Source organism: Physcomitrium patens, chromosome 19 (assembly GCF_059467195.1).
Source record: "Physcomitrium patens ecotype Gransden chromosome 19, ASM5946719v1, whole genome shotgun sequence".
NCBI classification, from domain to species: Eukaryota; Viridiplantae; Streptophyta; class Bryopsida; order Funariales; family Funariaceae; genus Physcomitrium; species Physcomitrium patens.
The window spans coordinates 1,808,911-1,880,999 of NC_143428.1; the positions used below are offsets into that span (position 1 = coordinate 1,808,911).

Consider the following 72,089-nt stretch of genomic DNA (forward strand, 5'->3'; position numbering starts at 1 on the left):
CAGTTCGTGTCAAAGTTTTGGAGATCTCTCTTTGGGATATTGAAAGTGGATATCAAGCTTTCTTCAGCTTTTCATCCTCAAATTGATGGCCAAACGGAACGAGTGAACCAAGTCTTGGAGCAGTACTTACGATGCAGCATCAACTATCAGCAAGACGATTGGACTGCATATCTACTGCTAGCCGAGTTTGCATATAACAACACCCTCCATGCGTCGACTCAACAAACACCATTCTTTTCCAACTATGGGTATCATCCGAAGCTTGATTTATTGAGTTCGTCAATAAATAACAATCCAGCAGCTGAAGGATTTACGAAGCAACTATCAGAGCTTCAAACTATGTTGAAGCTTCAATTACAATCCGCTCAAGAATCCTATAAGACGTCTGCAGATAGATTTCGGAATCTAGCACCTACTTTCAAAGTTGGAGACAAAACCTGGCTTCTTCGACAAAATATCAAGACCAAGCGACCATGTAATAAGTTGGACTATCGAAGATTGGGACCATTTATCATCCAGAAGCAAATTAATCCAGTGGCATACCGGCTGGAGTTACCGGCTTCTATGAAGGTACATCCAGTCTTTCATGTTTCTCTGTTGGAACCTTATCGAGAGTCATCTTTTCCTGGAAGAGTGCAATGTCCGCCACCTAGTATTGAAATCGAGAACCACGAAGAATACGAGGTTGAAAAGGTATTGGATTCACGGCGAAAGTGGAGAAAGTTAGAATATTTTGTTCATTGGTGCGGCTATGACATTAATGAGCGAACGTGGGAGCCAGCTGAAAATCTTACGAATGCGCCACAAAAGGTACAGGAGTTTCATCAACGACATCCCGATAAACCTAAATCAATTTGATGATAGCTTCTTTCTGAAGCTTGTTCTCCCAACAATATAAGAAAAGGGGAGAGCACCAGCAAAATTCATAGTTGATGCAGTTATTTTCTCCAAGATAGATCGTAGTTTGGTCTTTTGATATGGATAGCCAAGAGATAGATACTATGCCAGTCAGAGTATCGCAATCGAGTAGCTCACGAAGGCGACTCCGAGATGAAGAACTACATGTACCACGACGACGACGGAGGATACCGAGTAACCGATCACTGGTGATCGTATTTGACATCGAGCCTGTTTACGATGGTCAACCAGAAGGCATGTTTGCAGGACAATTTCACAATGAGGACACGGAAGTTCATGCTTGGTCAGAAGTCGAAGGCGTGGGCCACTACCGTTGGCTTCAAGGGTCGATGAACCACTTGCCTCGTGAACAACAGTTGGAGTTCATAGCAGAAGTTATGCGACAGATCTTCATTTTCTTGCGTTAGTACTGATCAACAATATTGCTTCTCAGAGACCTCGAAGCTAAAGGAGGGGGTGATGTTAGGGACATATTCCTTAGAACTTTCTAGAGAGAAGTTTCTAGAACCTTTTCGAAAACAAGCCTCTGGAACCTTCTAGAAGAGAAGCCTCTGGAACTTTTTAGAGAGAAGTTTCTAGAAGCTTCTAGAAAGGAAGTCTCTGGAACCTTCTAGAAGAGAAGTTTCTAGAAGCTTCTAGAAAGGAATCCCCTGGAACTTTCTAGAAGCTTCCTAGTTAATAGAAGTAGCTCGAGAAGTTTCTAGAACCTTCTAGAAAGGAAGCCTCTGGAACCTTCTAGAAGCTTCCTAGTTAATAGAAGTAACTCGAGAAGCTTCCTAAGTAGGAGTATATATAGGGATCGAGGCTGAAGAGTTCTTCAGTCTCGACAACACATCTCTTGGAGTTCTAGCTCACCTTTCTGGTGTTGTTCTTGTACTCATCTGTTTGATCTAGTTCTGCCACTTCTTCTTGAACTTCTTGTTAGATTTCAAGTCTGTATTTTGTGTCCGTGACACATAACTCCTAGTTAAAAGTATATATGGAAGCAAGAATAAAGCCTTCTTCACTCTTATCAATGCCTTTTTAGTTCTTAGACTTGTTCTAAGACTTTCTAATCTACTTGTCTTTAGCAATAGCCATTCTAATTTAATACTATATCATCTTTGAGTGACTTTCTAATTCTTTTGAATGATAAAAGAATGTATTAATGATTTCTTTCTTTAAGGTTCATATCCTTGATAATATCTATTTTTTTTGAATGACATACAAGTCTTTTAAGGTTTTCATGTCTTTGACATCTTAAAGTATTCATGGCATATGTGATATATTGTATTATGATTTTTTTTTTCCTATTAAATACTCGAATTTTGTTTTGTCAATTAAATTGAATTGAAAGCAACAATGTATATTGCTTTCTAAACTCTATTGATACAATTGGCCTCAAAATTTTGTTGGATTGCTTTCATAACATAACATTTATATTTCAATTATCAAGTGTTTTATTTTAAGTCTTTAGTAGTAATCTCTCTTTTTTCTTGGATCTCACAAAGTTTGCATTGTAATTAGATATTTGATATTATGAATTTTTTGTTGTAATACATGGTTTCATTGTAGAATATTTCTAATGCTACAACTCGTTTTTAGGTAATGTAGAAGCTAATTCTATGGATAATAATTATTATTTGGACTATTTTTAATATAATTAAGATACCTTTTAATAATTCTTGTAGTTGATCAATGATACATAGGTACTTGTATATGGTGCATTGTTGCTTCTCAATCCTAATCCTTAAGGGGAAAATTTTTGCAATTCAATCTACTCTATCTTGTTAGCAATATTCTAAGACCTTGTTTGCCTCAAATAGCTAAGTGACATATTTTTTGTTGTATTCAAAAAAAATCATGAGCTAATGTGTTGCATTAGCAAGCATAATTATTTATTGCTTAATCACATCTTACTAAAGATAAGTCATTGTGAATTGAATTTTGTATAGTGGTTTGTTGTGGACAACAACAACTTATATAATTTTTTATTTATTTGCTTTTGGTTGAACCACAATCTCTATGCCTTGCTTATACTGGTTGTAAGTTTATTGCAATTCTTCACAAACTTCAACCAATTATCCTAGTTATAGCAATGCATTGGTTTTTTGATATTGTATAAGATAATAATTGATGTATGCAATAAAAAATGGGTCAATATAATTAATTGTGTTTGGATTGCTAAAGAGATGCCAAATTCTACATAGAGATGTTTGTTGACAATCAAGCTCCAATTGATGTTTTTGTTGTTATTTGCCATTAAATAAACTAACAAATAATCCTCTTGAGCATAATTGTAATTAGTGCAAAAAAAAATTATTCTCAAAATTCTCTATAAACATACAAATATAGACTCTAAATGTTTATTTTTATTTGGAATATGTCATATTCATAGTTGCCACATTCTACTCTTGCAAAATCCTTTCGCATATTTAAACATGGATCTTTACAGATTGTTTTGTCTTATAAAACTATTTCTTTGAACTTCCAACTAAAACAATTGGTGTAAATAACAAGGTGTATACTTTGTTTCAATTTCTTCAGTAATATTAGTAGAATATTCATTATTATTGTTTGTTTGTGCCATTTAGTTAATGAAGTTGTTATACCATTTGATGAATACATGGCTCCAAAGATAATCATAATACTTCAAAAGATTTGTAGCATTTGTCCAAGTATTTTTAATTCTAGCTTTTTATCCAAGTAATGCCTTATGAATATAGAAATAAGGTTGTATCTTTGAACTCAGTGACAAAGTTGTTGATTGTGTTGCAAAATCATCTTTTGACAAAAAATAAATAAACAAGGTAGGAGAACAAAAAATTGTAAATAAGATATCAACACTAAAGAGATCAAATAATGTGGAAGTGTGGTGAAGAGATGGTGTCAAAAGAGATTTGTATCAAGTGGATTTGAATGCACTCAAATTGAATTGCAAATAGAGGCACTATCAGTAGTACAAATATGACTACTAGATTTATGTGCACATCCATATCAAAGCAAATTTAGTAGAAAGTGGTTTGAAAGAGAGATGGTGTCTATGCCATCTAAACAAGTTGGAAATTGGTTGTTTTTTTGATTTGGAAATAGAGCTTTTAGACATCCAAACTTTGTTGATTATTAATAATTTTAAATATTTGTTATAATAGCACTGTCATTCATGTCGAACAAACCATCTTGTAAGTTAAAATCCGAGATTAATACCAAGATTATGTAAAAAATATGGTGTTGATGCATTCCAATTCTGTTCCCAAGATCGATTGTGATGGCATTCAAGGTGGAGGCAATTCTGAAGGTCCGAAAGTTGCTTTCGTACTGTCCAACGAACCGACACCCAGCTTACAGCTGATCTGAAATTGTAATTAAAATTATTGTTAGGGTGTGGTGTGTGTGAGTGTTTGCTGTGGATGGACTTCCCGTACCTGTAGACAGGACTGTATACTACAATTCTGTAAATGCAGGTAACTTCTTCACGTCAGATAATCCCCACTACAACACAATGTCATAAGCTGAAGCTTCGCTGTTGGTCTAGCTACTTGCTCACCCACCAGCGCTGCCCTCGCCATCTCAATACACTTGTGCCCAGTGTATTCGAGGGTCCATCTACCAGGACAACAGAAAATTGTCAGTTCTATCAATTGCCCTCATTTCAAATAATTTCGGTTTTTCACCATTGTTCTCGGGGCTTTCCTGTCGTTGTGACCAACAAAGTCACTTCATGTCGTTCTCTTCTTTCTCATCTGTAGTTGGACTAGCGGCCCCTGCCTTGGCAGATGCAGCAGTAACAGTGACTGCCATGACAATCAGTGCCTCAAACTCTTCCAACCTTTCCTTTTCAACAACTTCCTTCTGATCTTGGAAATAGTGTCCTCTATTACAATGTTATCTATTTTTGTGCGTCTTCGTCTCGTTTTGGATAGAGTGATCTCATTACTTGAACCCGTGACTGATGAAGACGCATCGTTAAATTTTTACCTTCGCCAACATCTCGATATCGTCCATAGTCACAATCAGTGCCACAACTCATTATAACTCTAGCTGGACCATCAGCTGAGCGGTCTCCGCAGTATCTTCCTGCAACATCTCCAGATGTCATTGTCAGAACCTCACTCTCTGGACTAGAGTTTTTTTGTCGGTAATCGAGACCCACGACGAGGAAAAACCTTGTCAAGCGCTGCAACTTACTGTTTTCCAAGTTGAACAACAGAAACTTCTTTTCGTGCAATATTAATACACAAAGAGTTGTAAAAGCAATTCGGGAATCATCGAAACCTTCGCTGCGAGATTTTAAACGCTGCGTTCACCTGTCAACACTTCATTTTTAAATGATATATAAAAAGGTTGGTAAATGTTTCACGATCATCTTGCTTGTGTGAACAAGGAGCTGTGATTGACTTGAATTTTCCCTACGAAATCACTACGAGGCATACCCGCAAAGTTAACCCAAACCTCGGAACAGGGCAACATAGAGTGTTGAAGCTGGTGAACTAAAATAAAATGTTATCAGGGATTCTTAATTTTTGATTTTATATTTACATATAAAAAAAAGACGTCCTGTACAATCACGTACAACAGTCAACCTCCCCAAATTACCTGATGCAAGGCATACGAGAAGGTGACTTGACTCAAGGTATAGAACAGAGAACAGTTACAGTCAAGAAAGAAGCATGTGTATACTTCAGAGGTATGACGTATACCTCTTCAACTTATCCTGACTGCTTCTGAATATTAGGCATGCATGTTTCAAATGCATCAACATTATATTTACGGGGGACTTGATGGGCTCCAGCAGGAAAGAGCAACTAGAATTGGTTCTGGAACTGCAAAAGTTGGCTCAGGAACATAAATAAATTTCAAGCACACCTTGAAAGCGACAGCAAACTCAAGATTTCACCAGAGACCCCTTGAGCGGTGTCGGACATTTGTTGCAAATCTGGTCACTTATCCGGATGCTCTAGGCGTCCGATTGCCACTCAATCCATATCAGTAGTTGGAAGGAGATGCAGGAGCAACACAGAAATAAGAAAACCCAGCCCGAAACCAGGAGAAATTCTTCTTCTCGCTTATATCCACTCAATTGTTCCCGTTTTGAAACTTTCATTGCAGATCTATGCACACAATCCCAGAATGAAAAGCGCATAACTTGAACAGCGGAGAACACATTTCTTCTCTACCTCAGTGGTTCGCTACATGAAGTTGATAAATTAAATCACAAACTTTTTGTCGCAAAATTCGCAAAATGTTACTATCACTAAATCTAAACGTTTCCTTCTACATTTCCATGCGTAATCACGTTAACCTCATTCTCCGATTATTATAAAAAAAAATTACTTGTAAATCTTAGAAGGTTCGTATTTACAAAACTCCACATTCCAGTTGTAGTGTGCACTTGATATCAAGAATACAGACAATTTTGGTATACTAACCTGAATTAGTGAATCGTCACATGCTTGAGATTCCATCTTTCCTTGCGCCAGCAAGCACAGCAAACGAGGAATACGAACCTAGACTGCAACCTCTACGCCTTCAACCAACAGGCCGCCTGACCCAAAGATGCAGCAGTATCAAGAGGAATGAATTCTGAAAGAACACCACAAAGCACAAGATATCAAAGAACAAGATGCGTCTGCCGAATTTCTTCTTCATTTTGCAAAGCCCAATTCGAACTATGCAAACCTGCAGAGTCTCGAGAGTTTTCGACAACTTCATGCGTTGCTGCAACGGATTCAAGCACGAAGCAAACCATTCTGTCGCATGTCCACCCTCCAGCTTTCTCCATTGATGACAATTCTGCAAAACCCACAAATACAAATGCGCTTGAACACCATCACTACTGCCTCCTCCCCATGGATTATTTCACTGTGTAGATTGTGCAACAACTGCTCCACCGGTAAGCTACCGCAATCAGTATACTGGCTCTCCAATGCAATCACATAATCTGCATCACTCAGACGGTAACAAAAAGTGGATTCGAGCCTGCTTTTCCTACTGATTATTGACAAGTGATTTACTGGCATTGGATTCACTGAAAATGTGTGGTTAAGCTTCAAATCTGAACCCTTAAAACCCACAAAGACTCGTGGGATTGCAGGACCACTCGACGTCAGATCAACTTGGAAACACTTCGCTGAGAAGAAAATCATGGAAAACTATCCCACCGTCATGCAATTTGTATGATACGAAGAAGTAACAAACATTTGGTGGCATTGTTAACGAAATATGAAAAAAGTTACAGCAACTTAATAACAAGACTATTGCCAAGGATAAAGTGTGTAGTAGATTGTAAGAGATTTAGGATATTACAAAAATCATAAATTTTTCTAGATAGTGTTAAAATATAGTTAATAATTATTTTTCATTGAAATAAATAATAGGCCTTTGCTATTTTCTCACCCTACTTCTGTTATTCTGACAGCCAAATACACGGTTAGGAATCGGAACTGTCTGGACCAGGAAACAAATCCCACACTATCCCCGATTCGATGTGACTTGGTGATTATGGCTTGCACTTGCTCCAATTCCCTTGCTAAGTTCATATAAAACTACAAAAAGAAATTGAAAATAAGTTAAATGATATAGAAGTCTTTAGGGTTATCCATTTTGTTTTGCTTGCTAAAAAGATTCAACAACTTTATTTTATAAGACCAACATAATAAACTTGAAAAATATTTAGTAGCACTTTATAATAGTGCAATGGTGTGATGTTTGAAACTAATTGGCAACATTTTTCATTTTTTAAAATTTTTTGTTACATAAATTTTCCATATTACAAAAAAAAAAAAAAAAAAAAAAAAAAAATTTATACCTACAGTATGTCATTTGTTGATGTTGTCTATTAAAGAAATATCAACAAATGTTTAAATATTTCTATTCGAAAAAATATTTAAAAAAGACAGATTTAATAAAGAAGATAAAATTAATAATAAAAATAATAATACAAGAAAAATTAAATTGAAAGAACAATTATCTAATTTTCAATGATTTTATATATAAATACAAGTAAATGAGATCATATAAAAATTATGATTTTCTTACTATTAAATTAATTTAATTCTTAGACATAAAGAATAATCCCTTATTTGACATTCATATTTTCCTAATGGGAGCTATTTTGTTGACAATACTTGATAAAGTTTGATGATAATTTTAAATTATCACAAATGCATTAGACTTGCTTTAAATTTGATTATGTTGGAAGTTACTAAACTATTGGAAGGAGTTGTTAAGATTCTTTAAATTTTTAGAAATTCCTTATTTAGATAAGATGTTTGTTCAGTTATATAAATTGATATATTAAAGATTTAAAATTTTCAAAATACAATAAATAATTTTTACTAAATAAATTAGAAATTTTGTAAGATTTAGTATTTATAAAAGTTTAAAAAGTTTAATTTAGGACAATGCAGATTACTCAAATTGATTAAATTTTATTTTATAAAATATTTAAAAATAATAATAATAAAATATTTATAAAAGACTTTACAATAGTAGATAGTAAAATATAATTCAAGTGTAATATGTATTCATTTTTTTTTAAAAAAAAAAAAAAAAAAAACTACTTATATTTTGAAGTATGCACATAAATATTATCTAAAAACTAATAAAATTATTAATAAAATAGATTTAAAGTGTACAGTTTATCATTAATTGAGGCCATCGTTGATTTTTAAATATTTTTTTAAAACTCATATGGTATCCTTTCAAATTTTCTTTAATAACTAAATACAAAAATAAACAAAATACTCTAAATTTTATGATTGACAATTTAAGAATATTACTAATTGTGAGTGTTATCTATACACATTATCAAGAACAAGTTACTTTCTCATAAACCAAGTAGTTTTATTGTATTGGATAGAATTAGCATAGTTAAAATATATTAACATAACATATATTAAAATAAAAATATTACTCTTTAAGGTGTATCTTTAAAAATAAAAAAATAAAAACTTAAAAGCATGAAACTATTAAATATCTGTGCGTATTTTGTAAAAATAAATTAATCCAATTCAAATATAAATTATTTAAAACATAAATAGATTTTTTAAAATTATTTTTCCTTTATATTAATAACCAGCATTTACAAATAAAAAATTTACTAATGTATAAAATATGTCCAAAGAATTCATTTAAAATATTTTTAAATACGTAAAATCTGTAAATTTATTTTTTAATTTAAATACATATACTATAATTTTATTGGTGTGTGTGTGTGTGTGTGTGTATATATATATATATATATATATATATATATAACTTATAATTTATCCTAGAACTTTAAATACTAAAATTTATTCTTTATAAATTAGAAAAATAAATTAAAATTTTAAACATACATGAAAAGATATTATAGGAAAATAATTTTAAAATTAACCAAAAATGACAAAATCCTCTGTAGAATTTTAGTACTAAAACTCATGTTATTTTTTAAATAATCATAAATAGATCGATAGAATATACTTAAAAAAAATTACATTGAATTTTTTAAATTAAATTTTAATTTCTTATATAGAAATAAAATTTAACAAAAAAAATTAGCTTAACTTGTTAAAATATGAATAAAAAAATAAATTATATTAACTTGTAATAAGTTAATCAACAGTGCATATATCTATATATATAAATATATATATATATATATAGATCATTATCTCTTAACTTTATTTATTACTATCTCAATTTTTATTTTTTATTTTTTTATAAAATAATTGTTATATTTCTAAATAAATAGATAAAATAAGAACAAAGTATTGTTTTACTCAACTGTATTAATTAAAATAATAATGCACAAGTGTTTGACATCTCATTTCAATGAAATATTTTTATAGTCTTCCAAATTTACAAAATCAAATAGTACAGTAGTGCTGTTTGTAGAAATAATTTTTTTATAAAATCAAAATTTCATCCAAAAATCTAGATTCAAAAGATGATCTACTCATACCATGTACAGTGTTGAGCTTTTAATAAGGATGAGGTAAAGAAAATAATGAGCAAAATGAGTTTAAAAATTAATTAGAAACAATTTACAGAGATGACTAATGTTTTAAAGGTATTTTTAAAATGATATATCTAATCCATAATAAAAAAATATTTAAATCATATTTTACTAAATTCAGTAAAATAATCTTATATTAGTTGATAAATAATTATGATTACAGTTCCACTCTTGTGTCACATCTAGATACTAATCTTTATGCCTACATTCTAACTCAATTCTTTAAAAATCTTACAAATAATTAAAAATAAATTTTTAAAAAATTAGTTATTTAAATATATAAGAATTTTACTTATGTTTTTTAGAATATATAAGGCCATTGTTCTTTGAATTTCAAAATATTCATTATTTAATACATAGATTACTTACATGTTATTATTTTCTTTTATACTATTTTTAAGACTTTTATACAAATGTATACATACCATTTATTTCTTAAGTTTACATGAATTCAAAATGGTTAGTAATAATTTATTATTCTTTTATGTATTTACACAATTTTCTACGTATATATTTATAAATAATTAATAAAAGAAAATGTATTTTTGGTTAAATAATTCTTTAAATTTTAATAAGATAAATCAAAAGCATTATTTTGTGTATGGGTATATGCATGTATATATATATATATATATATAGTCTCTAATCACATGCATTAAATTAATTTAATTTTTTTATAAAATATATATATATATATATATATATATATATATTTGATGTCATATATTAATTTAAAGTTTCTTAAAATAGATATAAAATTTTATTTTAAATTGTAACATATATATTATGACTACATTATTTTTTATTTTTTTCGAATATTTTTGTATCACATCAATTTGGTGCATAAAAGTTTTTAAAACCAAAGAATCATACATATTAATTTAAAACATAAAAAATCCTTAAAATATATATTTATCAAAGCATAATTACTTAAAAACAAATAAATTATTTATTTATATATATATATATATATAGTCATATATTCATATATATATTTAGATATATACGTTATTACAACTAATATATTATATAATTGATGGGAGAACAAAGTTCTTCCATCCTTATTGTCGTTGTTGTTGGCATGGTCATCTCTATTGTTGTCTTCATTAGGAGCTTCAAGGCTTGCATCATGGCCTTGCTACATTCTGATTTCATGAAGAAATTGTCCACATTCTTTTAATCTAGCCTTGAGTTTGTTCAAAACTTACAATATAAAGGTATCAACTTAGATTTAGTTACCATTGTTACTTCAATTCCTTAAATAACAGGATATTGCTTGTATATACTTTTATCAAGAAATTTTATTATTAAATTGAATTTTTCATTTTTCCTTCAGCCTATAGTATAATATCAAAGTTATAATTGTAAGACTCTTAGCATTTTGTAAGTGCTCTTACTTTTGTTCTTCTATGGTCTCAAGCTGGAATCTCAAAAAGATGTCAAAGAAGCTTACTTGAACTAGAAACAAGGAGATCAATGCTTTGATAACTCATCAATTAGGTTTAAGGCTATCTTCTAATGAAGAACCATCAAATTAAGAAGCCAAGATTGAAAATTACAATTTAGGAGATTTTTACTTTGGTAATTAGAGAGTCTACTTGAATGGATTCTATATTAGAAAAAAATATATAGTATTAACTTCAGTGGTAGTTATTATAATAATGCACAAAGAGGTCACTTACATTAACAATATGGAAATGATTTATTTTATCAACTTGAAAATAATTGGTATAATTGCATCTAACAACACTTCAATAAAGCATCTTATATATGTTGTAAGCCAAAAGTTGATAGAAAATAAATTGAAGGCTCTTATGAGCTGAATAAAAGAGATGGAGATCAAACTCTAAGAAGATAATTGTGAGCACCAAAAATGATTGACAATTGGCCAAGTTCATGATGTTGATAACAATCAAAACATAAAAGATAGTTAAAATTTCAATCATAATAGTAGGGATGAGAATCTTAGAGATAATGAAGGCTTGACATGATATGTGATTAATGCTTATATTTTTGAAGTCAATAATTTTGACACAAAAAAATCTCCAACTCCTTAATATTTAAATTAAAAGCTTCTATTTATATCACAAGTAATTTTTTAGTATTTTCATTGTTTTTTTCTAGTGAAATTCAAATTATCTCAATTGGAGGTCAAGGCTACAATATAAAATATATTTTTATTATAGCGATTTTCTTTTCAATCAATGAAATATAAACCATCTATTATGTTCCTATTTTCCTAGTATTAAAAATAATTTGCTCTATATTGGTCTTTTAACTAATAAAAATTGTATTTTTAAATTCTTAGCTAATAATTATATTATCAAAAAAGAATCATAAAAAAATTATAGTAGTTGCTTCAAGAGAGAGAAAGAAAAATAAAATAAAATAAAATAAAAATGCAAGTTGTATAAAAAGACAATTTCTAACTACTCTAAAGTCCATTTAAGTTCTGCTTCATAGATTTTGAACAATATGACCAACTATGGTTTACTATTGAATTTCTGGTATAAGAAGTTAGGCCATTATTATTTATAAGGACTTAAAAGAATGATAGAATTTGGTACAATAAAAGAACATCCAAATATTTCAAATATCAACTTATCTTGTGAGAGTTGTTTCAAAAGAAACATAGTTGCCAAAATGATTCCAAAGTTAGAACCTCAAAATCCATAGAGATTCTCGAATTAGTTTATATAGATGTTGCTAAATCTTTTAAAGAAAAATCATTAGGAAGAGTAATATTTGATAATTTATAAATGATTATTAAAAAAGACTTAGATATATTTTCTATCAAACAAAGATCAATGCTTTGATAAGTTTAGATTTTTTTCATAAAAAGATATATTAGCTTTCCAAACATAAAATCACTAATTATAAATCATATAATTAAAGAAATTTTAGTTCTTATATTTTTAATATTTATTGTGCTTAAAATGGTATCAAAAGATAAATCATTTGACCTTATACTTCCTATTATAATGGCATTGTTGAAAGAAAAATTTATCCTTTATTTGATATTTACTAATGTCTTTTTGCAAATAAAGATGTATTAAGTGAGTTATAGATAAAAGTCTTATGTATTTCATACTACATTATCAATTTAAAATCATTAAAGAAGTTACCATATAAAACTCCAAAAGATCTTTACAAAAATCAAATCCAACTTTTTTTGACTTCAAATATTTGAATCTTCTATTTATATTCATCACTCTAAGCTTAGACAAAATAAATTAGCTCTATATTACTATTCATGCTTATAACTTAGCTTTAATAATAACATCAAAGACTATGGGTGTTATGATCCCATCTTCAACAAAATCATCATGTTTAAAGATGTAAGATTTTTACAGTAAATTATAATGTCAACTCTATTGGAACCTTAATACGTAGTACCAGTATTAGTTAAATCTTCACTAAAAAAATTTAAGTCCAATCATCATCAATCTAAGTCTAATTCCTAACTTTGAATTATCTAGTTCAAAAGCAAGTAATTTATTTTCCATCCTACCAAAATTGATAGAATTATCACCATCTTTACCTACAATGTAAATTACACTTGCCTATTTGCTACTTGTTAAAATTTATTGTAAGACATTTTTCTTACATCACAACTTGCATCAAACCTTTATTAACAAATGCTATAAAAGCGATTAAAAATATACTATGATAATCATCTAGAAATAAAACAACATCAAAAACTCATGAAGATTTTATCAAATTAAACCTTCTAAAATTCTCTCTTGACATTTTGGAAGAAGGTAGAGAAGCAATCAGCTATAACCATGCCAAAAAAGATTCTAAATAGATTATTGCTATGAATTTTGATTTTTTTTTTTTTCTAAGAATAATACATGAGATTCAGTAGAGCTTCTAATAAGTGTGTTTGTAATTTTAGCCACGTGGATATTTAAAATCAAGCAAGGAATAGATGGTGCATGAAAAAAAAAAAGCAAAAAAAAAAAAAAAAAAAAAAAAAATCCCGTATTATTGCTTAAAGCTTTGAACATAAGCATGGCATAAATTTTTAAGAAACCTTTGTCTCTGTAGAAAGATGGAAGTCTATCAAAATAATTATTACACTTGCTGCTTATCATAATTGGCTACTATATTTTATAGATGTAATTACAGCACTTTTAAATAATAGTTTAGAAGAAGACATTCATATATTATTATTACATCACTATGCTAGATCAAAAATAAAATATTCTATTTGTAAACTCAAGTATTCTTTATATGTTTAGCCATTATTATTATAGAATACCTTAGAATTTTGTCCTCCTACACCCTTTTCTTTGATTTTTTTGTCTTTGGAAAGATACTAGAACTCCACTTGCTAATAAAAAAAATTATTAAGCTATAGTAAAAAAAACTTTACTATGTGACAAAGACTTGTACATATATTGTCTTTCCAACTTCTCTTCCAAGTTGGTATATGTATAGACCTCAAGACCTCCATCAACAAGTAGCTCTATGAATTGTTGATTATATCTATTACAATCCTTCATTTGGCTTGTGGTATCCTATGGGAGAAAAAACAACTTTAAGAATTTATGGATGCAAATTACAATAGTGACTTATATGATGGCATATCTACAAGTACGCCTTTATATTGTTCACCCTAGCTGCAGCCGTTTTATCTGAAAAAACAGTTAGTAATGCTACTTAGTATGAACTACTAGTGGCTGAAACTTTCGAGGACAGTATTGTTGCTGTGTATAGCATTCTCGAGCATTAGTTATGTCTCTTTGTAGATTTTGAGAGTATCTGTTGAGGGTTGTGTTTATAGGCGCTGCAACGAGTAGCGATCACTAGAATTACTGGAAGTGTTTTTTCAAGTAAAATTTGTGCAGTTGGAGGTTTACACTGGTATTGAACCACACTGAGGCTTGCTTAGCTATTGTGGTATATTTGGACCCTGAGGGAATTGTTTGTCGAGAGCTTTCTGGGTGTACATGATTGTGAGCACAATCTCTTCTGATACCGTTGGTACATCCCATGTATCGCCAGCACTCGAAGCAGTTTTTCTTTGCTCTATTAAGGTTCTGGACGTCTTGCTTTGTTTAACGAGCTCACCCCTCAGCTTGCTGAAGCTTCACAGGTGCTGTCTGCTCCTCTGCTCCTTTGTGTGAAGGATTTAATGTATGCAGAGGTTGAGGATTTCGATGGAAATGGAGCTTGCCGTAGCAGATCTGTTGAATCTTTTAGAATTATACAATGTTTCTGTCTCAACTCTTCAGTGCTACGTCCTTGGATTGAATCTACTTATCTGAAACTTCGCTATATTTTTGTTGTTGGCTACTGTGATTTAGCTCATGTGGCAGTTTTTTATTTTGTTTACACAATTTTGATGAAATTTTCAGTTTTCCAAAAATCATTACATGTAATTTGATGTGTAATTTGGGGTGACTTCGATATGCTAATATAATGTTTTTCAATCACAAAAGATCATCTTCTGTAATAATACATAAATTGGTCAAATACATAAACTATTATGTTTATGTTATTATAATTGAATTATAAAAAAAATCTTTTGAGTTGAACTTATTTATTTATGTGAACACTTATTTGTCTATATACATATTACTGAGGAAGATTCTTACTTTTCTTTATCAATAACATATTAAACCAAGTCATAGTAAAGAGCAATAAAATCTAAATAAATGCATGGATTTATTGATGGATATATAGATATTTTTATGGATAAATATAAACATATATAAAAAAATAAATAAAAAATAAAAACTTATCTTAATATATGAAGAAAAAAAGTTATAAAAGAGCAATATTTATACCAATAATAAAGAATGAAAAACAATACATGTACAATATCACTATATAATAAAATTTCTTTTCTAATTTCTATAGTTGTTTTAGAAGCATTGACAAACCATGCAAATTTATGACTTTGTAAATTGACAAAATTCTTGCAAGCACAAAATTGCATAATCTTATCTATAGTCTTAGATTTAGAAACCTTACTATAGTTTGTAGAAACATCTTATTTTAATTTTTACAATAAAAAAGTTTGATTTGAGACCTTAGAAATAATACAATTTTTGTCTATAGTTTAAACTTAGTATTTTACACAATTTAAAGAAGTAAAAGTGGACTTCATTCATGCATGCAATCCTTGTGTATGTATTCAATTCATTATAAATTACAAGAATTTTGCAAGAATTATTTTGTGTATAGAATTATACAGGGTTAATTTATGGTCTTTTATAAATATTGTAAAGAGCTATAAGAATATCAATCTAGTATTATTGTATATAAAATTACTATGTATGCAAAGAGATGATGAGCTTTAAAGCAATTACTAATTCAATTCAAATTTTTTCAAAACATTTAGAGCTAGTAGATTTAAGTAAAATAAATATTTTGGTGAGCAATAAAACACTTGTATTACATGCCACATAATAACATTGGTTATGGTCATGCAGATTTGGCACTAGAAAAAAAACAAATTACATATACGTGAATATATACATCTATATATATATATATATATATATATATATATAATAATTTAAATATATCTTTAAATAATTCTACATAACTTTGTATAATTTATTAATATGTAGATATGTAGTCATTTGAATAAAATAAAAAACATACAAACATACACTTCTAACTTTTATATATATATATATATGTATGTATGTATGTATGTATGTATGTATATGTATGTATGTATGTATATAAAATTATATTTAAATATTTCACCTTAAATAGAATATAATTTTATATTTATTCAAATATAAAAATTTCAATTGATATTTGAGATCAAGAATTTTATGAAGTTACAAAACCTTGTAATTAATAATTTATTTGAATTTTTTAAATTAGTTTTAAAATATTTTTGATACTTGAAAAATATCTATGTTATTATATTTTTGTATTAAATAAAAAAATATTACAAAATATACCAACACACACACACATACATACACACACACATATATATATATATATATATATATATAAGTTTGAAATTTTTTAAGACTTTTTAGATTTGAATCTAGAAAATATTTTCAACTAATATTTTTAATAATATAATATAATGATAAAATTTACTTAAATAAAATAATCACCTTTAATTTGGAATTTTTTATTTGATATAATGTAAAAAAAACATAATTCTTGAATCTTAAAAACTCATATTTATTATTATAATTTTTTTCATTTATTAATATATATATATATATATATTAAATGCTAGAAAAAAATTAATAAATAAAATATGTAAAAAAATAGAAAAAATTAAAAATTAGTTTATCTGATATAGATTGATTATTTTAATACTTACCTTTTTATTTATTATTATGCTACATAATTTTTCAAAATTTTTCCAACTGGACATTTTAGTAAAATCTATTCCTTGTCCCCTCTCAAGATATTTAGAAGCATTTGGTTCGTAATTTCTACTTTTTATGTGGGTTTTTTACATTACAGCAAAGTAAGTACGTGTTAAAAAAATATATATATATATATATATATATATATATATTTATATATATATATATATAAATATATTTTGGTAGAAAATATATTTAAAGAAAGTATACCATTTCTTTAAATCTAGAGTGGACTCTAAAAAGCATTCCCATTGTAGAACATTCAAAAACATGTAAATAAAATTTAAAAAGACATAGTTGTATTATCTTCTGAAATTAGATATATATAATTATTTTAGTATTAATTAGTCTCTATAATATAAAATTGGTTTATGGTATAAAAATTAATTTTGCATAGATTGATATTTATTTAAATGTTGTACATATATTTAAATATTTATTTATTATTCTTTTTTTAATAAAAATAAAATTTCACAAAATTATATGATAAGTTATAATCAATGTTGTATGTTGAATAAAGATTTTAATATATAAATATACTTTATTTCAAATTAAATTAATAATAATTTATTCTAAAATTGATAATTTAAAATTTTATAATCAAAAATTGAAATAAGAATCTACTTCTTATAATATGTAATTAAAAACCAAATATAAAATATAATATCTATAGCTTGTAGTCGATACAAAGATTTAATTTTAAACATTTTAAAATACATAAAGCTTATAATTTTGTCAACATGGCATTTCACCACCATATTTTTAAATAATTTATTAAAAATAAAGAGTAGAAGCATCACATTTTTATTTTTTATTTTATTGTAAAAATAAATAAAATAAAATAAAAATTATAAAAAAAAATTAATCTATTATAGCTACATGATTTTATTGGACTAAATTTATATCTTTTGTATTAAATTTAAGAAGACTTTAAACTTAGAAGACCACTTTGAAAGGTTATGGTAAAAAAGTCTAATAAATATTTCTTATTTGATAAAAAAAAAATAACCATCCTTTGAAACTCTTAACCTTTGGAGATACAATAATCTTTTAATAGTTTAATATGGTTAATAGACAAAACGAATTAGCTAATAAAAGATATCAAATAAATGAAATAAGATTTTTATAATTCAATATCTTATTTTAATTAAAAGTTAGACAAAGATTTGGGATTTTATTAATGAAGCAATAAAAAAATATATCAATGATCAAACTCTTATTTTGAAAAAAATTTAAAAATCTGAAAAAAAAAAAAAAAAAAAAAAAAAAAAAAAAAGTGTAGACTTAAAGATTCTACTTCTCCTACATAATAAATCACTTGTAAAAGATAGCCATATTTACTAGTATATTTACTAAGATAAGTAGAATTAGATAGAAGTAAATAGAAATAGATTAAATTATTGTTATTTTTTAAAAAAGCTTCTACAAAACTTTATAGACATTTCACGTATTTGTAAATGATTGATAGATTGATAACTAGGCCAATAATTTGGCCACATGTCATACATTGAGTGACTATGTGGCACATATCAAAAACTTGCCCTATAAATTAGACATGTGCCTTGTAAGTTGGACACATATCATATAACCTATAAGACATCACTATCTAATTTTTCTAGTAGAGTGAGATTTTTTTTGCTTTTATTAATGTATTTTTTTGTATTCAATCTTGACTAAAGACATGTATTCTTTGTTCTTTTATATTAGGCAACAGCTATTCTAGTTTCAATCTTATATTTATTTTTTAGTTTTCTAATTTTTATTTTATTAATATAAATATATATTATTACTTTTAGAATTTTGTTATAATTTATATCCTTAACAATATGCCATAGAACAAGTAATTTGGACCTTTAGCAAATAGAGGTGATACCTCTTTCTTTCAATACAACATTGAAACTCTAGAAAATAGATGTTAACATATTTATTACTTTTAAATGGTATTATTAGTATATTTATATATAAATTATAATTACTAAAATATAGCAACAAAAGGTAGATATTTAGAAGGCTAATTAATTGACATTGATGCATTAAACAAAATTTGTTTGGAATGCCTTGCTTTCATCAATAATTGCTAATTGCTTTTATTATATGAAGTTGTTTGTGAGGTACTTCCAAGAATTCAATTCAACAAAAATAAAGATATTTATAAATAACAAGCTTCTATATAACATCCTAAGACTATGTGTTTGCAATTCAGTATTAATATAAAAAAAATCTTAGTCATATTATACAAGTTTTAATTTTAAAAAAATAATAATAATGAATTAATAGAAAATATTATAAGTACAAAGGTTGAAGATAAAGATGAAGAGTTAGAAGTTTATATTCAATATGAAGTATCATAGATATTTATATTTATTATTATATTTATTTAAAGAAGTAGAAATGAATAGGATGAAATAGAAATAAGTAAAAATAAATTAAATTATTAATAACTTGTTAATAATCTTCTTAGATGTAGATTTAACTTTACATGTATTTGTAGGTGATTGATCAATTGAAAACTTGACCAACAAGTTGGCCGTATGTTGCACATAATGGCTACTTGTATTATAAGTTGGCCATGTGACATATATGTCAAAAACTTATCCTGTAAATTAGACATATGTCTTACAAGTTTGACACATGTCATATGACATATTATCATGGACATATATACATATTTACTCTAATATTTATCTATATGATTAAGTAGAAGTAAGTAAAAGTAAATTTATTTCATAATATTTTCTAGAGATACTTTCTAGAAGCTTAATAGACATTACTTTGACTTTACATGTGTTTGTAGTTGATTGGTAGGTTAAAAACTTGGTCAATAAGTTAATCACATGTTTGTAGCTTGCAAAAGAAGCTTACTATATGGCACACATATAGTTGCCTTACAAATTAAGATATGTGTCTTACAAAGTTAACATGTTTTGGAGGTCCTACAAGACATTACTACATAACTTCTAGTTAAGAGTATATATGGAGGCAAGAGCAAAGCCTTCTTCACTCTTGTCAATGCCTTTCTAGTCCTTTGTCTTGTTTCAAGACTTTCTAATCTTCTTGTCTTTGGCAATAGCCATTCTAATTTAATACTTAATCATCTTTGAATGATTTTCTAGTCTTTGTGAGTAACATAAGAGTGTATTGACATTTTAGTTCTTTGAGGTTCATATCCTTGACACATATATAGCATTGACATGTAGCTCTTTAGTTTGATATTATATATATATATAGAAGTAAGAATAAGGCCTTTTTTATTCTTATCAATATCTTTTTTGTATTCTAGTTTTAAATCAAGATTCTCTGTTTTCATTGTATTTAGATATAGGTATTCAAATTTCAATTTCATGTCTATCTTTGATTTATCTACTTCTTTTCTTTGAATGATACAAGATTTTTTTATTTCTTGAAAGTTTTTTCCTTGATTCAAATCCTTGACATGAGATATCAATAAAAAAACAAATAAAAAAAAAATAAAAAAATAAACTTTTTGGTCTCTATATTGTGATCAAATTCCTAGACATTACAAAGCCTATATAGTTCTCAATGTCTATGATATTAAAAATCCTCTAATATAAATTAATTCCATATAGAAAATATTACATGCTTGATTATAATAAATTTTTATAATCTCATAAATTATTAAAGTTGTACAAAATAATAAGTAATATAAAGATTGAATTACCACTATTAAATAGACTTAGTAGAAACAAATAATATCAAATAATAGAGATTATCAAATTATAAAATATTGAGTTATAAATAAATTTTTATAGTATAAAAGTAATATATATATGTATATATATATATATATATATATATATATATATAAAATAGACCAAACAATTACATTCAATATAGGTTTAAATGTGCTAATTCATATCTTTATTGTAATAATTATAAAAGCTATCAATGATAATAATGATAGTTTTAAAATTTATCATTATTATTAATTATTTTTTGCAATTTATTTATATTTTTTTTTGTAAGTTTTTGTAAAAACTATCTCTTGAAATAAACCTACAACAAAAGACAACATTATTTATGCAAATTTAGAAGAAAATAATAATTATAATAATAATAATAACATCTTTCAAAATACAAATCCAACTAAGTACAATTTCCCAATTTTAATCAATCAAAAACCTTAAAAATCATTGTCAACTTCTTAACCACTTAATATCAAGTTTCTGTAGAAAAACATTAAAACTGGACATTAGAATGAAATTGAATTTAATCACACAAATTGTGATGATTTATTTTTATAAGTTCATCACAATATTTGCCACAACATGAAATAAATAGTGTTTGAGGTATCCTTCAACATGACAATGATCAATGGTGTGTGTGAGCTAAGTGGTCTCCGAGACCGAAAGGGTGGGTAGAGTCCCCCCCCCCCCCAAGACGTCGTGGAAGCGGAAGCGTGACGCCCTCACGCCTCATCCCTACCCGAACCAGGATCAGATTCCTCCCTCGATCCATTCCCCTTTTGTGGACGTCGTTCACTCGCCATCTTCTTCTCGCCCTGCGAATTCGTGGTATCCATGGCGCGCATGAATTCCTACAAAAGCACCCATTTCTTACCTGTTATCAGAGTAGTCTTGACTGTACCCATCTCGCTCCATCTTCCCCTCCTCGTGCATTCTCAAAGCTCAGAGCCATGGCCTCCATCATCGCTGCATCCTCCGTCGTGGCCCCTGCTGCTTTGAGCGCTGCCTCATCGGCTGTGTCGACCTCCGAGTCGACCTCCGTCAAGGCCTTCTCTGGCCTCAAGAGCACTACCTTGTTCTCCAGCAAGGCCCAGACCTTGAGCTCTGTCCAGAATGGCAGCCGTGTGCAGTGCATGCAGGTGTGGAACCCCATCGGGATGACCAAGTTCGAGACCTTCTCCTATTTGCCCCCATTGTCTGACGACGCCATCGCCAAGCAGGTGGAGTACATGATCCAGCAGAAGCTTATCCCCTGCCTCGAGTTCGATGTGGTAAGCTCCCGCTACAGAACTCCACCCTGGGTTCTCTAAGTCTTGGTAATTTTATTAGTTGTGCGTCATGCGGTGTATTATAAGGTGGGCTTTTTCAAAAGATCATGAATTGGCGTCTAGGTGAGTTAGAAGTGGTGGCTTCATACTCGTAGGTTTTTTCTGATGAGTGACACTGTTGAGTGCAGAACGCCAACGGTGTGTCCCGTGCCAATAACTCATCCCCCGGATACTACGATGGTCGCTACTGGACCATGTGGAAGCTGCCCATGTTCGGATGCCAGGACTCCGCCCAGGTGTTGAGGGAGATTGAGGAGTGCAAGAAGACCTTCCCCGGCTGCTTCGTGCGCGTGTTAGGCTTTGACAACGTGAAGCAGGTGCAGATCTGCGGCTTCTTGGTTGCCAGACCCAACTAAGCCATTCGTCGACACTAATCACGTAGGTGATTTTAGGGCCTTGGGATTCTCGTGTTTCCATGTACCATTCAAGCCATTGGCTATGGAATAGATTCTGTGTTTAATAACAAATTCTGCTGAGATGGATTCACCACAAATTCCTGAGTTGACCTTGATTTTCCAAATTCTGTAAATGTATATCCATTTGAATGCTGCGAAAAGTGGAAGAAGCAATGCAATGCGAATCGCGCAAGGGATATTAACAGTCTTGAGCGTGAACCTGCGTCAGAAGTTTAAAACACTGTTCTCAATATCAACAGAAAAACAATCACATCTACAACCAATTTGCTGCGCTGATGCTCCCTTTGCCAAGCTATCCCATCAGAGCTTTGCATAATTTTCCAAGCTGTCACAAACATCTTGTTGACGGTTTCCCTTCCACGTGCAATGCGGTGACTAGTATCTTCCTCATGTCAAATTCTATTAAACCTTCAAACTCACATGTATAGAATCTTTCTGTACATTAAACTCTTCTTGACAAGTCGGGCGAATTTGAACGTACTCCCTGAAACAACAACAGCCATTCCTTCTGAACGCACCCTGATAATCTCCACGTAAATCGAAAACATTCAAATTCACAACCTTTCCCTGCCATGCACTTTTTCTTACTAAATTAAACTGGAACAACCTATATAAAGAAGTGCGGAAACAAACTTCCTCAGTAAAAACAGATTTTTTTTCTTTTTTGCAGGCTACTGAAATGAAATTACTCGACAAAATGCTGTTGTCAAATTCCTCGTTCATGTGATAAAATACAGAGTTCCACCTCACTACGGTAAACGTAAATATCTTAAAATTGTACTCGACGTCAATAAAATATGCACTGAGAAACGAACCCGGATTGGGTTTGAAGTTATTGATCTCTTTCTTAGTTTCTTCGTCTGCTTCTTCATCTTCTTCTTCTTCTTCTACTCAGGCTTCCGTTTAGAACATGTGATATTAATTGTACAAATAAAGCCATAGATTCACCTCGCTCTCTCCTCTCCTCCCTTTCAGCCGGACAATCATTGATGCGTCAACGCGTGGCGACGTTAAATTCCTTGAAGGATTGGTAGATTAGCTTCTGCTTCGGTAGACCTAGTGTGATCTGCTCATATCTAGATTTCTGTGTCTAGCCAAGGTTGGAATCGTGGCTTGGAGGAGTTGCCCTGCAGACGCGATGCAGTAGTGATTTGCAGGCAGCCATGGACATGGAAGGAGATGCGGCACTCCCCACGCCCTCGTCTCAACGCTCGCTCCATGTGAGATTCTTAGTGACCCCCCTCATTCCGCACTAATCCTCGCCTTGATAGGTCTTGTTTGCTGAAAGCTGTTGAATTCCTCGTCTCTTTCGATGTTCGGGTGAACCTTGTTTGCACACCAGATTGTCACCGCGCACTGGATGAAGGCACCACCAACCTTCCAATTTTGTCGTTTGAATTTTCTTATGGAGGTCTTATCTTTGTTTTATCGTTCGATCTCCCTTAGTTGATTTGGTTTTGGTTTTATTTTATTTCCTATTTAATGGATCGATTTGGGAGGGGTTGTGTCAGTCATGTAGCTTTCCTTTGATTTAGGTTTTGCATGTTGCATTGTCATTTTGGCCTCAAAGCATACTACGCGAGCTTGCTGAAAGAGTGTGGCTGGTGGCGTTTGTGGAAAACATATATATATATATATATATATATATATATATACATATATTGATGTGTGTGTGTGTGTGTGTGTGCATAGTTTAGTAACCAAAAAGCGAATTTCGGAATAAGTATCTCTTGTGGTTAAGATGGACTATTATAGATCATGTCGATTTTGAATGTTTTACAGGCCTCTTCTTTGATTGTTTTAGGCTACCATCGAAAGGAGAATTGCATGGTTGGCGTATTTAAATCGCACACCTTCCTCTAGGTTAGAATTAGTGCTCCTGGGAATACTCTTTTCGAATTAGTGTTTTGTCAAACCTTCTTCCTCAGGTTTCTAACTAACCGATCCAATATGTGGGAGCGAGTGCGTGTACTGCACCTTCTGGTGCAGTATATAAAATTTGAAGTATTTCATTCTGTGAAGGACAGACAGTAGAAAAAACTAAAAGCAGGTCAAAATATGAACTAAATGCATATCCATTCTAGTATGTAGGAGCAGGTGCAAATGCCTTGTTTCTGGTATCAATTTCCAGGGCTTAAGTTTTCCCGCTAGAATTACCACATTTGCAATCCTGTCCTTCAATCACTTGCGGACCTGAATTTCGTATTAAATTCATACGTTTACGGATTAAATTGCAGTGTTAGAGTCTGTGTGTAGATGATAATAGAAACAGGCTAGGTGACCATCATCAGCTCATAGTAAGTTGAATATTTTTATGCTTTTAAGCCTATCCTTTGCATGAAACTGTTAAAAAGTATCCATTGTTGTTGGGGCACAACAGACTTGCATAATCACCTAAAGTTTCATAATTTTTGAAATGATCATTCTTGTCTTCTACGGTGTGATACACTCCTAAAACGAGGGTGAACACTTAAGGCATATATTGTTCTTCTTGTTTTGTACAGGAATCGCCTCGGGTTCCGTCTGAATCTTCAGTTGGTTGTTAATGCTGAACCTTTTTGTGGGTATTGCAGTTTGTAGAGGTAGTTGGTCCCGATGGAAAGAAGAAGCGGTTCGCAGCAGGAACACGAGCGGGTTTTGCGGTGGATAGGTTCAACAAGCTGAACCCTAATGACTCCAAGCCCGTTGTATGCATCCAAGCATGCAAGGATGGAGAGGAGCCCATCGAGTACGGGCCTGACGTAGAGCTTCATCTGCATGATGAGGCTTGGACATTTCAGTGTGTTTCAGAGCGTAAAATTTCTTACCATGGCTTTCTCTCTGTACTACTGTCCCATTTTCCTAGTTATTTTGGGTGGACTAGACTAATTCAATTTTCAATCACGTGTCAAGTAATCAGTGTTGAAATGTTGATGTGTCACCACGCCATGAGTGTTACTCTAATGGTCTAGATCGATGCCACTAATCATTTAAGTACCCCTGAAGTTGACACACCGGACTTTGATCCGTAGTTGAAATCAAAGATAATTCAAAGTGATTAAGTAAAATTTCTGAAACATGTTTATTGGCGATTTTTTTATAATATAATCCCTCTCAGAACAGCCAGCAGAAGACTGTATGTGCGATTATGGATTCATTAGACGAGAAAATTTGCTTTTTTGTTACAAGTGAACCTCTCTGTCGATAAAGCAAGTCCGTGGATCAAAGTGTTTTATTTTTCCACTGTACTAGATATAGAGATCTGTTGTATTCGTCACGGAACATTCAAAATAGCTTATTCAGCACAACAAAAAAGTGTTGTTTTAAAAATTCTCTACCTCTAGTTCATGGACTCGTAAGTTTTTTGTTACAGAAACTGAGGTGTCCCATAACCATGGCATTAAGACGACCATAGGAGAAACTACTTATTATAGTAAATGTTTGTTTATCTTTGTCAGTTGTTAACAGTTCCTCGGTTCGATGTGGTTTTGCAGATGTCTTTCCCTTGCCTAACAACAACGTAAAGGCACGGACAGAAGTTACTCAAGCCGTTGAGAAAGAACTTTATACGTATAGTCAGACTCCTTGGGCGACCAATGAAGGCAAGTTACACAATTCTTTTACTTCAAGGAAAATCCCGAATCTCGAGTTTATTTTGTGCTTGGCAACAGGAATTTCATGCCTGTTCTCTTTATTATTTTAGATTGAACAATTGTATAGTAGGTGATTTTAGTTTTTCATGAATACATAATCTTACTAATTTTGGAACCCATATGTTCCTTTTCCCACTGTGCTATTCACACGTGCCTGTTCATGGTGTGAGGTGAGTAGGATAGTCTAAGAAAAATCGTACAATGGTGAAGTGATGTTTTGTTAAACATTCGATCGCATCTGGACTCACAGGTATAACCAAAACTCTTCTGGACAAAACGATTTCGGCAGATGGAGAAGTGTTACATGGAACTACTGTAAGTACATTCAAGATAACTATATTAGCGTTCTAGGTTATTTCGAAGCGCTGGTGAGAAGGCGCAATTTACAAATGCACTTATTTTCCTCTTGTGACTTGCCAGCAGTAAATTGTATCTAGTTATCTGTCTTTCGTCGAGAACTTTTAATCCAAGGTCCGTCCTTATTAGACGAACTGCAAGCAAGACAAGTTAAATATTGGATTACTTCGAAGTTCTGTAGTGCGGTTATTCCCATAGCTCACCTGCACATGGTTTGTTCAGGTTGTCCAAGGTTGGGAGGAGTTTTACCCTGGGGGAGTTTTACCTGAAGGTGGAAAGCAGGAATGCACTCCTGAATACTTTATCAAGGTGCTTTTGATGTTTGTGTGTATATTCGGCTTTGCTGGTGCTCTTGGCTATTTCCTTGAAAGAATGCCAGAAATGGTACCGAAGTATAACACTATCGAGCCATCATAACTGTTAGCGTCCATCAAGACATACCTCCACAATGTTACCTTGTAATTTTCATGTCACTCCCAAGCTTGCATCTGTAGCCTTTGGTCCTCAGGTGTAGTTATCTTTTTTAGTTGTTGTGTTCCTCATCAAAAATCACGCCAGTCACGGAGTGATGTATTTTGAATACCTTTTTGTTCACTTTTATGTTAGAAGTATCCAATCCTTCATTTCTGGACAATGTTACAACAATACTGTAGAGCCTTCAAAGCATGGCACATGAACCATTAATTGGGGCCCTTTGTATGAGAGATTTTGAAGCCAGTGCTCCCGTTCATAGTGCAAATTCGAATAATGAGAACCTGTTTCTTTTTGTCTTCAGCTTCCAGATTCTCTTCTTCTAGCCTAATGTTCAAATTTTCATGCTTTCTGTTAGAGTACAAGTTGCCCTCTCCCATGCTGTGCTGTATGAAGCTGATTCTCCTTCGCTTTGGAAAGTTGTAAATCTTACATGAGCATGTGTATACATGAAATGGCAACAGAATTCATAGAATTTTTCCCTTAATTTCGTGATAAGTAGGCATTGTACGTGGTCCCATTTTGATTAGTACACATGCTGCATCCTGATACAGCTTCCTTTCAGTCTAAAATGGGTCTGAAGTTCCATAATTGTATTCACAGAGGTGATACCACAAAAAATGGTCTAGTCCTTTGTAAGTGGACCAGTTCAGCCTGTGCCCAATAGCATCCGATCCCATTTTTATAATCCTTTCATTCTTCCAATTTACCCTCAGGCTTGGGACTCTCCCACCTCGTATTCTTTGTTAGTTTTGCTCGTTGAACAAATTCCAAGCTAATCAATCAAAAAATAGCATATGTCGGGACTTACCCAATTAAATAAGGTGGGTTGAACTTTCATTGACTCTAAAGTTTGATTGTAAGTCATAGTTTTCATTCATAGGAAGATGACTTTCATAAACCATCCATAGCAATCTTTTAAACATTTCCTTCTATTTTATATTTATATTATTTATAATTTTCAAGGTATTTTTCAAGGTATTTACATAATCTAGAATTCATTAACTCATCCATAATTTAACATTGTGGAAATTCGTGATAGTTAAGATGATAATAAAAAATAAAATATGTTGTAATTTAGATGTAACAAAAAGAGACTAAGATCAAAATTGCTATGCCTACATTTGAATCTATCATACATTTAATGACAAAAAATTATTATTTGTAAAATTAAGAGAAAATGTGTGTTTGTAACTTTGTCAAACTTTGGGGGGAAAATTTACAATTGTATTTTTTTTTGTAACATATTTAAAAGAATAATCTAACAGATATTCATTTTAAATAATGCTTTACAATAAATACTCTATTTTAATATTTTCATCTCATCGTCTGAGTATGCTATTGGTTTTTTTAATGTATATTCCAGTAGTTACCTTAAAGTCTTTGAATTAATTAAAAAGCTTGTAGATTAAGTTTTTTGTCTTAGAAATACTTGGCCTCCTGTAGTAAATAAGCCCAAATCCCATTGAAAAATTATCCAAACTATTTTGCACCTCACTGATCTTATCAACTGCATCCAAAACGTATCCGACAGAAAAAAGATGTCAATTATTTCACATTTTTAAAACTTTAATTCGTTGGTTTTGATAATTCAAAAAATGACTAAATATTTTTAAAATAACATGCACACCACTTTTTCAAAGTTGGATTCTAGACAAACTAAATGTTTTGTTTTGTTTTGTTTTTTTTTTAATTTAATGTAATAAGTTTTTCGTACGTGTGAATTTCATACATATTATAATTAAGATTTGATGCCGACATTGATTATATGTGTCTGATTAACTCTGTAATTAGTAATTATAATTCATTCTCGTTGTCACTGACATAATAGTTAATAAACTAAAGTTTGTTGAGCACCATCTCAAGGTATTGGCATAGTCCTCTAATATGTTTTAATACGTACAGATATATTCAGTACAATTGTAGATGTGTTTTGAAATAACTTATTTCTCCCCAAACACTATTGTTTTCTTTGATTTGGTTAATATGCATTATGTCCATAGAGTATTTAAATTTGCTCATATTAAGGAAAATCAAGTAATAAGTGTTAAGAACTGAAATCAAATATAGAATTACCCTCTAGCCAAACAAAACTTGCTAAGATGTAGTTAAATTTAGCTTATTAGATCTAGTGCAAAATTCTTCAAAAAATAAAAAAATAAAAAATCTATCATCATCAACTCTGAGTAAGTTTAAAATTTTTTAGTTGTGTTTTATAATAAAAATCAATATCTTCTCTTTTCTTAGTTTTATCATTATCTTGTATTGTACAACTTAACCTCAATAAATTTACAAAAAATAGTCTTGTTTTTATTTCTGCATAATCAAATGAATTTTCATCAATTTTAGGATTATATATATATATATATATATATATTTATATTCACAAAATCAATGATAAAAATAATAAATCAAAATTTGATAAATTTTGAATAACCTGGATTGAATTTAATTATATCTAGCCTCAGTTTTATTTGGTCATATCTTATTCTATTTAGTTTTTTATTTTTAATATTTTTATACGTAAAATAAATTTATTGATTGAAATATTATGTTCAAGAAAATTAGTTACTGTAAAAAAAACTCGATTTTATTTTTTATTTGTATTTTTTTTCCTAACCATCCATAGTAAGAGGTGTTGTTTTAGGGTTTTTATTTTATAGTTTTATTATTTACAAAAAAAATATTTTAAAATTATTTTTAAAAAATCTAAGTCGATTTTTTTAATCTTATATATATAATTTAAATTATTCAACTTTTCAAAAATAAAATAAAATAAAATAAAACAACAATATTGCCACCAAATTCATGTAATTGTGATGAATCCCTAATTGTAATTGTAAATTTGTGTAATTGTAAGTATACAACATATCTTTACAAATTTGGTGCTCATCTATAATTAAATATTTTAGATGAATACATCTTATTTTTTAATGTAATTAAATTAGATGTTATAACATTCTATTCCTTATTACTATTGCTAATCTCGTGGCTCCATGCAATGACTTGGTAGTTCCATGTATTGTAGTAGATTGGAGACACTTCATTATTAATTAATTAATTATAAATAAAGCTCAGAAACCTTCTTATACAAGTACAACTAGGTTATCAATTTATGAGCAAAAAATCATCTGACCCAAGATCTGAACACTGGATCGACCATCCTTTGACTTTACATTGCATATTTAATGTTGTACAATATTTGAAAATCAAGAGATTAATAAGATGTTATTAAAGAATTAAGAATAAAAATAAAAATTCTAAACCATTTGAAAAGCTTGAAAAAATTGAGGTGGTTGTTTTCGGTTTATTACTTCATGTTACCACCACTTTATTGATGATCCATAATGCCTTAGTTAGACATTATATATTTTAATTTATTGTTCTTTTTTTATTGAAATGAAAGAAGACGTGGACATCTTTTTGAAATTATATTTTCGTTTAGGCTTGTATCATTACAATACTATAAAAAATATATATATAAAAAAAATTAACATGTAACTATTGAATTAACAAATTCTTAATATGTTTATCAAAATACAAAGTATGTTGTAAATCATGTTGTATACATATTTTATATTTTATATTGTATACAAATAAGTTTATCAGAGCTATTTACCATAATGTTCATTGCTTAAACAGAATATGTTAGTTCACTTATAAATCAATTATTAATATGTTTATCAAAATACAACATCCACCCAGAAGTCATACATTTTTTACAACTTGAGAATGCTAAAAATAAAACACCTCTCATACTAAGTAAGACAAGGCAGGTCTTATATGTATCATAACCTAAGCCTAGGTCTTCTTTTCAATGGGGGGTGGCTATTAAGTATGATATTTATTTATGTGCCTTCATTTAGACCACATAGAAGTTGTAAACATGGGTCTTTGGTATAAGCTGAGTAAATATCCCAACCGGCACCCATGCAAAGCTTCATCGCTCATTAATAAACACCAAGAGTTAATAAAAAGCTGTAAAGTAGGCTTTGGTTGTAAGCTTTGGTGCTACATGCTATTGAATATGGGACGTCATTCTTGAGACTACCCATCGCCAGAGAGAAAGCAGTTGCATGTCCGTACTTTAACTACACTATGGTATTGATTTTGGAAACACCACAAAAGAAATTTTCTGGATTATACAAGTAAATGTGTTACATGCATTGATCATTTTTGTTTAGTTTTTTAAAGAGAAGTATAGAGGCACTGTTTGAAGATAAGATTATTTAGTAATTGCATTTGTATTATTGAGAGGCAAGATTGCACAACATGGGTTGTTTGATATTAGTACAATGTACAATGTACAATGTAATATGACATTCAACTTTTGTGTTAAAGCTGTATTAAACACACAAATTTATGTTGAATACATTGATTAACATTTAAGTGCATCGGATTTGGAACATTGTTCAGAAAGAGGTTGTGATATTTACACAAGAAGCTGTACACTTTATTGTGCAAGATGTTAGACTAGAACAAAGTCCGGCAACAAACATGAACCTTTTTCTCACAAATTTTTTTAAAAAACAATACAAATAGTAAATAACAAATAATTGTGAAGTTAGAGAAGGATTTTATTTTTTGCTTAAACAAAGATTGTGAACCCACCACCAAATATTTTTTCATGCTGCACAACACAACAAGATAACAATCTATTTGTAAGCACTGGATTAAGTCTGCTAATCAACAAAGAATAATACCCATACCTTTGAAAACATAAAGAACAGGAAGCATCATCAATAGCGGTATTAATTTGATGACTAGTGCCATAATTTCATAACCCACATTACAGATGATGATGAGTTGATTTTGCTGTTCTGCAAAGATGAGAGCAGAAAGTCTGACACCCTCCTTTATTGATATTATTAACCAATTATGAATATATAACTGTATTTTTGTTTTTTAAACTCCCTAACCATTTTTACTAAAATGACTCAATGAAAACAGAATTTCATCTGACACCAACAAGTAAACTACTTTTTCGTTTTGCTTTTGATTCTGTCTTTTTCACTTTTGTGAGTTCATGTTGAGGATCTTTTGGTGACATGGACACACTCTCACTTCCAATGCTTGGGAATAGCTCCCTCTTTGTTCACACATCACTTCCAAATGGCTCTTTCTCCACACATATAAACAAACAAACAAAACCACCCTCCTTCTCGTACATTTGTACACATGTATAATTTCTTAATGAAATCATGGAAGAGGATGAATTTGATTTTTCCACATAGTGGAAATACTAATCATATACAAGTGTTGTTTTTGTCATTCATGTATGTATATATATATATATATATATATAATAGTGGTGGGGGGGCCACATTGGAAACATTGTTTTGTTGTGTTGTGTGTATGTATGGCATTCCAGTCAATTTGATTCACACTGACTCAAAGGGACACTTGGACCCTGACTGCCCCTCTCTTGACGGAGACCCTTTCCCTTTGAATAAGAAAAAATAATATATTTATAAAAAATAAATGAAAAATGGAACAAGGAGAAAATTTCTAAGGTTATTTATTTATTTGTTTGTTATTATTAGATATTGATAGAAGACTAGAAAGGCACAACACTAACAAGAAGGATTATATATATATATACATATATATATATATATATATATATAAGAAAAAAGAAAGAAAATTGCATAGAAAGAAACATTTACAAAAATGTGGGTGTGAAGGAGGCCCTGAAATGGTGACAGTAATGCATTGATGGGCACTATCTCATGAACAAAAATAAACTAACAACTAAGCTAGTCACAAATAAGAAAAAGAAAAACTAACACTAAACCCTTTGCAGTTTCAAGGCCACCACCCTTATCTTAAAAGCCTAGCTTCCTTTTTAGACAAGTCACTATATGCATAGAACCTCATATAGACAGACAATCTTTGTAATTGATTCATTAATTAATTAATTTTTTGTTTTTGTTTTTTTTTTTTGAAGTGGGTACGATGAAGTCTTATTCAAACAATCTCCTTGTTGCACCTCATTTCCTCAATCCATGCAAATATTGCCTTTGATGTCTTGTCTTTGTACCACCTCACCTTGACGCAATAGTGAATAAGTGAAACGTAACTTTATGGGTTTCTTTTTATTTTTTAAAATGACTAAAAATAGAAAAGTGGAAGTACCCCAAAAGAGAAGAAAGAAAGGATTTGAAGGAGGGGTTAGAGTATATGGACAACGACCTCGGTTGAATAATGAAAGGAAGGGGAAAGAAAGGAAAGGCGCGGTGACCTTCACCCATTCATTTCCACATGGTTGTCTTGTGATTTGGGTGTCCTTAGTCTTTACCTTTGTCACATCTGATGTTGTTGCCCATTTCATCCCCCACTACCACTACCACTAGATATAATAATAATAATAATAATCATCATAAAATAAATATATGGTCAAGTAATCACACCTAGAATGCAATTTAACATCAGAAATGAGAAAGATTGAAGATCAGAAATGGTGTGATTACAAAGGGGAAAGTTGAAAAAGAGATAATTGAATGACATGACATAACATGAAGATACAACCCTGTTAAGCAAACCCAGCAAATGAAGAGTGGGTTGATTTCACATACAACCCACATCTGGTATTAAGGTTGGATATTTGGAAGCTAATTTGAAGGAAAGGTTATTAAACATCATTATGCTCTAATATTACTATTACTATTATTTGCATTATCATCCTTCTCATTTTTTTCAAATTACAAGTTATGTCGTATACCTAAAATGCAACTTAACAATACTAATTTTTAAAGCTCAAGATTTTATTTACAAAATTCCTTGTCTACCTATTTTGAATCCAATCCATCAACTAATCCTTGAAATACCAACACTAAACATTTATGTTGGCCATTTGTTATGATATCTAATGTTAAGAACACAATTGGATGATTAGATGAGGAGGATTCACCTTTAAATGTTTTTAGTGAATACTTTTCATTGTCAAAGCATGCTATTGAATTGAGTTTTTAAATCACTTTTCATTTATAAAAAACATAAAGTGGATACATTCAGCTTTCACTATCTCAAGTCAAGTTCAACCATTTCTTTATATATTCTCTAGGATTTAACAAACAAAGGTGTGTTAAGTCGAAGTTTAAATCAGTGATGGATTTGAACTTTAACTTGATTCTTTGTTATTCAAATATCTGCATTTAGAGATTCTCAGGAAAGATATAATTTGAAGTGATCTGAAAACATATTAGATTAACAATAGAGCACCAATGATTGTACAATTTAAAGTTTGTACTAGAGATTTATTTAAATCACAAAGATCTCCGTAGTCAATTTTTTACCTTTTGTATATATCTAAAAATGTACATAAACTAAGGGTACCAAATTCTAGTTTTTTAGTTTTTCTTGTAGATTATTTTTAATATTTAACATTTTAATTTACTTAAGAGGTCTTTACTTATCAAATTTCGATATCTAATTTTTTTGCCACAAAATCGTTGTGATATAAATTGATCTTCTTTAAGAATTAAATTTTATCTTGAGATTTTATTTGAGGTTTCTATAATCTTCAAAGGTCTTTTAAAATAAATTTTAAACATATATAACTATATATATGTATTACTTGCTTAAAACATATTTATTAAAATATAATAATTACAGAACTTTTTTCTTAAAACAAGTCCAATAAATGTATGCAATCTAATATAATTACTGATAATCACTTTCAATAATCTCCCATATGATTTTGTTACATACAGTGTAACAAAAAAAATTATGTATTTAAGATTGTATTATTTGTAAGTCCCACAATAAATACATACTAAATATTGAGTTTATTACCTTAAAACTAAGCCTTCTTTTTAGAATTAGCAACTACAAATAACAAAAATTCAGTTATATAATCATAATGGATTTAAAATAAATAAAAAATGCAATATATATTAAAGATATTACTTATAACTACTAATCTTATTCCATGCCAAAGCATGCATAGAAGAATGTCACACATCATACACATTATGATTTTTTAAAACATTATATATATATATATATATATAGTTTATTTTTTTCTTGCTATTTAATTTTTTATTTAGAAAATTTGATCTTATATAGAACTTTCATGTGGGATTTGCAAAGTCAATGAAGTAGAAGCTATTAATCCATACAATAGATCAACTTTGTTTTTTGAGTTTTGTTATAGACTGATTAAAATACATAAAATCAAAATTGACAACTATCTTTGAATAAATAAATAATAATATTGTGTAAATATTAATCTAAAAAGGTTTTGAATTATATATATATATATATATATATTAATATTCATAGTTTAATATGTTATATACATATATACACTAGTGGAAATTTGTGCTATTCAACACAACAATTCCTGGCATTGTTGTCCATTCATTCTCATTTTCATCCATGTTCCCTCGTTTCTATGTTCCCTTGTTCCTTCATTTGGTCAATAAAAACGGCTACTTTGTCTCTTTGTATTAAATCCAAATTTATATATATATATATATATATATATATCAAATTTATTATGCAAATAGAAAGGAGGATTTGGCATCCAAATTTTAATCACAATTATTGTAAATATAATTTTAATCTTTGAAAGACTTCAAGACTAAGTTTTATTCATTGAGCCATAAATAATAAAGACATAGATTTAAATTTTGGATTATGGTATTATTTCAGAAAGAGAAATTTATGGTACATAAATATAAGGATAGTATATATATATATATATATATATATATATATATTTTGTTGCAATAGATATATTAATATATCAATATGTTTAGTATATATGTGTGTTTAATTTAATTTTTTCAATAAAAAAATTAACATAATTTTTAATGGAACCTGCCAAACCTCTCATGTCTCCTGTTTTTGTTAATTTATCCTGACCGAGTATTTTTGAAGATGTCAGGTTAAAAATGTCAACATAATATCACCTTTGGATTGTATGATTTTTAATATATAAAATACTATAGTATGTTATAAATAGAAAATTATTTAATTTTATATTATTGTCAATTTTTTTAAAGCATCAAAGATATAGTTTAATTACTTAATAAATTTCGACATTTTTCTATAAAAAAAATCATATTAAATAATATTTAGATATTTAACATGAAAATTTACTTCTTTTCATATTTTTTAACTTATAATATTTTATTAATTGATACGAATATTTTCAGTATTTTATTTTTAAAAAATTAGGTAGACACCTTCTTTTAGTAAATGGACACTCCCAATGCAATAGTAAAACTCTTATTTACATTGAAAAGTCTTAGGATAAATTTACAAAAACAATATTGATGTGCAATGGTTGATATCAATTGTTTTTACTTTAGATTAAATTTGATTTTTTATATAGTAAATTTCATATAATTCTTTCATCCACTTTTAAAGTTTTATTAATTTTATTTACAAAATTATTTTATTGTAAACTTATTGTAAAATATATAGATAAGAGTTTTATTATGTGTATGCAGGATGCATGGCACAAGGGGGTGTCCACCTACTAATTCCCTTGATTTATTAAAGCATAAATTAAATTAAATCAAATCAAATAATACTTTATTTTTAACTGTAATATTCTTCAAATTTTTAATCCTAACTTTAAACATAACACGATTTTCTAAAATTATGTGTATTTTTAATCCTTTGAGCTATATATATATATATATATATATGCAACAAATCCTAAGAATCACTTCTATAGTTTACTCAATCTCAGTATTATAGACACTTTCATAAATTACTCTTTGATAAATTTCATAGGGCGTCAAATATTTGATGATTAATTTTGTTTTTTGATCAAAAAGGTGATTCATATTGAAAGAAAGTTATTTGACATTTCTTATCATATATATTAAAGTGAGGTTTAATATTTTACACTTTAATGGAATCATTGAGACTTTGCATGCAACCTGATTTTAGTGAAAAAAAGAGTAACTGCAGGTTTATCAATTATTCAATACAGTTGCATGTCCTTACAAAGGATAATTCATTCTGTCTGAGTCTGAGCCTCCATAACCATGAAATTCAACAATCACATCCTTTTTCTAAGTCTTAAATTGTTCAGACATAACAACAAGTAAAACAGAGATTGTGCACGACAAAATAAATTTCCTTACTTGTTCTCAAACAAGCTAGAAACTTCTTTCCACTGCATGTACCTCTATGAAACCACCTGAAAACTCACATCTCTCTCTCTCTCTCTCTCTCTCTCTTTCTCATACAACTGCAACAAAAGTGGGCAATGGGGCAATGGGCCATAGAAATTCATCCTTGCGGAAGGAAGGATCCCCACAACCTGGTTCAGCAGCCCATTAAAGCCATCTCCACCCTGCCCCAACCCATGCCCAAATGGCCGGGCAGGGGCGGGCAGAAGTCGAAACGGGCAGGTGGTGCAATACAACTCAGAGCTAACGGAGAGTTGGAGAAGCCAAGAGGAGAGGAGAGGAGAGGGAGGGGAGGGGGAGTTACCGACACACACACACACACAACACTACTGTCTCAGAGACTGACTGACTACTGTAGGGAAGAAGGAAAAGCTGTCATGGACCGTGTACGACGAGTACGTACTAAATGTATATACTAATACGGGAGAAGTTGATACGATACGATACGGAAGGGGAGGAGAGCGGGGTGTGACGGGGCGGGTTGAGAGCGAGGGAGCGAGAGAGCTCGTGATGGGACCGGGTTTGTATTTGAGGCGGGGGCGCTGACAGCCCCGACCCGCTCCCGTTTTCCTGAGGTGGATCATTCATGACCCATTTCGGGCGTACAAGTCGTTTTCTTCCACGCAGTCCAGGGCTGGGCTGGGCTGGGCTGGCCTGAGCGGGGGGGGCGGGGACGGGGTCCGGGCTGAGGGGCAGATCATCGCAGATTAGTCCGTTTGTATGCCCCTTTCCTTCGTGGCACTCCCGCGCGATAGAGAGTGACCAAGAGAGCGCGCGCGCGGCCTTGGACTGAGTTAGACTCACAGCCTCACCCACCCAGACAGACAGACGCAGGTGGAGAGGAGAGGAGAGGAGAGGAGACAGGAGAGGAGAACAGACCTTTGCTTACCACAGTGACGCATACATTAAGGAATGGGTTCCGCTGCTGTGCCGCACTCTTGTTTCTGTATAATCGTTTGGTCGCTCGCTTGATGCTGGTTGTGGAGCAAGACCACAACCGACGAGTCCTGTGAAGCTTCGCGATCGATTGATCAGGTGTGAGGGTATTGCTCATCTTTTTTTTACTTCGAGTGAGAGAGTAGTTTCTATGCCTTTGCTGTGCGTGGGAGAGGAGCGAGATAGACGGAATCCGTGGACGCCATGAGTAGCCTCGGTCCGTGAGAGGTGCGTAGTGGGATCCTGGAAGTTTGGGTGTGTGTGTGAGAGTGTGTTTGTTTGTGTGTGTGCGCGCCTGCGTTTGTTGATGTCCGTGTGGGAGGCTGACTGAGCGTGGAAAATCGTCGTGGATTTTGATAGTGTGTTGTGGTTGTGTGTGGATGATCAAGAATGCATCCAGCACTAGATTCTGTTGAATTCGACCATTGAGCCATAGCGTTCTGCGAAAGTCTGATAGTTAGGAGGTCATTGGTGGGATTGAATTGGGCGAGGGATTCAGTTGCTGATGTGAAGAGTCCGGGTAGTGCTCAGGAGGCGGCCGTGGAGCTGGATTGGTGTTGGCAATGGCAGATTGAGGACTGCGCAATAACAGCTGGCGTGGGTTTGGGCTTTAGAGGTGTAGAGGGATGGGCTGCTTCAGTTCAAAGCCCAGGGACGCGCACCGAGCCATCCAGGAAGCTTTGGTTCCTCACAAAGTGGACTTAGGTTTGTTTCCTCTCATGACTTGTGCATTAATTTTGAACTCGGAGGGGCTATATTAGCATGAGACTGTCTATGAGATTACGCATAGGTTTTGTTCCTCGGCTGTCCACTGTTCGGTACGTCCATCGAATTCTTTCTGTGAGAGATGTGGATATCTGTTGCTTTCAGGTCAATGAAAGGATTAGATTATTTTCTTGCTTCTGCATTGGAGACACGATTATATTTTGTTCCCATCTTTCATTTTCAAATGAGAGGAACGTGTCCCAAGAGTTCAATACGAAAGCTGGCCTCGATTGTTGGACATTATCTTCCGCGGTTTTCATCTCTTGTCCTCCTTACTCAATTGACACGCACTGAGCTCGAGAAAGATTAGGGGTTGGGTGGACAGTGATCGTCTTTTTTGTTCGTTTCTCACCTGTTTTCAGTTTGTTGGATTGTCTGGATCATAAGTTTGTCAGGAAGGGCAAAAGGTTTTGAGTTGTTTCGATTATTTTCACAGGGTTGAATCTTGAAGTTTCGTTCCGTGCAAGGCATGGTCCTGCACATGGGAGGACTGTAAGCAGCCTGTGTTGCTTTTTTGTCTCAAGTCTATCTGCTGACTTTTCGAAGATGGCAGGTTGTCGTTTGTGGGTTGTCGAGTATACGTTGTTGCATTTCAATTACCATGGAACTCCTCTATTCGTCTGATCGATGATCGCTTCACTACGTTAGTCTAGGCTCTCTTGAGAATTGTCTTGGACATTCTCAAGAAATTATATGTACGTAAGAAGTATCTTAAGGTGACTTATCCTGATATTATGGTGCTGTTCTTGACTTAACGATTCAGACATGCTGGTTATTTTTAAAATTTTGTACCTCTCTTTCCAACATTTGTTTCTTAGAAATTGGCGGTATCTCTGCTACAACCATGTACCATAGTTTGCAACGGAAGGCGTAACACGTAGAGAATAACCGCGGTCGCTGTCTGAACGCCATTAAGCCTTTCGTTGGTGTTTCCTGACCCAGCTAACCGTTTCTTATCTTATCAACCACACTTAGCCTCGGATCGTCAGAATCTGGCCCACAGGGCTGATCATTAGATTGATTTTTTGGACTTCTGTAGATAATGGGAAACGAGTTGAACCAGAGGTTGTGCCAGCATTCAAAGAGTACTCGTTGGAGACGTTAAAAGCAGCCACCAGAGGGTTTAGCGCAGAGCTCATCGTCTCTGAGAGCGGGGAGAAAGCACCAAACTTTGTTTACAGAGGCAAGCTTGACCAGAATCGAATTATTGCTATCAAGCGCTTTCCCAAGACGGCGTGGCCTGATGCGAAGGGTTTCTCGGTAACATGCTCTTTTCCACTATTCTTGTTCCATTGCCTGTTCTGTCGGATCAAGTTTTGATACTGACTGACTTGCTTCACACCTGTTTTTGAAGTGAACGTGAGATTTTTTATACTTTCTGGGCTTCTTATTCTGGGCTGCTGTTGTTAAAGACTGATGTCCGATATATTCGTAGCTTTGTTATGGACATCAAGTATTCTCGGCTTGTAGTTTATATCAGGAATCTAAATACTGCTAGAGTATGTACCCTTCTTGTTCTGGTTTTTGTATTCGTAAACCTTTTTCTTCGATTTATTTTTGTAATTTTAGCATTTTTATTTTTCTATTTTTTTCTATTTATTTTTATTTTTATTGTGGGTGCATAACAATGGCGTAATCCTTACGTTGACTCGTTTTCTTTTTATTATAACAGTTGAACTGGTACTCACTAAATTTTGATGTTACAGTTCCTTTCCATGATGTTCGTACTTGTTGGCTGCAGGACGAGGCTTGGAAGGTGGGTCAAGTAAGGCATGAGAGACTTGTGAATTTAATTGGGTACTGTGCTGAAGGCGATGAGAGGCTCTTAGTTGCTGAGTTCATGCCCCATGACACACTTGCGAAACATCTCTTTCATTGTAAGTAGGCTCAATCTCCTATTTGACTGCGAAGTCAGCATAGTGAGAAGAGTGACGAAAAGATTGTTTAGCGGATACGTGATTTCAACCTTGTTTTCATTACAATCTAAATAAAGTGTCCTCTGTAGTTAAATTTATGCACTTTTGAGCAGAAAGATCTACTTAGAGATCAAGTAGCATTGATATGTTGGTTCTCACATGAGAGAATTCGAAATGGTATTGAATTTATTCTGAGAAACTTATGGTTATCTATCACGAACCCTGAAATTTGGCATGTACTGCAGGGGAGAAGCAACCAATGCAGTGGGGCATGCGGGTACGTGCTGCTCTCTACGTTGCCCAGGCCCTTGATCACTGTTCGAACAACAACCTTCGCCTTTATCATGATCTGAATGCTTACCGGGTGATGTTTGATCAGGTATTTTGCCCCTCTGTGTATATGCTTTAAGTGTCCTTTCTGTAACTGTTTAGCTTCCTTTAGAATCTGGTCAACACAATTTTTGCTGGCAGTAGATATCTCCTGAACTCAATGGGGTTCTCTCCGATCCACAGCAGCCGGAAATGGTCATTTTTACTTCCTATAATCCTGCTCTGGTTTATTTGATCATATAGATTACCTGCGAATTCGCTAAATTCATTCAACGTAATATTTTCAGGATGGAGACCCTCGTCTCTCGTGCTTCGGTTTGATGAAGAACAGCAGAGACGGCAAAAGTTACAGCACCAATCTTGCGTACACACCTCCTGAGTACTTACGCACAGGTGAGCTTTTTGGTTGTGGTGCTTGTCAATTCCCTGGAATGGCGGTTGTGTGGCCCTGCTTTCATCTAATGTGTCAGAATAGCGCGATCAGTGAAACTTGCGTTGTTCATTGTCCATATGTCTTCCAATAATCAGATATCTTGAGCGCACTATAGGCTTGGGTCAAGTTTACGTGGTGCATTTAAATCAAAGTAGTAACAAGTGTAGGTCGCTCTCGATAGAAGATTTTTCGCTTGCTCACTTCGATTATGAACACAGGAAGGGTGACTCCAGAAAGTGTAATTTTCAGCTACGGAACTGTCTTGCTCGATTTACTGAGTGGAAAACATATTCCTCCGAGCCATGTGAGTGCTTCTTGTCCACATTGTGTTTTTAGTGCAGTATGTGGTTCAACAACCGCGAGGCTGTGTCTACTGAAATATCTGCCATGTTACATCAAAGCACTGACTCGAAAGTTGTGGAGCTTGAAGATGCTTGTCTGACAGGTTGCCTGGACTGCAGGCCTTGGATTTGATACGTGGCAAAAACATGCTTTTGCTAATGGACTCCTACTTGGAGGGTCAATTTGCGAATGAGGATGGCGTGGAGCTTGTTCGTCTGGCATCGAGATGCTTGCAGTTAGAACCGCGTGAACGCCCCAACGCAAAGATGCTCGTGACCGCTCTTACCCCTCTTCAGCGGAGTTCAGAAGTAGTTGGACGATTAGTATCTCTTAATCAATAGCACGCAGGCATGGCCCTGATGTAGACACAATGAATAGGGGCATTTTTTTTTCTATTCTTATTTTTTCTTTATCCGGCTTGCGGAATGGGGTATCCTTATTTAATTGGGACATGCACTTGCAAAAGCCAAATGTTGCTACAGATGGTCCAAGACTCAGTCCACTTTGCACATTTGCTGCTTTGGAAAGTACGCGTCCCAGAATTTTGATGCATTTTGAGCAGTGGTAACCCATTTGGGGCTCTGATTGCAATACGTCTCTGCAATTGTCTCGTTCACGCTTCGGTGTGGTTGACTCGTATCCCGAGGAATTTTCGTTGTATCCGCACACTGCATGTACCAGGTTGTGAAGATTGTAGTATGCTCGCTGTAGGTCAGCTTTGTGAATAGATACGATGACGGTGATCACTTTTTCAACATGCATGCTGATTGTTGCATGCTTATTACTGTGGATGTGGTGTTCTGGACTCTCTGAAAGGAAATGCATTGAGAAGGTGTAGGCGGTCAGTGAAGCAATGGATATTGGCTCCTTGTGACGGGACGTGGCAAGTAGTATAACGATGTTCTGTGGTGTGATTTGTTGTGAGTTCAAGGGGATGTTTAAAATCGTGAATGCAGCTATAAATCCCTGGGGCACATTGTTGGGAATTCCTCGAGAGACAAATATGCCTCCACCGAATATTCCGTGGGCACCCCTGGGAGAAGCCTGCCCTCTCAATGTCCTGACAGTGGTGAATGAGATTCTGGCCATAACATGTTGTAGGGAAGACGAAGGTACCGAGAACGAGGTACGCTTCGATCTTCTGTTTAGTGTTAACGCTTTATTGATGATTTGGGCTCAGGGACGTTATGTCTACTTTGGCTTCCTCGGTTTGTTGTGGAATGATCGGAGTTCGATGTCCCTGGATTGCAGTTCTGATGTAGAGGGAGATATTTGTTTCGGAGAAATGAACCAATGACTTGTTGCAAGTGCAGTGATGGTTCCAGGTTTGGACCTAGCAAATGCAAGACATGCTGAGTTCAGGAAAGCTTGGAGATATGGCATTTCGGGAGAAGGACTGAAAGTCCGCTACTGACTGCCACACACAGGTACACCAGTCTCCTGGTTTCGTAGGGATTATGCATGTTGGCAGATCAATATTGCCAAATTGTGGAACAAAGTAGAAGTAGAAGTAGGTTTGTCATTGGTCGCATTTGGTTGTATCGAGTCTTCGTCGTGGATTGCTTCTGCTTTAACAGATTCTAAGTGATTTCAGTGCATGGGAAGGCCATCGCTCATCTTGGAACAGATTAGCAACCCTTAGCAGGATGAAATGAATTTATTATAGCTGCTGTGGCTTCTTTGTCTGATATATAAGTTGATTTTGAGGAGATGGATACTCTATTTACTCATTTGCTCTTCCAAAGTGGTCCCTCAGCAGCGATATCAAACCTCAGTGGCAGATTCGGGAAAGTCTGCCTGTGCTGGGTGTGTCTTTCTCACTAAATGTTGCTCTGTAGATTGATCCCTCAGAGTCTTGGGACTTTTCCAACCTGGTCTTGTTCTGAGCTAATCATATCGTCTGCAGCTGGGCATGAGCAGCCATGAAAGTTGCTTGGAGTAGAGTTCAGGATAAGTTTGTCAACCAATCAAGAGTCGTGGAATATGGGTACATGATTAAGCCCACACTGTATGGAGTGTGAAGTCACGCTCCAATCCGATAACTGTGAGAATCTGCGTCGATTTTTTCTTTATAAGATTTTTCTAGCGTTGTTAGATAGTCTGCAATGTACTTTCAGCCCAGATCTTAAACGTTTCAAGACACAGCTACTAAATAACTAGGAATTGGTTGTTTGGTTATGGAATGCTGTAAACATGAAAAGGCGATCTCTTCGCCGCCTCGTTGTCCTGCCGCTTGTTTTCCGAGTAATCGCGCAGGAGTGCAGCAGATGCCGCTGTCGATGTTTCTTTCCTTGTAGGGATGAGGGCAAGCAATTAGTGTTCATTTCATCTATGCCATGAAGGGGTTTCAAGCTCACACATAGAGCGTTGCCCCGCTTCGCAATCCCCCACCCTTGCCGCAACCTCCCGGACCTCGACGTTTTCTCGCTTTGATGTGCTCCAATCTGCACATGCTTACACGCCGTAACATAACTACGATGCTTGCCAGTGATATGTAAGAATGGTTTGGGTCGGAGAGAGCTGTGCTGCGGAAGTGGTGGTTGGAATGGATTAAAGCGTGAGTGGAAGTGTTCCTACAGCCGTACCAGCACGATTCGGATTAACAACAGCTTTGCTAATGTGCATGTGTCGGTAAAGATTGCGTCCGCATGAGTTCTTGAGCAGTTGGTGTCCTTGGCTTTACATTTTGTGGTTCCCTAGTGTTGGTGCTCTTGGTTGCAACCTAGGTAAGATCGCATGGGATGGAGGGTTTTGAGTTTCGCTAGGTTACTTTTGTATTGATTGACTGATAGATTTATTTATGTGATTCTTTTGAGGAGGCAATGAATTCCACCCAGTGGTTCCAACTGCAAATACAAAGAATCGTAAAGCAAAAGAAGTGTTTGTAGCATATGGTGATTGTACTTGCATTCACCAATTTGAGCTGTGATGTGAATGTCAGATCAATGCTTGTGATGTGTGGGTAGTAACTCTGATCATTCCATGAGTATTAGATCAAGATGGTATTGTTGGTAGTATAGTTTATTATCTATATATATATAGATACTATATAGATAATTCTAATTTAATTTGAATATATGCATACACATCTATTATAATCCTAAGTTTGACTTGATGTGCAATCTTTGGTAGGTGGTTTCTCAAAATTAAGATTTTATTTCGATTTTAGAAAGTTTTAAAGCTCACATTTGCATGTAAGATTCACATTAGCAAGAGCTAATGCTTTTTTATCTTCTGTGGTTTTTATTATTTGCTTTCTAAGATAGAGTAGTGACAATATATATAAACTTTTTTGAATAACTATTTAGTTGCATCTCTTGCAAATTTTTATTAATTTTAGTTCTTTTTTATGACCACTGGAATAAAATCATTCAATTTATTTAATAAAATAATTCAAGAAAAACGTGCATATAATGAAAAGGTAAAATGGAATTGAAACATGTATAAAAGGAAATTTATGTACTAGTTTTTTAAACTTATTTTTATTTTAAAAAATATATTAAGACCACATGGTCTATGAAAAAATATTAATTTCATGTTTAGTAGAATTTGTTATTGTAGATAATCTTGACTAGATTTAAAGTATTATCTTCTAAAATTCATCAATGCAAAATAATAAATAAATTAATTTTAAAAATATTTTATATGGTTTTAAATAAAGATTATTTTTACTTTAATATTGAATCTTTCTTTGAGAAATGTGGTTTTTAGTTTAACAAACTGATATTTAGATAAGTATATCTAAATATATTCTTGTATTATAAAAAATTTTAAATTTTTTTTACATGTAAATTTGTCTTATTTTAATTTACCATAATATTCATAAAATATATTACAAGTATAAAATTACATATAGAAATCTTATTGTGGTATATATATATTTATATATATATATATATTTTTTGTACCATGAAATATTTGTAAGTCATTTTTTCTTTTTAATTTAAGCATGTCATGCATTGCCAATACTGATAATAAGATTTTTATTTAAAGTTGTGAGTAATTATATGTAGATCTAACTACTACGCTCTTTGTTTATTTATTTTATTTTATTTTTAATAAAAAAATATTTATCTTTGATTATTAATTATTATTTTTACAATTTATATTCATAAAAAAATATAACGGTATTTTAGTTATAAAAATTTATAATTAAGTAAATTTTAATAAATAATAATCATATGTAAATAAAAAAAATGCGTGCATAAAAGATAAAAGTAAAAAACATAAAAATGTACCTACTAACTATTTTAAAAGAAAAAAGAATTGCCAATTTAATTAACAATATTAGAAATTTTAAAGAACCTCTTAGACTTAGTCTTATTAAAGAACTAAGATATTTAATTTGATTTAGTATTTTTTTTATGGATAGAAGTTCTTCTAATATTAATTCTAGTAATATAATAATTTAAAATATTGATACTAGTCACACTTTAATGAAAAATTAAATTTCTAGATACTAATAAAAATCATTCTTTAATTTTTTTAAAAAAACTCTTTAATACATATTTTAAATTATTAGTTTATTAACTTAGAATTGCATAAAAAATAAGATAAAAAATTCAAAGTATGACATTTTAACTTCTTATTATGTTTAATTAGAAAATACATGTAATTAATTCATATATATATATATATATATATATATATATATTAAAAATTAAATTAATTCATATATATATATATATATTAAAAATTAAATTAATTCATATATATATATATATATATATATTAAAAATTAAATTAGTATCATATATATATATATATATATATATATATATTTATGTCTAGATAAAAATTAATTTTTTTTAATATTCATATTTTTTATAGATATTTTTACTATACCATCTTAAATAATATATGGAAATCCAATAAATATAAAGATTAATAAATAGGATTTTATGTGATATAATGTAATTATGGACAATGTTTGTAGATTTTTTAAAATAAACAAATATAGTTGTATAATAGAAGGTTTGGTGAATAGAAATCGTAGAGTGCAACAAATTCAAAGCAATATGTATCAAAGGTATATATGCAATAGTTATATTAATCAAAGAGTGAATAGTGGTTGTTGCTACAATTTTGTGAAATAGAGAAAGTTCTTCTATTTACTTTATATCATCATGTCTCACCTAATAGAATCTAAACTTTGATCATCCTTTGTAAGACATTGCTAAGGTTAATTATGTAAGTCCAAGTCAATTTAATTTGTAATAAAATAAGTGATAGTACACTTTACTTGCATGAAGAATAAAAGATACAAAGTTACTTAAGTAAAGTGGCTATAGAAACAATTGACATATATAAGTAATAAGTATCTATTATAAAATTATCCATGTTCTATCATAATACAAATAGTTAGATTAACTTACTACATTTGATCTATAATAAGATAAGAGTTGATAATGCCAACTTTCTCTTTTAATTCTTAACTACTTCTAGAATTAATTTAAGATAAATAAATAAATAAATAAATAAATAGATAAATAAATAAATAAATAAATAAATAAAAAATATATATAATAAAAAAAACATAAAAGATAATAAGTAGAATTGATTCTTTGCTTACTAAAGGTTGTTCATAAAAAGATTCTTTTCGTGAATAGAGGTCAATTATAAATTATTTTCTTGATGGATATAATGCTCACTATTAGTTTTCAAGTTCAATTTGACTTGGTCTAAAAAGAACTATAATGGAGATAACTTAGTTGTTCTTCAAATAATAAAAGTGATGCTAGTAAGTATGTAAACCCTTGCACTATCTCAAAACTTAGAGATGAGAAGTTGAAAGAAGAACTATTAGACACCAAAGATAAAAAGCTTTCCATCTTTGTGGAGTCTAAAAAAATAACATTGTTCTTGGATGGTCTTCTGGAGAATGTGATTTTTAATCACATTTGAGATTGGGTAATTTGTAAATCTGAGTTGTACCTAACTTAGAGTTGAAAGATAATTTTGGTTTGCCTTGCTTGTAAGAGTTGGCAAGCTTGGATAGATGAGACTTGTAACTGGTCCTATGAAATAGGATCTTATTTAGAAGAGTTGGATTAGTATGGTAGTGATACTTGTTATCTTTGTAGATGTTGGAATGATGACTATTGCTATGGCTATTGCTATGGCTATTGCTATGACTATTAAGACTATTAGATGTATGCTTTTGAGTAGATTAAAACTAAGTAGCTTTACATATTTCTATGCTAACAAGTTGTAGCTAGTTGCTAAACTTTTCAAAGAGAATTTTATCTAAGACTTGGTAAATAATTTTGCTAATCATTTTCTTAAAGGTTTAAATAGTATCTAAATTTATCCACTTTCAACCTTCTCTTTGGCATAGTGGTAGCATGTGGTAATGTATTATGTATAAGAATAGAATATCGGATTGTACTCAAGCTTAATGGAACTCTTATTACCACAAATATCATTATTGAAGAATTCTCATTGATTCTAAGTTTGGATAGAAGTGTGTTTAACAACACAAACTCTTTTGTCAAATCATATAATAATTTGTACTTAACTTTCATACTAGATAGGACTACAATTGACTCCAATTTTGAATGCTAGGTGATTGAGCTTCTTCTTAGTTAAAAAATCAAATCTAGTTGTTAACTTTCTATTTTTTATATTGCTGGTATAGTTTGAATCTATATGATCCATCAACATGATGGGTTCTTCTTTTTCAAATAAGATGCATTAGTCCTTTTTGCTGCTAAGATACCTTAGTATTTTCTTTGCAACCTTTGAATGAATTTTTTAGGATTTTTTCATAAAATGGCTACGAATTCCAATGGCATAGTTGATGTTGTATTGACTATGTAAGAATTATATAAGCTTTCCTACTATACTTTGATAATTTATAGGGTCAACATATTCTTCTTTCATATTTGTTTGAAGTTTTGGATCCTCTATCATTGGTGTAGATGTTGGTTGATAGTTGCTAATCCCAAAGAACTCTAATGTTTTTTTAATATATTATTTTTGTATCATGAATATGTGATAATTAACAAGAATGAACTTTGCATTGAAATAAGTTGTTAGGTTTTTTTTTACTAAGTAAAGATATCTCAAACATAGTCTCTATATGTGACTTAAATCAATAAATCTATTTGTTGCAATTTTTGGCAAATAATAGAATATAATAATTTAAAATTTACAATTATTACTATAAATTATATAAAGATTGTAATTCACATTGTCCTTCCTAAATCCTTGGCTTTTGAGCTATATGTCTAATTTTTTTGTACTAAATGTAGAGTGCTTGGCAAAGCCCACATATGGTTTTTTTGAGCCAACAAATAAGATGTTCTATCATAGATTGTATTTCCTCACTAGTATTTCTATTTTCTCTATTTATCTAAGAATTCCTATACCAACTTTCTAACTTTGTGATTTTAAAGACAATAAGTACATTTTTTGTATTAAATACAGAAATGAGTCCATTCTATGACTCACATATAGAAACCATTTGAAGTAATTCAAAAAAAGCTCTTGCTTCTTAACAAGTCCTTATCTAAAGTTAGTCACTATTGGTTTTTAACATTCTATCAAGACTAAAAAGAGTAGTATTAAACAACCAAAATAAATGTTCATCTACAGGACTATGGTTAATATTAATTTCACTTCTATCTTGCTAATTTTAATACTTTTGAAATAAAAGAAACTATTAAAGAAAATAGTCTTCTTTATTAAAAAAAGATAAGATAATTCTATAGGAAAAGAAAGGAAAAAAAAAATAAAATAGAGAGGTAGAAAAATAGAGAAGAGAAGAAAAATAAAATATTAAAAAGTAAAATATCTAAAAGTTAGTGTGAGTCATGAAATTGACTCATTAGTTGTTTTAGAACAAAAGAATGCATTTAGAATGCCAACACTGCAATTGTTATATAAAGATTAATCTAGAGGAGTTAAAAGAAGGCAAAATAGTGTTAGTTGAGAAAATATAGTTTAGTGTAGAAAATCTAGTAGAAATCCTCAATATAGAAGGCATCTTGGAGGCATCAATTTAACATCTTTGTAGTATTTTGGAAGCATCTAGAAATAATCTAGAACATTCAAAATTTTAATATTATATGGCCCGAATATGGTATTAGATACGGTCTGGATATAGTATCTACGCGATTAATACGGGGGTATCGCCAGTCGGGTATTGCTGACATCCGCCTTTGGCCAATAGGGGTCCAGGTCTGGACCCCATTCAGTTTTTTTTTTTTTTTTTTTTTTTTTCTTTTCTTTTCTTATATAGGAGTAGAGCTCCGAATGTTATGGACGGCGCAGCCCGTTTTTTCCTTGTCTAGGGTGTAGGGGCAGTCCACTATGTTGCAGTGCAGCCGCGATTCCTCAGTGTTGCGGTCTGGAGCGACGACATGGTTTTGGGGTCTTTCCTTCTCTGGATATGCGACATAAGCAGTGCAGTTTTCTCTTCCTCGCCGTGGGCGCGATTGCAGTTGGCAACGGACGGTTGGCGAAGAGGTTGTTGGTGCCGACTGCCGACGGTGTTTAGGTTCTGTTTTTCTCATATTACTATCCCTGTCGGAAATTGTTCATTGCCTGCGGCGGTAAATTTTGTTGATTCTCTAGTCCCTCTTCATTTCCATTTTTGTGAGGCTTACGGTTCCAGCAAGTGGAACGGCGGCATTGTATAGTTTTTTGAGTTGCATCTTCGAGTTGTTCGAGAGAGCACCAAGGATTTAACTGTACTGCTATTTGGTCGCTCCTTCTGCTCGTGGTTTTGTTCTTGGCGAACTTTTCTCTTTGTCAACCTCTTCATAATTGGACGATATGGTGTAAAAGCTTTCTCGTCGAGGGAATTCAGTGTTCCCCTTCAACGATTGATGAAGTAGGTTGCGAGGGAGGCCACGGTAGTCTTCTACCTGATTTGTTCCTGTTGGATTTACTTTCGGCTTGCGATGGTCTGTTGATGTGCCGCTCTATGCCTTTGCTACTACCTTCATTGCGTCCTTGTTAACAAGTTGGTTAGAATATTGCGGCTGGGTGTAGCAGCATATTGGAGGTACTGGACCCTGTATTGCGGCATAGAGCTACCTTCCAAAGTCCAATCGATTATGCAAATAGTGGAATGTGACTGCAACTGCACCACTTAACAAATAACGATGTTGATGAGGACTTAAACCCACGCCACTGTTGCAAATCTCATTGTGGAATTGGGCATGCAGTAGAAGAGCATGGGTAGTTGTTAGTCTTTGACGATAGTATTCTGTTACTGAGAATAGCCATCAATAAATAAATTTTCATATGTTGATCTAGAAATCTATTTGCTGAGACGTAGAGTACAAGGTTGGCGGAGAAGTCCCTCTTATTTCAGATTGAGCCGGCTACTGGTCCCTGTTGAGCGATCGACAATCAAGCAGGGTGGAGGGTCTGTGCTTAACAGTGTGTTGGAGTGGTCAGCACTGGTCCTCGGTGGATTTTTAGTGGATGCTTTAGGCTGCATGTGATCAATTAGATCAGTCTTCACGTGTTTACTACACACTATTGGGGCTAGTGAGTAGAGCAACTCTTGAATAGTAGAAATCTGGAAGAATTTAGGTGTACTTAGTAATTTAGTAAAATCATGTTGGAGGAGCTACGAATTCTCCCAAATTGTTCCAGTGCATTTTTGAATTGACTGTTAGTTTGCATTGAGAAATGGAGAAGCCTCGGGGTAGTTGCTGGCGATTGGTGGTGTGCAAGTTGGTGTCATTCTTGTTCGAAGGCTCATGAGGATCCATGCTACTGAGCGTGTGCGGCAGCCATTAGCGGAAGGCATCAACGCCCTATTTCGTAAGAATTTCAGGTGGATGATTTAGGTGGATGATTTAGGTGGATGAGAAGTGCAATACGATGATGTAGGTTAGAGTTGGATGAAGTTAGGATTTTGGATGATTTTTAGAGTTAGATGAATTCTCATTTGGAGATGAAAAATCATTTTCAAATGGAAATTTATTTGTGGATGAAAATTTATTCATGAATGATAATTTAGTCTTGGATGATATTTATTATTAGATAAATAAATAATAAATAATAAAATAAAATAATACAAAATCCCTTCTAATATGTGTGGTTTTTGAATTGATTTGTATTATATGTATGGTTGTTGATAGAGGTGTGAATGATTAATGGAACTAATGTAGAGAACTTAAGAGGTCTTTTAGTAGGGAATTAGAATAGTATTTCTATATAATAGAATCAAAAGATAATTAATTGTTGTAGATTAAAATAAATCATCAATTAGAGAGATTTATTTTAATTCATAATTAGAGAGTCAAGAATTTATTGAATAATATTTAGACAATAATTATAAAATAATAAAATTCTTAAATAACTTAATTGTTGCGAATTAGGATAATCTATCAATTAGTGGGAGATTATTTTAGTTCATAGTTAGTATCATGAAATCCTCCTTCAAGAAGAAGGAATTAGATTATAAACCATAAATGCCTATATATCTTCTTAGATGCACAAGTTGATCACTTTTTTACTCTAACACTAGTTCATAGAGATAGCTTATTATGTGAATTGGATTTGAACTCAAATCACTTCAAATAAAACCATTCTTGTGACCAACTATCCACAACTTGAAGATGCTTAACTACTCCAAATATCTCTAAATTATATCTATATATATATATATATATATATATAAATTTTTTACATGTATTTTTTCTTCACATAGTATTCTTTCTATTCTTTGGTGAAAAGGGGAGGCAATATTGAAGGGGAACCAATAACCATTCATCAAATTATTCTTATTTCTTTCATGAATCTAAGATCCATTTTATTTTGATAAAAATCAAGTTTAGCTAGGTTATACATTTGAATCCCAACTCAAATTGAATATTAAGAATGTAAAGGATTTTCACTATGGATTTTTTACACTATACACTTTACAACTATCCTTTGATGGTTTAATTAGGAAAGCTTCACCATTAAAAGACTTCAATTGCCAAAAATTGTTGTCAAAGATTTTTTGAGTAAAATAAGGACCTAACCATAGAGCATCAAATTTGCTAGGAAAATCCATTCTCTAGGCATCTTGCAACAATACTAGCATTTTAGATTGTAAGATTATTTTTTTGTACTTTCTATCAGAAGAAATTTTCTTCCTTCTTTGAATTGCTTCTATATGTTGAATTCTATTCCTTTGAATTTCATCAAGGTCTTTCAATTGTTTTAATCTGTCTCTTAAGGATTCTTGGATATTTAGTTTATCATCTATTATTATTTTTAGAAAATAGACTTCAATCTTTATTGATAAAATTATTTTTATTCTATATATTAAAGAAATTAGTGTGGCCACGGTTGTGATCTTATAGGTCATATGATAAGCGTATAGAGTGGCTAACACTTTTGTATTCCAATCTTTTTAAGAATCTTGTATAATTTTCTTTAGAATATTAACAAAAATTTGATTCACTCTTTTTACATGACCATTAGTTTGTGAGTGGTAAGAGATAGTCATATGATGGTTTATATTAAATTTATTGATGATTTCTTCAATCATATTATTTTGGAAGTGTATACTTTGATTACTAATTATAATTTTAGGGCATCTAGATCTAATGATTATTTTCTCATACATAAAAGTTGTAGCATGAATTACATCATTGGTTTTGATAGTTCTTCATTCATTCTATTTTGTCAAGTATTCCATGGCAACTACAATATGCTTCAGCTTTCTTAAAGAGTTGGGATAGACTTCTTCTATGTAACCAATTTTTCATTTTTTAAAGGAAATAAGAGGCAATAATATGTGGAAGAAGAATGCTATACATAAATCATTTTTTACATAATGTTGGTAAGCATTGCATCTTTTAGCATAATCATGAGCATCTTGAAACATAGTAGGTCAATAATACCTTACTATCATAGCTTTTTAAGTTATTAATCTATTCAAAAAGTATTTCCCACATGCATTTTCGTGACATGCAACTAATCTATTCTTTAATAATACAATTATTTTTTGATAATAGCAAAATAAGTGCTATTAATTTTAATCTTTTGTTATTCATGTTTATACAATCTTTCAAGTAATTCTTGACAATTTAATAATTCTGCAATATGGTTGTACCAAGTAGGATAGATGGAGATGATAAAAAAAGATTTGCCTATTAATTTGTCATCATTGGCATTGGGACTTAATTCTCCCTCTAACCTTGAAAGATAATTGATTTAGTTATGTAATTTTTTGGATTTGTATTTTATCTTGTAATTATTTTTTTTAAATAATAATACTCATTATACTATACAATAACTTAAATTTGCCTTATCGACTAAATATTTGATGGCCATATGATCAACAAAAAAATACAATGGGATTCAAGAGAAGGTAATGTCAAAATTCTTCATAGAAAAGACTATTGCTGAGCATTTTTTTTTTTTTTTTTTTTTTTTTTTTTTTTTTGTAGTACTATAATTTGTTCTATTATATTTAATTTTTTATTGGTTAAAGCTATAGAATAATCTTTATATTCACTTTCCATTAATTGACATAATGCACTATCCACTACTATAGATGAAGCATCACAATAGATATAAAAAAAAGATCTCAATTGAATGAATTTAACACATGGTAGGAACTTAATATTGCCTTTATCTAATTAAAGGCTTCTTGATACTCTTTTGTCTACTAAAATTTAAGAAACTTTCTTTTAAAGTTGATAATAGGTAAGGTTTTTGTGGCATAATCAAGAATTATTTCTCAATACCATCTAAAGTGTCCAAATATCTTTTCTACTCTCTTGACATATATAAGTGGTTGCATTTTGGCTATAACTTCTATTTTTTTGGGTCAGATTTTCTTCTCTCTTTGGACACCACATAATCCAAAAAAACTCCTTTTTGTACTACCAAATATATTTTGTTGGAATTTAAAGCAATTCCCATTCTCTTACATCTTTTTAAAGTCTCTTCTATATGGTTTAAATAGTCTTTAGTATTGAATTGGATACTAAAATCATCTATAAATAATATCATAGATTTGTGTAGCAAATCCAAGAAAGGAAAGACCATGGCTCTTTTGAAGATAAAAAGAGTATCAAAAATTTGAAAAGATATAATTAAAAAAATAAATATATCCTAGAGAGTGATAAAAGATATTTTATAGCAATGTCTAGGTGCTATAGAAATTTGATTATACTCCAAATAACCATCTAGAAATATGTAGGTCTTGTGAGCCACAACTTCATCTAAAGTACTATTGATAAATGAAAGAGTAAAATTGTTCTTTTTAAGTGTGATTTTTGAATTTTCTATAATCTATTCACATTCCTAATTTGTAATTTGTTTTTCAAAAAGAACATAGGATTTTTTTTTTTTTTTTTTTATTGCTTTAATAAAACCAACTTATAATAAATTTTTTAATTTTATTTTTAGAATTAATTGGAGTTGGAGGTTCATATGCCTTTTTTTTTGTCTAATTTCCTTGGCATCAAGAATCAAAGAGATATGGTATTGAGCCACTTCAAGTAGTATATCCTTCAATCCTTTGTATAATAAGGCTAACATGTTGTAATACTTCATGATCAAATTTTGATATTTAAAAAATTTCTTTTGATTTAAATGAGCTTCAATTTTAATTTTTTTGGAGTTTTATTCTTCAAATGATACATCTATGAGTTTTTATTTAGATTCCCATATTTAGAATTATGCTAAAGAATTTTTATACCAATTACTGGATATAAGTAATAATTGACAATTCCATTGTCAATCCTAATTTCTGATGAGGTATTTTGAAATCAAAGAAGTAGAATTAAATCACCATTATTTTTAAGGACTTCAATTTTTTCTTCTAAGATCCCATCTATATTAATGCAAAAGACTTATATTTCTTGAACTTTCACAATTTTCAACATCTCTTCTAAAAAATTAACTAATTTATAATAATAAAATTAGAATTTAGATGATCACCTAATTATTGTTTAAATTTCCCATCATCCTTCCAATGATAAATCTTAGAGCCTAAATATTCTATCATCTTAGATTTTTGATCAATTAAATTAACCATAGTTATTAATATATTTTGTGTGTTAGAAATAATCTTCATCTTTTAAAAAATTGATGGAACTAATTTTTCTATTATCAATAATAGATCATATTAAAATCTTAATTATATTCTTCTAAAGGCCAAAGGTGATGTGAAATCTTTCTCTTTTCCAATTGGCTAAGGCTTCTGAATCTTTGAACCATGGCTGACCTAGCAACAAGAAAAAAAAATCCTTTGATGTATGTATTTGAATGATATGATATGTTAAGTTATATTCTTTCTTAGTAATTTAAGTTTTGATTTTTTTTTTTTTATTTATTCAAATAATATAGATAGACTTTAATTTGCCATCTTGATAATATTAGATAAAAAACTAATAATACTCAATCTCAATTTTTTTATGGTTTGAAAATGCATCATGTTTAAATCACTTCCACCATCTACAATGGTATTTGGAATAATTTTATCTACAATAGAAACCTCAATTTCTTTTGCCTTCACATCACCTTATTTAGTATAGCCATCTATTTTTGTTGCCATCCTCATCTTAGGCTTCTTTTGATTTTTAATTGAAATCTGGATTTAAAGTGTTTTTTTAACCATTGAGGCAATTTCTAATAGTCGATTAAAGATAATATTGGTCTTCAATTTATTAAGGTTAGTTGATAAATCATATCCTTGTAGAATTGATTCTTCTATATCCTTGTGTTCTTAAAGAATTTCAAATGAAGGGATTTTAGGACCTTCTCAACTATGATTATTTGGATTGATACTAGGCTCATACTCAACATCAAGATTTTGGAAAGATAATTCTTCTATCAAGGGATAAAATCTTACAAATTTAACAACATTATTATGAATTACTTTGATAGTATCACAAGTAGCTTGTTTTAAATCTGAAAAATAAAATGGACTATTTAAGGTACTTATCTCTTTCTTTTAATGGATGGATAAGGTTATAGCTATAGATCTAGTCATTACTACAAGAACTAGTATTATATGTAGGTTTTATGACTTTGATTCATTTTTCTTAAAGATGATTAAATTTAAATCCAAAAAAATAGTATGAACTAAAATAAATCCCTATTAGTTGGAAACCTATTTTAATTCATAATAATTTGATTATCTAATGATTCTTACAATTCTTCCTAAGCATTTGGTTTATATCCAATAAGTCTAATAACTGTCCAATTATGAGCTAAATAAATCCTTAGTTTAGATGATTTATTCTAATTCACAACTATAAATTTAATATATGAATTGATTATATAAATTCTCTCTTACTTTTTTATAAAATAATTTAAGTTATTTGATTAATTAAACTCACATTCAAAAAACCATACATAATAATGTTAATATTTAAATAATTCACTAATACCATAATTTGAAGAATTTATTTTAACCTTTTTAATATGAATTATCATCTAAATTTAAAACTTCATCTGAAAAAAAATTTCATCTATAAATGAATTTTCATCTAAGAATAAATTTTCATCCATGAATAAAAATTCATCTATTTAAAATAATTTTTATTTACCAAAATTCATCTAATTTGATCTAATTTCATCCATAATATTTTTCATCTAATAGAGTTTAATTTCATCATTAATTTCCATCTATTAAATTTATTCCTAATAGCGAATTAATGGACATATAATATCATCTAAGAATCAAAGATGGTTGGCACTTCTAAACCTATTGCTGCACCTACTTTCATAATTTAATGGACTATGGCTGATTGCAAGCTTTGAATTGAACTCAAATAATCTTTTTAGAAAGAAAACTTGAAGATTCATCTACTTTCTAAAATTTTCCTTCAAATTTAGTTGTGTGATTCTAATATTGTCTTTCAAAGTTGATACTTTAATTTGGCAAGTGAACAAACCTCCTTCTATAAAATTGAGTGCCATAGCTTGATCTTTGATTATTTTTAAGTCAATCTAAGATTTTTAGAATTATAACTCCTAATAGCACCTTCTTTCAAAATTTGAGCCCTTGGACTGCCTCAATCTTTTTGATCTTGTTCTCCAAAATTGTGCCTTCACTCGGCCACTTGAATTTAGAGGCAATAGTTTCCTTCTACAAAATTGAGTGCTATAGCTTGGTCCATGATTGTCCTTTAATAAATCTAAGCTTATTGGAATTTTAACTCTAAATGACTCATTTTCCAAAATTTGAGCCTTGGAGCCACTTCAATCTTCCTGATCTTGTATTCCAAAGTCGTGCCTTTACTTGGCCGCTTGAATTTGGAGGCAGCAAACTCTTGTCTACAAAAAAGAACGCTCCCACTATGTCCTAGTTTTAATATGATTGATTCTTAGGTTTTTGAAATCTATATTTTATCAAATCTCTAGAAAAATAATTTTTGTGGCTTTACAACTTATGAACAATGAAAAAGAGCCTTTTAAAATAGAATAACCATACTATTAAGGCATAGTACTATCCTTCACCAAATTAAAGATTTTTTCTCGATACAACCTCTTAATTTTAAGTTTTTTATGTCTAAAGAGCTGCAACAAAAATTACTATTTCCATCTAAAATTTCAAAAAATTATTTTAGAAACTAAAAGAGACAAACTGAAATAATCAATTTCTTACAAAATCTAGGAAAAAATTGATACGGCTTTATCTATCAACAAACAAAAGAAAAAGAAAAAGGGCTTGGCTGCTCAATCCTTTTATATAAGTATTTGAAGCCGTAAGAATAGTGGCTAAATCTCCACAATTGAAATTCTATGAACCTAATCAAGATCTATCATTCATAAGATCTCTTAGATCTAAATCCAATTTAGAATTGAAAGCTTTAATAATTATGTAATAAAATGTTTTTGATAAAACTAATGCCACTATTATATTTTAAATACATTTTTATTCTAAGATTACTTCTTTGATTATCCAAATCCATACAATAATATAATACTTTTTTAGTTTTAATGAATTATTATTTAAAGCTAATTGACTACTTAAATGTCAGATATTAATTACTAGTTAGAATTACAATTTTATCATAAAAATTATAGAATTTATACTATCAAATTAAATTTGATATTTTCTAAAAGATCATGGACTTTGAAAGATTATAATTCTATTAATCTTTGGAGATTGTAGTAATTCTAAAAAATGTTAAAAGTCAACAATCTTTTTTGAAAATATAAGCTTTAACCTATTTTATAAAAGAAAGAAGAAGAAAGAAGGAAGAAGAAAAGAATTAATAGAAATAAATAAAATAACTAAAAATTACAAATTAGTACCAATGTAATTCTTCTTTTATATGAAAGAATTTAATTTTAAGCCATTAAGGCTTAAATATTATCTAAGTTATTAAAATTTCTAATTTCTTATATTTATATTAATTTTTTTAATCTAAAATCTTCTAAAATAATTTTTATCTAATAATTAAAATTTATTACTCTTAATACATCTATTTGTTCTAAAATAATTAATGAGTCAATTTAATGACTCAAAAAAGGATTAATTAATTATGATTTGTAAAGGATTTCAAAAATCTTCCAATTCTTTTATATGCTAAAATATGAATCTCTTATCTTGAGAACCTTGATCATGTTATAGTTGATTAAATGGAGTTTGATTTTGATTTTGATTTTGTTACCTTATTTGGAATAAGTAGAATGTATTAGAAATTTATTTGGAGCCCATTAGGTACATTTTGATTCTATTTATTATTTTAATAGTCATAACATAAATTTAAGAGCCTCAAATTATTATCCAATAGAGGTGTCTTATTTTTTTATAGTTATTATATAACTTCTATACATAGTTATCAAGTGGAGGTTATAAAAGAATTATTCTATTTAATTTTCCATAGAATTGAGTGAGATGATTATTATTATAGTTTTCACATTCTATTTAGTTTTTTTAATCCAATATTAGCTAAGTAGATTTTTTTTTGTTAAAATGGGTGAAAATCTACTTATTTTCTTAATTTTCTACTTGTTGTTTTGATTGATTAGGACCTTGGTTATTAGAATTATATCCTTGTTATTCGAAATTGTACCCTTGAAAAGATTTATTTTTATGTGAGGGCATAAAAAATTGGAGTGTTGATTTTATATGAGTACAGGGCTACAAAATTAAGTTAAGTGCCTTGATTGTTTACAACAAGCATACTATAAGCCTATGGCATGCCTTTTTGACTCAATGAAAGATGGAAGAGGATTGAAATTTGAATTTTCAGCTAATCTATGTAATTTTTTTATTATCAAATTTATTTGATGAAAAATTTGATTTTAGAATTCCAAAATTTAAAAGCCCTCATTTTTTTTATAAATCTTCTTTCTACCTATTATCTTTAATAGAATAAATCAATTCCAATAGAAGAAGTGAAAGCCTAGTATTTAAGGATAAAAAATAGGGCCTTAAGATTGAAGGAACCATTGTAGATTATTCATGCACATGGAAGCTTGATGCTTATAAGATTTTAATATGTATAGATATGAAGCTAAAGATATTGTGATCATCTTTATTCTACAATCTTTCATGCTCTTTGTTGATTTTTTCTACTTTTCTTATTGCATTTTTGATTGCTATTAAATCCCTAGCATGTGTATGGAAGATTTTTTTAATAGTTTCTTCTTTAGAAAATCTTTACATAAAGAAATACTTCCAGATATCATCTATAAATAAAGTTCCCATAAACCTTGTATCAAAGATGTATATCTACTATAATTATTATCTAAGTAATATAAATCAATAGAATTAGGTAAAAATAGATTAATTTCATAATATCTTCTAGAAAAGCTTTTTAGATGTTGTTTTGATTTTACATGTATTTGTAGTTGATTGATAGGTTAGAAACTTAGTCAATAAGCTAATTACATGCTATATGTATTGGTAGCTTACAAAATAAGCTAATTATGTGGTGCCCATATAGAAAACTTACCTTATAAGTTAAGATACATGTCATAAAAAGTCAACATATTTTTGGAAGTCCTATAGAACATCACCACATAGATCCTAAGTAGATAGTATATGTAGAGGCAAGAGTGAAGACTTTTTCACTCTTATCAAGTCCTTTCTTGCTTCTAATCTAGTTTCAAGAGTCTCTAATTTTCTTGTCTTTTTGCAATAGCCATTTTAGTCTTTTTTTAACATACATAATTTTTGTATTTCTATTTCATCATAGTTCTTTGAAAGAGTCTCACTTATTTATTTACTTTCATTGAGTTTGTTGTCTTTGACAAGCTGATAAGAATATACTTAAAATATCAAAGCTTTATTTTTTTTTGATGAAGAGTAGATTATCCATTTTTCTTAATAAGACTTAAGCATGTTAGGAATTGCAGATTATCCTCTTCTAAATTGATATTTTCCATAGTATTTTTTTTTTGTTTTTAAATCTTTTCTTCTATTTGTCTTGAGCAATATTAGACATCTTTTTTTCTTTAAGTGTTATCATGGCAAAACTTCTTGAAATGAAGATAGCAATGGTATAAATGCAAGCGCAATTGAAGAAATTAATGCTTATAATGCATCAAGTCAATTTACCGCCACAAGAAGCAATAAAAATAGTAGAGATCAAAGATATAGAGATGATTGGAATTGCGTCAACATCTGTACCAAATCATGTCTCTTTTCTTTTGGTGGAATATCCTTCTAGTATTAGAAAACCAAGGATTACTTTGTTCAAGAGGTTTGATGGTACATGATCTAGGTTTCAAGGATTTATCAATTAAATAAAACTTAAAATTGAACTTCAACTCCAAAAGAGATAGTATGTCAAAAAATAAGTGTGTCGAGCTATAATAGGAACTATTGTAGTATTATAATTGTTTATAATACATAAAAATTAACTAAAATATATAATATATTTAAAAGTCTTGATATACATTAGAATAGCTAGTAGGTTAATTTAAATAGAATTTATGTAAGAAAATTTATTTTGAAATTTATCTATGTTGATTATAGTATTTAAATTATATTGGATTTAGATATTTAGTATAAAATTTAAAGAAAATATTAGAGCTCAAAGATGAAGATCCAAATTTCTAAAAAACTTATTTGAAAAGAAAAAAGCAAAGTATAGATGAATGAAGGCTAAAAGTAAAGATCTTCATTCCTATTGGTCAATGGCTATACCCAAAAGACATTCAACAGGCTCTCTACGACCATAAGAAGGATTTTGGCGAATTTAAAAGAGAATGTGAGAATAAAAAGTAAAAGTTGTAAGGTTTAGGATTTGAATTACAATTTTTTTTCAAAGTTCAAAAGATTTGGAATTAAGGTGATGAAGTTTTAGTCATTTGAAGTTAAAGTATCTTTTTAAGATATATTGTTGCTCTTTTGAGGATAAAAGGAATTTTATGATAGATTTTGGAAATTAAGAGATATGACTATAAGGGTGATTTTCAGATCCATATATCTTTTATGAAAAAAATTCTACATTTAGAATTTTTATGAAGAAGTTACAGAGCATTGAAGACAATACATGTAATTCAAAGATAGTAAGTGAGTCGTTTTATTGATAGTAATGGTTGGAGTCATATCTTGAGTTTTTGGAGGAATTTTTGGTTCAAAATTTTTAAAAATATTTTTTATTAGATTAAAAAGCTATATATCAAAATTTTATGGTATTTTAGTACTTATTTTGTGAAATATGAAGAAAATTACACACAAGTATATATAAGCAAGGATTTGAAGCTACTATTAGGATTTTGGCAATATCTCAAGATGCATAATGAATTTGTAGTTGAAATTTGTTGTAGTTGTTGTTAAAAGTACATTAATACTTAATGTAAAATTTTGATTTATTTGGATGGTCTGATTGTAAAAGATGAGTTGTTGAAGTTTGAAAAAAATTTATCTTAAGGATATATAAGGTTTTATAATATTTTTATTACATTTTAGTGATCTTTGGTACTTAAGGCTTATGTATTGATGTAATTTCTCCTATAAGAATAATTTTATACATAAACTTAGTATTTTTTTAAGCTTGAGGCTTGGTTGAATAATTAGTAATAGCTAAAAGTCCAATGCTTTCTTGAAAAAAATTCTCTCTATCTTGATACTATGGGGTTGGAATCTTATACAATACCTAGTGAAGGTCCTATTCTCTCTTCAAAATCCTCTTCTTATTTTATAATAAATATTATTTTAGGACCTAAACATCACAAAGCCTTTGCTTTATTAGATTCAAGAGCCTCAATGTATTTTTTAGATGTAGAATTTATTAAAAGATATAGTATACTTTTAATAAAGAAAACTAAACCTATTCATGTAGAAGTCATAGATGGTCATCCAATGTCTTCAAAAAATATTATTCATGAAATCGTTCTTGTAGAAATAACAATTAATGGTCATAGTACCTTTTTAATATTTAATGTGATTAGATTTCTATCTAATCCAATCATTTTAGATTTATCATGGTTAAATAAATATAATCCAAAAATACATTAGATTTCTTATAGTCTTGATTTTTTTGAAAATATAACAAAGAGTATAGTTTATGAAATAGAAAGTCATAAGTCTAATATAATTAAATTTATATTTGTAAATACAAGAGCTTTCTTGGATATTACAAAAGAAGGATTATCTTGTATTATTTATGCTGCACCTATTTCTAATAGTGGAAAGACTTCAAGTAGCATTCTATGCTAATATCAAGATTTTCAAGATGTATTTGAAAAGAAGAATGCAAATACTCTATCAAAACATTAGCTTTGTGACTACTCAATTGACCTTCAAGAAAGAATTCAACTGCCATTTGGACCAATTTATAATTTATCACAAAATAAATTCATTGAATTTAAGGAGTATATTGAAGAAAATCTAGCCAAGAATTTCATATGCTATTCCAAATATCCATTAAGAGCTCCAATTTTATTTGTGAAGAAAAAAGATGGATCAATGCAGATGTGTATCGATTATCAAGGACTCAAAAAAATCATCATCAAGAATAGATACCTACTATCTTTAATATTTGAAATTTTTTATGTATTAAATTAAGCAAAGATCTATACAAAAATAGATCTATGAAGAACATATAATCTAGTACGCATCAAAAAAAGAGATGAATGGAAGACTATATTTTGAATAAGGTATGGATATTTTGAATACATCATGCTTTTTGGACTTACGAATGTACCAATAGCTTTTCAACATCTAATAAATGATATTTTTTGAGAGATTTTAAATGACTTTATTATTTATTATCTTTACAACATCTTAATCTATTCTAAAAACATAAAAGAACAAAAACTTCATATTCATCATGTGTTATAAAAATTAAGAGATGCAAGACTCTATGCTAAGATAGAAAAGTATATATTCCATACTATTTAGGTTGACTTCTTAAGATATGTCAGTGTAAAATTCACTCTTCAATCCAATTATAAGCTGGCCTCAATTAAAAGTTTTTTGTAATGAGTGGTGTGAAGTGAAAGTAGCAAGAATAAGAACAAAAGAAGAAAAACACAAGAAAACTAGAACAAGTGCAATCAAACAATTGTACACTACAAAACTAGTCACATTCTGTTCACTAAGTTTTTATCCAATAAAAAGTAAAAAGTAAAAATAAAAAATATATTTTTTAAAAATTAATTTCTTTATCTTTTCAATGGTATAAGAAACATGTAAATCCAAGATACTTTGAGTAAGTTATGAAGGTTTAAAAAATAAGAAGTAAATAAATAAAAATTTAAGTAAATAATTTTTACCTTAAAGATAACGTGCTTAAAAAATCAAGAGTTCAAGCCTCACCAAGACTCACAAGTAGTGTATATGGGTTCCTAAGAGAGGTCACAAGGCTTTAGTCTTATCTTTTTAACTCTTTAATATTGAATCTCTTTTAATTTGTTATTATTATTATTATTAATTTAATATTAAATTAAATTTATTTTATTTTTATTTTATTTCTTTCTTTATATATATATATAAATTTATTTTATTTTTATTTTTATTATTATTTTATACAGTTAAAAAGAAGTGTTTTAACTTAAAATTTTAAAATATAACATAAAATCCAAAAGATAAATGATAGAAGAGATAGAAATTACTAACCTCAATTGTATTCTACTCATGACAACAACCTCTCTCCACTCCAAAAATTGCCAAAAATTTAATTTTGATTCAATAGTATTAAATTTTTTACCACTACAAACTTAACTTAAAGGTTTTTGTTTTCAAAAATTTCTACAATATAATAATTATTAGGCACTAAAAAATGCCTTTCCAAGCAAGGAGTACATGAAACTACCAAAGCAGTGGACTTCTTCTAAATCTAAAATTTACTACAAAATAAAATCGACTCCAATTTGAATGTGCAATAGCTTATTTAAAAGATAACATTAAAATATACAACTTCAAAAAGTTTCAACTCAAAAGATACAACACATAAAAATTGATTGATAAAAACCTAAGAGCAATCCACATTCAATTCAACATTGAAATCTTTGACTATCTTATAAAGTAAAAAATTTAAATGCTTTGTTTTCACAAATAAAGAAGAGATATAAAATACTTACTAATGATAGAAATGTATTTGAATTACTTACACAACAAAACCAAGGAAGATGAAACACAATAAATAACTTCACATTGTCATACACCATTAAAAGCATCATCTCCCGATGTCATAATATATGAAGTCTTGCTTGAGAATACTCTAGATACTTGGCTGTGGAAGGTGGAATAGAAATTGCAACAAAAAAATCTCAATTCTAATAGAACACTAACAATGTTAAGCAAGCTATAATCAAATTCAAAGAAACTTTAAAGGAATTATAAAGAAACAATAAAAAATCTTAAAAAAATATTAAAATGATCACAAATATATCTCAAATAAATCTCAATCTAATCTTAATTTAATCCTAGTTAAAATCCTATTGAACTTCATTCAAACTTTAGGCCAAAAACTAATTAAATTTTAAATCTTAAATAAATCCTAAAGAAACCTTAATCAAATCCTAATAAAATTCTATTAAAATCCTAAGTCCTAAATCGAATCCTAACCAAATCTTAAATCCTAAATCAAATCCTAATCAAATCCTAATCCTAAATCAAATCCTAATCAAATCCTAAATCCTAAATCAAATCCTAATCCTAAATCCTATTAGACTTCATTCAAACCTTAGACCAAAAACTAATTAAATTTTAAATCCTAAATAAATCTTAAAAAAAATCTCATCAAATCCTAATCAAATCCTAATAATATCCTAAATTCTAAATCAAATCCTACCCAATTCTAAATCTTAAATCAACTCGTAATCAAACCTTGATTCTAAATCAAATCCTAATCAAATTCTAAATCCTAAACCAAATCCTAACCCTAAATCAAACCCTAAATCTTAAATCCTAAATTATAAACTATACTCTAATCAAATCCTAATCAAATCCTAAATCCTAAACCAAATCAAAATCAAATCCTAATCCTAACCAAATCATAAACCTTAAACCAAATCTTAACTAAATTCTAATAAAATCCCAAATTCTAAACCAAATCCTAATCAAATCCTAAACCCCAAATCAAATCCTAAATCCTAAAGCAAATCCTAAATTCTAAATCAAATCCTAACTAATTCCAAGTAATTCTTATGATAGATGTGAATCTCAATAATTAATAAACGAATCATTGATTTTAACTCAAAATTTACACACCTCTTACTAATTAAGTTGATAAAAAGTACAAAAAAAAAAAAAATCGGAATTATCAAATAGACGATAACCTCAAAAACATGCTCAAGTATTAGTCGGCCTTCTTCTTCGACCTTGGTGCTAATCTTCCAAAGCCAATATCTCTCTTTTTCACCATTCAATTGATCTCAAAAATCTCACATATGTAGCAAAAAATTTTTACTATCCTCATACATAAATTTCTTTTCAATCCAACAAGTAGATTGCAAGAAATCTTAAAAATCCTCATTAGACCTAAATTTCTACTTTTTGAGACCTTGATCCACTTAAACCTCAATAATCCTCAATTCAACTATTAGATCAAGCTAAAATTCAAAACACATATTAAGCACAATTATAACCATTAATCTACAAAATTTTGCTTGTAGATCTAGTACAAAACTCTCGAAATCATCCAAAATATCAATCCTATTTTATTTCATAAAAATCCAAGTCATCTGAAACAAACTTGACTTTGTAAAGCTCTTATAAAGTCATTACAAATCCAAATCACCTAAAACCAATGCTTATCAAAACCCTATTAAGTTTGCTCTTAGATTCTATCCTCCAATCTCCAAAAAAATCCCAAAGTCATCGTCAAGGCTTAGTTTTGTGCCTCAGGGTCTGATTTCGACCCTTGTTCATAACTGGCCCTCTCCAAGTATCAATATCTAGTTTTTTCTAGATAATTTGCTAGAATTTATTTTTGACTTCTTCCTAAAGATGCTTATATCATTTATTTTTCCAATCTACTTTGTTTTGCCTTATTTATGGCCCTACAAAGTAGGTAGAAGTTACTTTTCTAAAAAGATAGTATTATTACTAAAAGTTTTTCTACCTTCCTATCTTTTATCTATATTTTTTTACTTTATCTTTTAATTTGGCTCTTCTATAATAAGATCCATATTATCATCTTTCACCATATAACCATGTTACAACATGACATCCACCTCCTCTAAACTTTTACATCCTTGAATATGCGCCAAATAATCCAACTTTGTTTGATTCATACTATATTCTCAATGTATTCATCTAATTCTTCTTCTTCTTCATATTCACTATTCAAATCAAAATCATCTTATTGTCTTGAAAGATTTATGTCTTCGATAAAATCTTCTATATTTATTTATGTTTTCTTTTATTTGAATATCTTCACTTACTTCCCTTATCATTATCCTTTAATCCAATAGATGCAATTTTCTCCAAAAATCTTTCAATCCATTTTTTTCATAAATCCCAACATCTTTTATTATTTTCTAATATTTCTAATTCACATAATTTTTTTCAATCAATATATATATATATATATATATATATATATATATATATATATATATAAATTTTTAATGCAAATAAAACTTAAATTAAAGGCACCTATGTATTATAAGAGTATCTCTTTTTTTATACCACCATAGTCTTACTTTATAATGATACTTTTTCATTTTTTTTTTTTTTTTTTTTTTTTTTTTGCCAATGTTTCTATTTACTCATCAAGTGCAAGTAACTTGGAAATAACCTCCTTTTTACACCTCTATAGTCTTGCTTTATAGTGATATTTCTCCAATTTTATTTTATTTTATTTTATTTTATTTTTCAATGTCAATGTTTCTATTTACTCCACATGTGCAAGTAGTTTGGAAATATCCTCCTTTGCATATGACCAAACCATTGGCAAGGTACAAAATCTGAAATAAAAAGACTAAATCAAAACCTCTCCCACATATCTACATACATCTTGCTTGTATCTTTTTTCTTATTTCTTTGATTCCAAGTCCTATTTAAGATGTCCATGTAATCTTTAAATCCATTGCCTATGTCTTTATATTTGAAGATTTTTAGATTTTCTAACTTTGAATTCTATACTTCATGATGAACCTTACCTTTGTCAAAATCTAATTATGTCTTCATTACATGTGCATTATCTATGTAACTTTGACCTTGATCCAAAAGAAAAGTGTTCACAATTAACTTAATCATTGTCAATGACTTGGCACCCTTATCTTTTGTTCTATAATCTTTATTTGCCACATAATCTTATATAACATCCTTCATATCTTCTTGAATGCATCCTTGTAAAATATCATAATCTTTTGTTGTCTCAAAGCATTGTATAACCTCATAATATTGGAAAATCTCATGTTCTTTTGAAATCTCATGCTCTTGAAAAGTCTCATAACTTTCATGATAATCCTTTGATGTTTCATAACCACATTTAGTATCATAACCTAGTACAATTTCATAACCATCTCTATAATGATCATATAAAAATCCATAACTTCTTTCATCCAATCCATATGTGGTTTCATAGCTATATGCAATTTGACTTTCATCATCATCTTCATACATAATTCTACCTTTTTTCATATCATAATATTGTGAATTCATATAACCTCTATGATCATAACCTTCAATAGATCCATTAACCATTTTTTTGAAGGCTCAATCTTAAACTCTTCAATATAATCTAAAGTTCGGAATAAAACATCTTCACCTCCTTCAAAAGTAGAAAATGCCTTTTGGTTACCAAATGATACTCTATCTAAATTGCCATCACCAACTTGCACAAACTTACTCAATGTAGAATAGTCATAGCTTCCAACCACATTGTCATTAGTTTCTAAATCCTTAATCTTCATATTACCTTCAAATTTTTGGATACCTTGGCCTTCCATAGTAATATTTTGAAAAAAGACTTTATTCTCTCCTTCACCACCTTTGATATAAGATTTAATTTCTTTCATTTGCAAAGAATTGGCTCCTCCATTGAAGTTCCTTGCTTACTCTTCTATTTTTCTTTTTTTAAGATTAGTCCCTTGCATTGATAAAGATGACATAGAAGCCAAAATAGAAGATTTCTTGGATCATATTGTAACTCCTTTAGCTTCTGCTTCTTGTTGTTTTGTTAAAACAACTACTGCTTCTTTCAACTTTTCTCAATTATTGATACAACTATTCTCTTTAGACTCATTTATAAGAAGCATAAAAAGCTCATCTTCCAAAATATCATCAACACCATTTAAAATTAACTCTACCTTTAAAGCATCTAATAACCATCTCTTCGAGGATGAAAGTTGATAAAATCTCTTATCAAATTCTTCCAAGAATTCATAAAGATGCATATGCTTACTTGGTTGCAATTCTATCCAATCCAAAAACTTTTGCTTAGTAATCTTATCCTCATCTCCATCAATAAACTCTTCTTTCAAAAGTTCTTAAAATTTTGACCATATCTCCACACTCCCTCCAAGAAAATCTTTCCACTTTTTTATGAATCCCAAGTTTAATAGCCAAATGGAAGCTTGAAATCATCTTTGCCTCAAGGATTTGGCATGTCTCTATCTCACATGTATAAACTTATAAAAACCTTTTGATGTTGCATCCTTCAAATCTCCCAAATTTTTTGATGACTCCTTGTAATGCCTTTGTGATACCTTTTTCAATTGCTTGCACCTTTTGTTGTTCTTCCATGAATATACAGAAAGCCTTAAAAAATTAATAATATTTGGTCCATCTAAAATATTTAACATATCCAAAGACCTTGATGACACATCCTCCATTTTTTTCTACAATGTTTAAAAATGTCCCTTGAAATGCTCCAATAAATACCTTATGATACTTCAAAATGCTCCAACATGTCTATAAAGCCTTATAATACTTCATGATAATCCAAATATTATCATTGTTTTTTGAGATAGTTTCTAAAGCTCCAAAAACTCTTCCAACTCCATTTCAAGTATCACTTCCAACTCCACTTGAAGTATCATAAAAAACTCTTCCTTCCATTTTCTTGCTTTCTTTCTCCATAATTCAAATAAATTAAAAAAAATAAATTTAAGAATACCTTCCAACTCAAGCTTTTCACGTCGGGTTTACCAAAATATATCGTAATATGTGAAGTCTTGCTTGAGAATGCTCCGAGCACCTAGCTGTGGAAGGTAGAATGAAAATTGTAACAACAAAATCCTAACTATAATAGAAAACTAACAATGCTAAGCAAGCTTTAATCAAATTCAAATAAACCTTAAAGGAATTACAAAGAAACAATAAGAAATCTTAAAAAAATATTAGAATGATTACAAATATATCTCAAATAAATCTCAATCTAATCTTAATTTAATCCTAGTTAAAATCCCATTGGACTTCATTCAAACTTTAGGCCAAAAACTAATTAAATTTTAAATCCTAAATAAATCCTAAAAAAACCTTAATCAAATCTTAATAAAATTCTATTAAAATCCTAAATCCTTAATCAAATCCTAATTCTAAATTAAATCCTAAATCTTAAACTCAAAATCCTAAATCAAATCCTAATCAAATTCTAATCCTAAATCAAATATTAATCAAATCTTAAATCCTAAATCAAATCCTAATCCTAAAGTAAATCCTAAATTCTAAACTAAAAATTTTAAATCGAATCCTAACCAAATCCTAAATCAAATCCTAACCAAATTCTAAATCCTAAATCAAATTCTAATCAAATCTTAATCCTAATCAAATCCTAACCAAATTCTAAATCCTAAACCAAATCCTAACTAAATCCTAAATCTTAAACCAAATCTTAATCAAGTTTTAAATCCTAAATCAAACCCTAAATCCTAAACCTTAAATCCTAAACCAAATCCTAATCAATTCTAAGTAATTCCTACAATAGATTTGAACCACAATAATTAATAAATGAACCATTTTTTTTAACTCAAAATTTATACACTTATCACTAATTAAGTTGATAAAAAGTACAAAAAAAAAAAAAAAAATGAATCGGAATTACCAAATAGATGATAACCTCAAAAACATGCTTAAGTATTAGTCGGCCTTCTTCTTCGACCTTGGTGCTAATCTTCCAAAGCCAATATCTCTCTTTTTCACCATTCAATTGATTTCAAAAATCTCACATATGTAGCAAAACAAGTTTACTATCCTCATACATAAATTTCACTTCAATCGAACAAGTAGATTGCAAGAAAGCTTAAAAATCCTCATTAGACCTAAAATTCTACTTTCTAAGACCTTGACCTACTTAAACCTCAATAACCCTCAATTCAACTATTAGATCAAGCTAAAATTCATAACACATATTAAACACAAGTATAACCATTAACTCAAAAAATTTCACTTGTAGATCTATTACAAAACTTTCAAAGTTATCCAAAATGTCAACCCTATTTTATTTCATAAAAATCCAATCATCCAAAACAAACTTGACTTTGTAAAGCCTTTACAAAGTCATTATAAATCCAAATCACCTAAAACTAATGCTTATCAAAATCTTATCAAGTTTGTTCTTAGATTCTATCCTCTGATCTCCAAAAAAACCTCAGAGTCATTGTCAAGGCTTGGTTTTGTGCCTCAAGGTCTGATTTTGATCCTTGTTGTTCATAACCAGCCTTCTCCAGGTATCAATATTTAGTTTTTCTAGATAATTTGCTAGAATTTACTCTTAACTTCTTC

At 30.2% G+C, this 72,089-nt stretch overlaps 5 protein-coding genes and 2 long non-coding RNA genes across 22 annotated transcripts; 5 read left to right on the plus strand and 2 right to left on the minus strand.

Annotated features, from left to right (window-relative positions):
- Nucleotides 1–4,187: 4,187 nt before the first annotated feature.
- On the minus strand, nucleotides 4,188–7,622 carry LOC112295913 (uncharacterized). 7 transcript variants are annotated; one of them, XR_016498704.1, is made up of 4 exons: nucleotides 6,577–7,286; nucleotides 6,327–6,480; nucleotides 5,086–5,213; nucleotides 4,188–4,974 (listed from the first exon to the last, which is right to left on the minus strand). XR_016498704.1 is itself a non-coding variant. In XM_090244828.1 (2 exons), the coding sequence occupies exons 1-2, from the start codon at nucleotides 6,677–6,679 to the stop codon at nucleotides 6,419–6,421; spliced, it is 165 nt and encodes a 54-aa protein (XP_090100954.1). In that variant the 5' UTR covers nucleotides 6,680–7,286; the 3' UTR covers nucleotides 5,389–6,418. The 7 variants fall into 7 exon arrangements, 1 of the variants encoding a protein (XP_090100954.1); XR_016498705.1 differs by lacking the exons at nucleotides 4,188–4,974; nucleotides 5,086–5,213 and adding exons at nucleotides 5,389–6,008; nucleotides 7,294–7,622 and having other exon boundaries at nucleotides 6,577–6,690; XR_016498701.1 differs by lacking the exon at nucleotides 5,086–5,213 and having other exon boundaries at nucleotides 6,327–6,442.
- Nucleotides 7,623–21,852: 14,230 nt separating this feature from the next.
- Nucleotides 21,853–22,778, plus strand: LOC112296165 (ribulose bisphosphate carboxylase small subunit, chloroplastic). The gene is made up of 2 exons (XM_024548456.3): nucleotides 21,853–22,228; nucleotides 22,414–22,778. The coding sequence occupies exons 1-2, from the start codon at nucleotides 21,908–21,910 to the stop codon at nucleotides 22,639–22,641; spliced, it is 549 nt and encodes a 182-aa protein (XP_024404224.1). The 5' UTR covers nucleotides 21,853–21,907; the 3' UTR covers nucleotides 22,642–22,778.
- Nucleotides 22,779–23,856: 1,078 nt separating this feature from the next.
- Nucleotides 23,857–27,464, plus strand: LOC112296164 (uncharacterized). Its single transcript, XM_024548454.3, has 5 exons — nucleotides 23,857–23,921; nucleotides 25,275–25,494; nucleotides 26,175–26,282; nucleotides 26,584–26,648; nucleotides 26,913–27,464. Exons 1-5 carry the CDS (start codon nucleotides 23,865–23,867, stop codon nucleotides 27,105–27,107), a joined length of 645 nt encoding a protein of 214 aa, XP_024404222.1. The 5' UTR covers nucleotides 23,857–23,864; the 3' UTR covers nucleotides 27,108–27,464.
- On the minus strand, nucleotides 26,950–32,016 carry LOC141044520 (uncharacterized). 3 transcript variants are annotated; one of them, XR_016498541.1, is made up of 3 exons: nucleotides 31,871–32,016; nucleotides 28,879–29,477; nucleotides 26,950–28,671 (listed from the first exon to the last, which is right to left on the minus strand). It is a non-coding gene; the product is annotated as an uncharacterized LOC141044520 (long non-coding RNA). The 3 variants fall into 3 exon arrangements; XR_016498540.1 differs by having other exon boundaries at nucleotides 26,950–27,815; nucleotides 28,535–29,477; XR_016498539.1 differs by having other exon boundaries at nucleotides 26,950–29,477.
- Nucleotides 32,017–38,048: 6,032 nt separating this feature from the next.
- On the plus strand, nucleotides 38,049–42,627 carry LOC112295808 (serine/threonine-protein kinase BSK6). Of its 6 annotated transcripts, none has more exons than XM_024547775.3 (8): nucleotides 38,049–38,347; nucleotides 38,773–38,953; nucleotides 40,053–40,273; nucleotides 40,755–40,890; nucleotides 41,175–41,308; nucleotides 41,547–41,652; nucleotides 41,911–41,996; nucleotides 42,154–42,627. In XM_024547775.3, the coding sequence occupies exons 2-8, from the start codon at nucleotides 38,875–38,877 to the stop codon at nucleotides 42,373–42,375; spliced, it is 984 nt and encodes a 327-aa protein (XP_024403543.1). In that variant the 5' UTR covers nucleotides 38,049–38,347; nucleotides 38,773–38,874; the 3' UTR covers nucleotides 42,376–42,627. The 6 variants fall into 6 exon arrangements, with proteins under 6 accessions (XP_024403543.1, XP_024403549.1, XP_024403546.1 ...); XM_024547781.3 differs by having other exon boundaries at nucleotides 38,061–38,347; nucleotides 38,780–38,953; XM_024547778.2 differs by having other exon boundaries at nucleotides 38,104–38,355.
- A 160-nt stretch (nucleotides 42,628–42,787) lies between these two features.
- LOC141046527 (serine/threonine-protein kinase BSK1-like) lies at nucleotides 42,788–44,048 on the plus strand. 2 transcript variants are annotated; one of them, XR_012219601.1, is made up of 3 exons: nucleotides 42,788–43,160; nucleotides 43,348–43,461; nucleotides 43,941–44,048. XR_012219601.1 is itself a non-coding variant. In XM_073540928.1 (2 exons), exons 1-2 carry the CDS (start codon nucleotides 42,933–42,935, stop codon nucleotides 43,348–43,350), a joined length of 231 nt encoding a protein of 76 aa, XP_073397029.1. In that variant the 5' UTR covers nucleotides 42,788–42,932; the 3' UTR covers nucleotides 43,351–43,489. The 2 variants fall into 2 exon arrangements, 1 of the variants encoding a protein (XP_073397029.1); XM_073540928.1 differs by lacking the exon at nucleotides 43,941–44,048 and having other exon boundaries at nucleotides 43,348–43,489.
- A 6,233-nt stretch (nucleotides 44,049–50,281) lies between these two features.
- Nucleotides 50,282–51,680, plus strand: LOC149987337 (uncharacterized). Of its 2 annotated transcripts, none has more exons than XR_016498717.1 (2): nucleotides 50,282–50,892; nucleotides 51,035–51,680. It is a non-coding gene; the product is annotated as an uncharacterized LOC149987337 (long non-coding RNA). The 2 variants fall into 2 exon arrangements; XR_016498716.1 differs by having other exon boundaries at nucleotides 50,282–50,534.
- The last annotated feature ends 20,409 nt before the right edge of the window (nucleotides 51,681–72,089 follow it).

What these genes read in the sequence shown, in the direction of transcription:
- LOC141046527 (XM_073540928.1), top strand. Translation starts at nt 42,933, where the DNA reads ATGTTCTGTGGTGTGATTTGTTGTGAGTTCAAGGGGATGTTTAAAATC.
- LOC112295808 (XM_024547775.3), top strand. Translation starts at nt 38,875, where the DNA reads ATGGGCTGCTTCAGTTCAAAGCCCAGGGACGCGCACCGAGCCATCCAG. An exon ending in CTGATGCGAAGGGTTTCTCG is followed by an intron (nt 40,274 to 40,754) that starts GTAACATGCTCT and finishes TGTTGGCTGCAG; the next exon opens with GACGAGGCTTGGAAGGTGGG. An exon ending in AACATATTCCTCCGAGCCAT is followed by an intron (nt 41,997 to 42,153) that starts GTGAGTGCTTCT and finishes CCTGGACTGCAG; the next exon opens with GCCTTGGATTTGATACGTGG.
- LOC112295913 (XM_090244828.1), bottom strand. Translation starts at nt 6,679, where the DNA reads ATGGAGAAAGCTGGAGGGTGGACATGCGACAGAATGGTTTGCTTCGTG. An exon ending in AAACTCTCGAGACTCTGCAG is followed by an intron (nt 6,481 to 6,576) that starts GTTTGCATAGTT and finishes GTGTTCTTTCAG; the next exon opens with AATTCATTCCTCTTGATACT.
- LOC112296165 (XM_024548456.3), top strand. Translation starts at nt 21,908, where the DNA reads ATGGCCTCCATCATCGCTGCATCCTCCGTCGTGGCCCCTGCTGCTTTG. An exon ending in CCTGCCTCGAGTTCGATGTG is followed by an intron (nt 22,229 to 22,413) that starts GTAAGCTCCCGC and finishes TGTTGAGTGCAG; the next exon opens with AACGCCAACGGTGTGTCCCG.
- LOC112296164 (XM_024548454.3), top strand. Translation starts at nt 23,865, where the DNA reads ATGGACATGGAAGGAGATGCGGCACTCCCCACGCCCTCGTCTCAACGC. An exon ending in TCCTTGGGCGACCAATGAAG is followed by an intron (nt 26,283 to 26,583) that starts GCAAGTTACACA and finishes CTGGACTCACAG; the next exon opens with GTATAACCAAAACTCTTCTG. An exon ending in AAGTGTTACATGGAACTACT is followed by an intron (nt 26,649 to 26,912) that starts GTAAGTACATTC and finishes TGGTTTGTTCAG; the next exon opens with GTTGTCCAAGGTTGGGAGGA.